Source organism: Myotis nattereri (assembly GCF_964212035.1).
Source record: "Myotis nattereri genome assembly, chromosome: 15".
NCBI classification, from domain to species: domain Eukaryota; kingdom Metazoa; phylum Chordata; class Mammalia; order Chiroptera; family Vespertilionidae; genus Myotis; species Myotis nattereri.
Window position 1 is genome coordinate 33,541,611 of NC_138090.1, and position 57,422 is coordinate 33,599,032.

At 48.5% G+C, this 57,422-nt stretch overlaps 3 protein-coding genes across 6 annotated transcripts; 2 read left to right on the plus strand and 1 right to left on the minus strand.

Moving 5' to 3' along the window:
• Window positions 1-7,524: 7,524 nt before the first annotated feature.
• NPHS1 (NPHS1 adhesion molecule, nephrin) lies at window positions 7,525-25,113 on the minus strand (the record flags this gene model as incomplete). The annotated part of the gene is made up of 29 exons (XM_081108488.1): window positions 7,525-7,656; window positions 9,823-9,938; window positions 10,033-10,126; window positions 10,274-10,349; window positions 10,456-10,480; window positions 10,610-10,729; window positions 12,382-12,438; window positions 14,197-14,378; window positions 14,462-14,573; window positions 16,126-16,277; window positions 16,353-16,509; window positions 16,608-16,779; window positions 17,647-17,768; window positions 18,300-18,440; window positions 18,521-18,661; window positions 19,072-19,244; window positions 19,411-19,540; window positions 19,701-19,887; window positions 21,288-21,412; window positions 21,565-21,709; window positions 21,911-22,068; window positions 22,258-22,429; window positions 22,518-22,645; window positions 22,827-22,930; window positions 23,290-23,371; window positions 23,904-24,032; window positions 24,241-24,363; window positions 24,439-24,654; window positions 24,762-25,113. The coding sequence occupies 29 exons, from the start codon at window positions 25,111-25,113 to the stop codon at window positions 7,525-7,527; spliced, it is 4,023 nt and encodes a 1,340-aa protein (XP_080964614.1).
• Window positions 25,114-28,889: 3,776 nt separating this feature from the next.
• KIRREL2 (kirre like nephrin family adhesion molecule 2) lies at window positions 28,890-36,700 on the plus strand (the record flags this gene model as incomplete). Its single annotated transcript, XM_081108524.1, has 15 exons — window positions 28,890-28,941; window positions 29,182-29,331; window positions 30,101-30,250; window positions 30,414-30,574; window positions 31,215-31,365; window positions 31,632-31,737; window positions 31,856-32,004; window positions 32,726-32,853; window positions 32,944-33,076; window positions 33,343-33,443; window positions 33,601-33,820; window positions 34,228-34,332; window positions 34,736-34,839; window positions 35,103-35,168; window positions 36,365-36,700. 15 exons carry the CDS (start codon window positions 28,890-28,892, stop codon window positions 36,698-36,700), a joined length of 2,112 nt encoding a protein of 703 aa, XP_080964650.1.
• Window positions 36,701-38,483: 1,783 nt separating this feature from the next.
• Window positions 38,484-47,680, plus strand: APLP1 (amyloid beta precursor like protein 1). 4 transcript variants are annotated; one of them, XM_081107786.1, is made up of 16 exons: window positions 38,484-38,762; window positions 39,643-39,786; window positions 40,661-40,793; window positions 41,004-41,116; window positions 41,327-41,460; window positions 41,571-41,755; window positions 42,189-42,319; window positions 42,696-42,770; window positions 43,608-43,766; window positions 43,845-43,973; window positions 45,032-45,131; window positions 45,917-46,024; window positions 46,489-46,559; window positions 46,794-46,856; window positions 46,988-47,131; window positions 47,245-47,680. In XM_081107786.1, the coding sequence occupies exons 1-16, from the start codon at window positions 38,616-38,618 to the stop codon at window positions 47,341-47,343; spliced, it is 1,935 nt and encodes a 644-aa protein (XP_080963912.1). In that variant the 5' UTR covers window positions 38,484-38,615; the 3' UTR covers window positions 47,344-47,680. The 4 variants fall into 4 exon arrangements, with proteins under 4 accessions (XP_080963912.1, XP_080963913.1, XP_080963911.1 ...); XM_081107787.1 differs by having other exon boundaries at window positions 38,504-38,762; window positions 43,629-43,766; XM_081107785.1 differs by having other exon boundaries at window positions 38,510-38,762; window positions 42,681-42,770.
• Window positions 47,681-57,422: the final 9,742 nt, after the last annotated feature.

Sequence of the window (57,422 nt, forward strand, 5' to 3'; positions counted from 1 at the left end):
AGAGCAGCGGTGGTGGCAGGAGCCTGTCCCGCCTCCACAGTAGTGCTAAGGAGCAGCAAGCCAAGCGGGTAAGGATCAGTGAGCAGGTGGGCAGTAAGGAGTGAGGGGTCCCAGACTGAGAAAGGGCGCAAGCCAGGCTGAGGGACCAGACCCCCTACCCCTAGCATTGAAATTTTGTGCACTGGGCCTCTAGTGTCTATATAATTAAGAGGGACAATATTCTGGGCAGAGAGAAGCAATAGATATTTGCTACATTGATTCAGAAAATAGCAAAAAGAAAGTGGGAAGTATATGAAGAGATGCAGTCACAGCCTGAGGTTCCTTTGGGGAAACTTGACCAAATGGTTTATGTGGTTTGGAGCATATTTTGTTTTCTGGTGGCAATGATTGATCAGGGATTGGGCAGAAGACCCAAGCTGAGCTGTTGAAAGACAGCTCCAGGACTTTCCAGAACTATTAGCAAAAGATGTGCTTTGGCTACTGAGCATGTGGAATGCCATCTTAGAACTGTAAATGGTCATCTTTGTCGGTCAAATGAAGTCGACCTGAGAATGAAATCAACACAAAGGAAAACAGAGCCACCCTCGCTGGTTTGGCTCAGTGGATAGAGCGTCGGCCTGTGGACTGAAGGGTCCTAGGTTTGATTCTAGTCAAGGGCACATGCCTAAGTTGTGGGCCCAATCCCCTGTATGGGGCATGCAGGAGGCAGCCAATAAATGATTCTCTCTAATCATTGATGTTTCTATTTCTCTCTTCCTCTCCCTTCATCTCTCTGAATATCAATAAAAATACATTTTTTTAAAAAAGAAAACAAAAACAGAGCCAAGAGATACAAAGAGATTGACTCCTTGTGGCTTTGTTCAAATGCTTGTCCATATATTATTTTTATCTCTACAGACCTAAAGTAAGTTCTCTATCACAGCACTTGAATACAGAAATACAGTGAAGTTCAAATAATTTCCCTTTAATTAAAAAATTATTCCATTCCTAAGAGCAGAATTTTTCTAATCGTGGATTTTTCCTTTTCTAATAAGAAACCCACAACATTTTGTTTCCACAATTGCTAAGCAGGAAAGGTGAATTTATTGGCTTTTCTAGCTGACATTCTCAGGGGAGTGTTAGCTTTAAGCACTGCTGGATCCAGTATTGAAACAAACAGTTGTTGGTGTGTTTTTGTATATATATATATATATATCAATTCTAAATTTATTTGTAGCCAATAACATGGAGACAAAATAAAGCAAAAATTGGCAGCATTAAAGAAAATATTGCAACTCCAATTCCACCAAACAATAACTCAATATTTTTCATAATTAATAGAACAAACAGATAAAAATTAAATGCTTAACCTATAAACATCTAAAGAATAATTGCCATTTCAGAGAGGAGAACCAAGATGGCGGCATAGGTTAACGCCGGAGTTTGCTGCTTTGAACAACTACTTCAAAAGTGAAACCAAAAAACGGAAGGGACATCACCCAGAACCACAGGAACGCTGGCTGAGTGGAAGTCCTACAACTAGGAGGAAAGAGAAACGCATACGGACACTCAGAGGAGGCGCAGTGCTGAAGTCAAATTCTGAGGTGCGGAGTGCGTGCGCGGAGCGGGCTGGCGGCGGAGGGCGCGGTTGGCGTTTTCAATCGGGAGGGAGTCGCAGACTCTGAGCTCCAGATACAGGCGAGTCTTTAGGGACCCAGACTCAAATGGGAGAAGCGGGACTGTCTGGCTTCGGTCAGAGCGAGTGCAGCTTTCTCTCCGAGGTTTGCAGCCGTTGCTGGGACTCAGAGAGGCAGAGCCCCTGGGGACAGGACTGAGAGCCACCATAACTGCTCTCTCCGGCCCACCCTGTTGATCCTGTGCGACCCACCCCGCCCAAGCCCTGCACAGAGGCATTTGCCGGATAGCTTCAGGCAAAGGCTAGATTAGCACCTCCCTAGAGGACAGAAGTTCTCTCACTGCTGACACAGCTGATTCTCATAGCCACTTGGCCTGGAGGTCAAACCCTCCCTGGAATTAGCTACAACAATCAAGATTTAACTATAAGACTGCGCACAAAGACCACTAGGGGGTGCACCAAGGAAGCATAACAAAATGCGGAGACAAAGAAACAGGACAAAATTGTCAATGGAAGATATAGAGTTCAGAACCACACTTTTAAGGTCTCTCAAGAACTGTTTAGAAGCCGCCGATAAACTTAATGAGATCTACAAGAAAACTAATGAGACCCTCGATCTTATATTGGGGAACCAACTAGAAATTAAGCATACACTGACTGAAATAAAGGATAATATACAGACTCCCGACAGCAGACCAGAGGAGCGCAAGAATCAAGTCAATGATTTGAAATGCGAGGAAGCAAAAAACACCCAACCGGAAAAGCAAAATGAAAAAAGAATCCAAAAATGCGAGGATAGTGTAAGGAGCCTCTGGGACAGCTTCAAGCGTACCAACATCAGAATTATAGGGGTGCCAGAAGATGAGAGAGAGCAAGATATTGAAAACCTATTTGAAGAAATAATGACAGAAAACTTCCCCCACCTGGTGAAAGAAATGGACTTACAGGTCCAAGAAGCGCGGAGAACCCCAAACAAAAGGAATCCAAAGAGGACCACACCAAGACACATCATCATTAAAATGCCAAGAGCAAAAGATAAAGAGAGAATCTTAAAAACAGCAAGAGGAAGAAACTCAGTTACCTACAAGGGAATACCCATACGTCTGTCAGCTGATTTCTCAACAGAAACTTTGCAGGCCAGAAGGGAGTGGCAAGAAATATTCAAAGTGATGAATACCAAGAACCTACAACCAAGATTACTTTATCCAGCAAAGCTATCTTTCAGAATTGAAGGTCAGATGAAGAGCTTCACAGATAAGGAAAAGCTAAAGGAGTTCATCACCACCAAACCAGGATTATATGAAATGCTGAAAGGTATCCTTTAAGAAGAGGAAGAGGAAGAAAAAGGTAAAGATACAAATTATGAACAACAAATATGCATCTATCAACAAGTGAATCTAAGGATCAAGTGAATAAATAATCTGATGAACAGAATGAACTGTTGATTATAATAGAATCAGGGACATAGAAAGGGAATGGACTGACTATTCTTGGGGGGGAAAGGGGTGTGGGAGATGCGGGAAGAGACTGGACAAAAATCGTGCACCTATGGATGAGGACAGAGGGTGGGGAGTGAGGGCGGAGGGTGGGGCGGGAACTGGGAGGAGGGGAGTTATGGGGGGGAAAAAAAGAGGAACAAATGTAATAATCTGAACAATAAAGATTTAATTAAAAAAAAAGAATAATTGCCAACAAGTGAAGAATATATATTATTTTTAAGCACACACAGGACATTTAAAAAATCATTATACATGATCATAAAACAAATCTGAGGAAATTTCAAGGAACCACAATATAATTAATCAAGCAATCTATAATTATAAAAGCATGATATGCTAATTAGACCAGATGACTTTCCAGATGAAGCTGGGGCAGAAGCAGCCACCGCAATGGGGGCCGAGCCCCTTGCATGAATTTCATGCATTGGGCTTCTAGTCAATAAGTAAATGAAAACTAGGAAAATCCTTTTATGTTTAATGACCCAGAAACACATTTTTAAGTACCTTGTAGGATAACAAAGACATATGAACATGAGAAAATACTTCAAACTAAATAACTAAAATTTTAGGTGATCTCATCATGACAGCATAACATATTCCCCGTTTTTACCCCACTTTTTAAACAATGAATTAAATGTCCATCCATGGACAAAACTGCCTTTGTGTGATTTGAAGTGTCCAGCACCACAGGCCAACGGGCATGGGAGGAGTCTTGCCCAACTTAGCTCTGGTAATAGACAGCCCTCAGTAACTCAGGATCGCTCAAAGACATGAAAATAAGACCTGACACCATCATTCCTGGAAGCAAATTTAGGGAAAAAGTCCTCAACACTGGTCTCAGCAATGATTTTTTTGGATGACACTAAAAACAATAAAAGTAAAAATAACCTCAATCTATATCAAATTTTAAGGCTTCTTCACAGCAAAAAACAAGCAACAAAATTAAAAAGCAACATACAGGCCTGGCTGGCATGACTCAGTGGTTGAGCATGGACCTAGGAGGTCACGGTTTGATTCCTGGTCGAGCACATACCTGGATTGTGGGCTCAACCCCCAGTGGGGGTTGTGCAGGAGGCAGCCAATCAATGATTCTCTCTCATCATTAATGTTTCCATCGTTCTCTCCCTCTCCCTTCCTCTGTGAAGTCAATAAAAATACATTTTAAAAATACAAATGATCTGATTACAATGTGGGCAGAGGAACTAAATAGCTATCATTAAGAGATAGCGACTGTTACGAGACTGTACAGATAATGGATACCTTGTATAGCTTTCATGAAAATGTAAATTGGTGCAGTCACTATGGAAAACAGTTTGGAGGTTCCTAAAAAATATTAAAAGTAAAACTACCACATGATCTAGCAGTCCCACTCCCGAGTATCTAAGGGTATAAAAATAGGATATCAAAGAGATATATGCACTCTCATGTTTATTGTGGCATTACTCACAATAGCCAAGATATGAAAACAACTTCAGTGTTCCTCAATAGGTGAAAAATAAAGAAGATGTGGTATGTATGTGTGTACATACACATAAAATATGAAATATTATTAAGCAATGAGAAAGAAACCATCTGCCACTTGTAACATGGTTAGAGCTTGAGGGCATTATGCTAAGTGAGATAAGTCAGACAGAGAAAGACAAATACCGTATGATGTCACTTATATGTGGACTCTAAAAAAACAAAGATCTTGTAAAAACAGAGAGTAGAAAGGTGGTTATCAGTGGCTGGAGGGTAAGGTAATTGGGAAATGCTGTTTAAGCATATAAACTAGAAACTAGTAGATACATAAGTCCTGGAGTGCTAATGCAAAGCATAGCGATTATAGACAACAATACTGTAAAGGTCAAAGTCTCTAGGAGTCTAGATCTTAATTGTTCTCATCCACAAAAAGAAGTGATAATTATGTGACATGATAGAGGTGTTGGCTAATGCTATAGGGATAATCATATTGCAATATATAAATGTACACATGTTGTACACCTTAAACTTACATAATGCTACTTAGTAATTATATTTTCAATAAAAATATTTGTTTAAAAAGTTTACATATCAAAACTTTTGTGATGCAACTAATGCAATACTTAGAAGATAGTCATAAACTTTGAATGAATGTATTAGAGACGATAATAAATCTAAAGTGCTAAGCATCTGCCCTGGCGGGTGCTCAGTGGTTAGAGCGATGGATCACGGGTTCAATTGCCAGTCTAGGGCAGGTACCTCACTGCAGGCAGGATCCCAGGCCCTGGTCAGGGCGAGTGCAGGAGGCAACCAGTTAATGTTTCTCTCTCTTTCCCTACCTACCTTCTCCCTCCCCTCCTCTCTCTGTAACATCTTCTGGACCTGATACAATATGTGCACTTAGTTCCTCTAACTAGTGATGCAGTTCTTCTAATTTTTTATTTAATTTTTTCAAAATGTTGTCCACATAAGCCAAACTTTTTTTTTTTAATCTGTTGTGACTTTCCTCAGATTTTCAGCTCCTTTGATTTTCAGTTCTTTCCTTATTTCTCTCTGGATTCGATCCTTGATAGCATCCAGTTTCTGTTGCACCACTGTATCTGAAAAGTCTAATTTTTGAACAGCACTCACATTCTCAGAAAAGGGAAGGCTTCGGGAATCTCCCTGGAGCTCTGTGAGCAGGTCCCCGCCCCCCCCCCGCCCCCCCCCCCCCGCCCCCAAGCCCCGCTTTTGGGGTTGGACGCCACTGCATTCCGCTCTGGAGTCCCCACCTGGACGGGACCCGGGAGGGCGGTGAGGAGCGGGGAAAGGAAAAAACACACACAAAACCTAGGGATTCCTGGAGGCGCAGCCCCTGCTGGCGGCGCCGCTTATTTCGCCGCGTTGGCGGAGAGCGGCGGGAGCGAGGGCTCTCCTAGCGGGCTCGCCTCCCGCTGGCCCGCGGCCCCTCCCGCGCCCACTCCGTCTGCCCAGTCGCTCCCTCAGGGCCACGCCTGGCGCCGCCTCTGGCCTCTCAGTGTGGGGCGCAGCGACCGTGGCGAAATAAACAGTTTTAATAACATTATTAATAAAGTGGGAGTGGCCTGACCAGCGTGGCTCAGTGGTTGAGGGTCAACCAGGATGTCTCAATTAGATTGAGGGCTCGATCCCCAGTGTGGGGCGTGCAGGAGGCGGCCAATCAAGGATTCTCTCTCATCATTGATGTTTCTCTCTCCCCTTCTTCTCTGAAATCAATTAAATATATTTTAAAAAAATAAAGTAGGAGTGGAGACCTAAAGAAAGATTATACTTAACTGTATTCTGTTCTCCATGGAAATAGATTTCTGTTATGTTTTCCTATTATTCAATGTAAAGAATAAGAATTATCTTGCTGTGCTGCTTTACTATGGCGTCTGTTTTTAAAGTCACCTTTATTAAGGTATAATTTACGTACCACAAAACGCACTCATCTTAACTGTACAGTTTAATGATCTTTGATAAATCAATACACCCATGTAACCAGCATCACAATCATGATATGCAACATTTCCATCACCCCCCCCAAAAAAATCCCCCATGCCCCTTTACAGTCAATTCCCTTTTCATGGCCCCAGATAACCACCAATCTTCTCACCATAGGTTAACTTTGCCTATTTTAGATTTCTGTAAGTGAAATTATGCAGTATGAATTCATTTATTTCTAGCTTGTTTTGATAGTCTATTTTATTTTCTGTAGCGTCTATTTATGTTTACATGTATGTACTGTTTATACATTATGCTTTTTTGTTTGTTTGTCTTGTTAATCCTCACCCGAGGATATTTTTTCCATTGATTTTTAGGGAGAGTGGAAGAGAGAGGAAAAGACAGAGAGAAACATCGATTTGAGAGAAACACATTGATTGGTTGCCTTCTGCATGGGCCCTGACCAGGGCCCAGGCTAGGGAGGAGCCTACAACCAAGGTACGTGCCTTTGGTCCGCAGGCCGACGCTCTATCCACTGAGCAAAACCAGCTAGAGCTATACATCACATTTTAGATAACTGAAAAATAATAAAACAAGTAGGACACAAGAAGAGTTCATAAATTCCACTTATTATTACCTATTTAAGATGCAAATTAAACTATAAATGAGCTTAATTTTTAATATCTTTTTCCATATCTGAAAAAGCATAAAAACCCTCAGGATAACTTTTCATTATTGAAATGTCCCTTCGGAGAAGTTTCATTTCTAAAAGTAACCCCAGGAGTTACTTTTAGAAATGAAACTTCTAAACACAGTATAACTGGTGTTATACTTTGACACCAGTTTGAATCATTTTTGTCACTTACACACAGCCCTCCATGTCCTCTTCTGAAAAAGTCCAGTCCCTTTGTGTCTTATGGAACTCACAAGTGCAGCCCTGGCTGGAATGAAAAGTACCACTGAAATGTTATGTCCTGCAAGTGTAGGAAAATGGTGTTGAGAAGCCTGTCACACCAGATGTCCCCTCAGCTCCAAGTGTAGAGAATCAGGTTCCAGAGGATCCAAGTCTCCTGCCACCTGATCATAGATTCCTCTTGGATCCTCATATTTGTCCTCAGACCAGTGGAGGTCACAAGGGTCCTGACAAACAAAGGTGGAGTTAGAACCATAGAGAGATGCCCTATGGGTCATCATTGCAGCTCTGGAGGATACACACTCATACTCAACTTCCTAGAGGGGAAAAAAATGTTTCACCTTCTAATTATGGGGGGAAATGCCAACATATAAAAAGATGAGAGTGATTATAATGAACTCCCACATCACCTAGCTTTGATATCAACCCTTGGTCAATCTTGATTTATCTGTATCTCTATATTCTCATCCTCTACCCCCACTAACTGGATTATTTTTTAATATATTTTTTATTGATTTCAGAGAGGGAGAGAGAGATAGAAACATCGATGATGAGAGAGAATCATTGATTGGCTGTCTCCTGCATGCCCCACACTGGGGATCGAGTCCACAACCTGGGCATGTGCCCTGACCGGGAATAGAACAATAACCTGGTTCATAGGTCTATGCTCAACCACTGAGCCACACCAGTGGACCTAACTGGATTATTTTTAAGCAAGACCAAGATATCTCAAGATTTCCAGTCAGAAAAAGAATTTTAATGTAAGATTATGAAACTTTTAAAAGCCCATGATATTGGCTAAGGGAATTGTGAAATGTGAATCGTGATTCTGTTAGTCCTATGAATTGCCAAAACATTTCCTCACAAAAGAAAAAAGAAAAAAGGCCGCATAGAGCAGTCCTTACTGGGGATGTGCTTTGCCCTAAGTTTGGGAGAAATGATTGTTTCAGCTCAGAAAACTTTACAGCAGATTTTCCATGGGCCAAAATATGGCCTGCTGCCTGTTTTTGTACTGTTCAAAAGCTAAGAACAGTTTTACATTTTTTGATGGCTGAGAAACTATCAAAGGAAAAATAATATTTGTTATATATGAAATTCAAATTTAGTGCCCAAAAATAAAGTTTTATTGGAACTTAGCCACACTCATTTGTCTATGTATTGTCTATGGGTGCTTTTACACTACAATGGCAGAGTTTAGTAGTTTTGAGGACAGTATGTCCTGCAAAGCCCAAAATATCTATTATCTGGTCCTTTACAGGAAAAGTGGTTCAGCACCATGGACAGCATTTTATACAGTACTAGTTATGTCCACCCTGGTAGGGACAACATTGGGGACAATGTTACAGAGGGAAATCTTTGGCCCAGAGGGGCCAGGATTAGCCAAGGCTACACCAAAAGTCAGGTGTTCTGCCCCACCTCCCTTACTGTAAGGCAGTTAGTGGGGGTTAGTTGATGATAAAGTGCCTGTCCGTTGCTTTTGCCTGTCTTGCTACCATGCTCACTTCTCCTGTTCTCTGCCACTCACTCTCAATCCAGTCCATTGAGTGGGGCTGGCTCCTACTCCCTAATGCCATGAGTGGACACTGATCCAGACCTGTCTAATTAGCACATTTCACCCTCTGCCTCAGTAGTTCAATGATGAGTATGTGACCCAAGCTAGACCAATAAGTGTCAGATTTGGGGCATTGGAGCTAATGGAAAGAGGCATTCTTTTCCCTTGAAGGTTTCCGGTCTAATCGGGTTCAAACCTGGCTTTACTGGGGACATCTTTAAGGAGGAAATTCTTGGTCCAGCTGTGTGGGTCTGAAGACAATTCTATGCCTTCACATTTTGATTAAATGAGTCAAATTTTTTCCCTCGTAGCTCTCTGATTAGCCAGTGTAGTGGTGATGGCTAACTATCCAACAAAATGCATACTTTTTTTCTTCTACAATAATATAGCTGTAGTAAGACATAAAACTGCCAAGCTAGACTACATTTCTCAGCCTCCTTTGTAGTTAGATTTGGCCATGTGACCATGTTCTCACCAGGAGAATGAGTAGAATGTGTAATTTCTGGGCCTGGACCAGAAGGCATAGTTGTGCCTCCATCACATTCTTTTTTCCTCTTCCACTGGTTGAGGCCCCCAGTGACCTGGCCCATCAATGCAAGCTTGGATGATGTGCTAGGGGATGGCAGAGGACCATAATGGAAAGAACTTGGATTCTGTAATAACCATGTGCAGTAGGGCCACTCATTTCTGACGACTATGTAAGAAAAAAAAAATAGACTGTCTTGTTTAGGGCACTGGGTTATTGCCAGGCCTGTTTGTTATAGCAGCTAGCTTACCCTAAGTAGTAGAATGTGGGTTTGGGGCACTAGCCAGGAAAGACTTCTGTAGCTACAAATCTCACCATCTGTACTTTATCGTAGAGGGGTGCCCAGGCCCCAGAAGGGGCATACAGTCTTTCCACCTCATCATATAGGTGACCTGGAAAAGCCATATTCTCCTCCTCAAGACCTGTGAAACCTGAAGTTGGAGTAGAAAGAAGGAATGATCATGTACCCAGTCCAGATGTCAGGGGTATCTATGAGTGGGGAGTTCTGATGTGGTCATAACTCACCTCTGGGATAAGATACCTCCTCCAGTGTTGGTAGCAGCTGGGGGTTGAAATCCTTCATGGAGTGATAATATGGCTCTACATCTGTTGTGCTAACCTGTCAACACCATCCCCCCCCCAAAAAAAACCCAAGATAGTGTTTTCATCCTTTGACTCCCTGGAAAGGTCAATAACCTGAAACGAATGGGATTTCAGTCACTGTCAATGCCCTGTCACTGGGGCTGTCAGGAGCACCCCCACTCACTGTGGAGCTTTGTTTGTCCAGGTCTGTAGTCCACTGGCTCTCTTCATATTCATTTCTGATTGGGCCCTCCTCCGACCTTCCAGGTTAGAGGTATGGAGGCAGTTGGGTGTTGACCCTCGGACACCAATCACTCCCAAACCTCCTCCCTCAGAGCCTTTTTATAGAAAAATATTCCCACTTACCCTGCTTCTGTCTTTTCTGAGATGCCTGAGGAAGGTAAAAAAAAAGGGGGGGGTTAGAGACACCCCCCACCCCAAGCCCACCTGGCCTTGGAAGACCTTCAGGGCTCCCCATCACCCTTGGGCCTCAACCCCAACAGGGAAAGGGTCTTCTCACCCTCAGCAAGACGCCTCAGTCTCCGCTGCCAGAGGAATCCTCCAACACAGGAGGCATTAGAAAGCAGCAGAAGACCCCCAACAGCAAACAGCACAGGCATCAGGGGCAGCTCTGAGGAGTCTGAGAGTAGAAGGGACCCCCCTTAGTGAATTCAAAACAGCTGACTCTAAGTTCAGAGCAGGGTTCTCTGAAAAAAGCCATCCCTGACCAGACAAAACCCCTCTTCATAGATCAGGGAAGCAGATGGACTGGGGTTTCCATGTCCACTCCTTGCCACCTCAGGACAGGTGGCTCCTTTCTCAAGTCAAACCACCAGCAGAGGGCCTTTCTTTTGCCTGAGCTCCATGTAGGAACTCAGACAGGAACTTCAGCTCCTCAGCCGGAGATTCAAGACCTTCTGTGATCTGGCCTCTTACAACATCTCCAGCCTTGTCCGCCAACCATAAACCCTGGTATTAGACCCTCCAGCCACACAAACTAACCATGTTATTTCCATAAACACTTGAAATAGTCAATTGTCTATCATTAAATGTTCTTTCTTCTCAACTTCCATTCACCCTTCCAACTCTATCCCAAATGACTTCCTCTTTGCACAAACTTACATCCTAGACAATATCAGACTCCTCTGCTATATCTCTGAGGACAAGACTAAGTCCTTCTGAGTAGACATTTGTTCAGGATTCATTTCCCATCTTCTGATAACAGCTCTCATTTTCCTTTGAGAAAATAGCCACTCCCCCACTCTCATTTGGTATGGTTCTGTGGGACTCATGGAGGCCACATGGCCCAGCCTGGCCCAAAACAGTAATCATCCCTCTTTTCATAGTAATCAGTTCAGAGACCAGCAGTTGACCCAAGGTAGATTTTTGCTCGAACATTTAGGACACTCCTCTGCAGACTGCTAAGAAGTGGAATGAAAGCTGGAGGAGTGAGAGACTTTGTGCCTGTGATGAAAGAACCTGAGAAGGAAGTCATCTTGAGATGAAGACAAAGTTGAGAGAGCGAGATAAATAGATCCTTGGTGAAAAATTTAAGGACCTGAATCCAGCCATACGTGGAATTTTTAATTTCATGTGCCAAGCAGTTCCATTTATTACTGAGAACAGCCAAATTTCTGTCACTTGCAACCTTTTTCTCAGGTTTTGAAGGGGATTGTTTGCAAAATGGTCATAATTTTCCCCTGTATCCATACTCCCAGTAGTCCCCTTCCACACTGACTTGGAGTTGAGCCATGTCACTTGCATCAGCCACTGAGACAATAGCAAATGTGACAGAATCAGAAACTTGAAAGGTGCTTGTAAATCAGAGCGTGCCCTCTCTTGCTGCTCTTGAGACGCCTGTGACCACCTCCATGTGAACAAACCAAGGAGAGATATGTGGCCCAGTTATTTCCATTGTTCTGACCAAGAGCCATATTGCCAGATATGTGAAGAGGAGGCCATCTTGGACCAACCAGTCCCAGCTGAGCTGCCAACTGACTGAAGCCCAGACTAGAACTGCTCAGCCACTCATAGAATCATGAGAAATGTTTGTTGCTGTAAGTGCCCATGTTTAGGGTGGTTTGTTATGCAGCAAAAGCCAACTGATACAGTCCCTACATGGAGAATAAAAACAGGTAATTCTTTCAGGCAAGAGTAAGAACTAAGGGAATAGTTTTGGGCCTCAGGAATAGCGTTATGGGACTATGTCCGTAAGGCAGAGGACACAGGTTTAGAGACCAGAAAGTTCTATTCTCAGGGGAGAGAGGGATTTGCAGGGGATTGAGGAGTTACCTGCAGGCTGCTCTGTGGGCAGCTGGTAGTCAGGTTCTACAGAAGGCTGGTCTAGACCTAGGGGGTAGATAAAAAGATTGTTAATTAACATAAAAAATCTGGGATAAGCCCTAAATATCTCAGTTTCCTATTAAGCTTTTCTTTTTTTTTTTAACTATATTTTATAGATTTTTTACAGAGAGGAAGGGAGAGAGATAGAGAGTTAGAAACATCGATGAGAGAGAAACATTGATCAGCTGCCTCCTGCACATCTCCTACTGGGGATGTGCCCGCAACCCAGGTACATGCCCTTGACCGGAATCGAACCTGGGACCTTTCAGTGGGCAGGCCGACGCTCTATCCACTGAGCCAAACTGGTTTCGGCCCTATTAAGCTTTTCATCCCATTTTGATACTCATGGGAACTGGTTTATGGCTTCTAGGAATATTTCAAGAAGAACTAGAAATTGCTGATAAGGATGATAATACTATTAATAACCATTCTAATGCCTATAATAATAATTGTTGCTTAGTGTTTTATGGTGTGCAAGGTTCTTTTAACATGAATTGTCTGTTTTTCAGGTTAACTAAAAAATATGCTGGCTCTCAGGGTCCCTTAATAGGGGTATAAATTCTAGATAAAGGGAGTTGAGTGTCATACTTTATGCTTTAGTTCTTAAAGGAAAGACTGGAATGGGGCAGGAGGGAGGAGAGAGAGAAGGGAATATTTTAGAGATGGGAACGGGTCCATACATCTATGGGTAAAAGACTGCTCTGTCAGAAAGGGGAGGACAGAAAGAGGGTGCTTTCATGGGGCAAGCACTTACTTTGTGCAGGGCCTTGTTCTAAACACTTCAGATATATTTATTTATTTAATCCTCACAACTGTGTGAGATAAACCTTACTTTCAGAAACTAAGGCATACCTTATTTTTAGAAGCTGTGGCTCAAAGAGGTTTAACTGAGGCTCAAAGAGGTAAACTAACTTGCTTACAGTCTCACAACTAGTACTCTGCAGAGCTGGAACTTAAACCCAGGCTTCTCAGAATAAGACTGTGATTAGTCATTACATTACTGATTGGCCTGTCAGGGGCAAAAATGTTCTCATTAGTCATATTCAAAGAACTTATCCATTTCATCAAAGTTGCTGAATTTATTGGCCTAAATTTGTTTATAATACTTCCTTATTATCCCCTTAAGGTAATGTCCCCTCTTTCATTCCTGATATTGGTTAACTCATGTCTTCTCTCTTTTGCCTTGATCAACTTTATAAATGTTATTGATCTTTTCAAAGAAGCAGCTTTTGGCTTCATTGATTTTTCTATTGTTCTTCTGTTTTTGAGCTCACAAATTTCTGTTCTTACCTTTATTATTTCCTTCCTTTTGTTTACTTGTGTTTAATCTGCTCTTCTTTTTCTAGTTTCTTGCAGTATCAATTTGAGACCATCTTTTTAAAATCTAATATGAACACTTAATGCTATAAATTTCCTGCAAAGCACTGCTTTAGCTGCACCCACAATTTTCAAATGTTTTCATTTTCATTCAATTCAAACTCTTTTCTAATTTTCCTGTGTTATTAATCACATCAAACAGTATCATTCAGCATTCAGTTACTAAAATCTAGTCTCTGGAGATGATCTGCCTGAGTTTTAATTTCATCTCTAGCTCCTTCCAGCTGTGTGACCTTTGACAATATGCTAAGGTTGTTGTCAACATGCTCAGGTTAATCTCTCTGAGCCTCAGTGTCTTCATCTGTAAAAGAGTAATAATAGCACTGACTTCACTATGCCACCCTTTAAGTCCTCTGAAGAACTCTGCTCAAAACTGTCCCTTCTGACCTGGGGTAGTGATAGAGATCTGGGATCCTTTGTCAGCTAGTCCGCTGTCCCCCAGCGCATTACTGGCCAGCAGCCAGATCTTGTATCGTGTAGAAGGCTGCAGCCCAGTCAGTGTGAAGGTGGTGGCCTGGGGTGGTAGGACATCCATGTAGAGGAACCCTGGGGTTTCCAGAGCCTCATACCTGCAAGAGAGAGAGGTCTGCCATTCAGGGGGGTGCCCCAGCTCTGTTGGCTGCCACCTCTTCCTGTCTTAACAGGAACCAACCTGATTTGGAACCTCTGTGGCAAGCCCCCATCAAAGCCAGGCTTCCACTCCAGTCCCACTGAGTATGGGGTCAGGCTCACAACTTTTAATCCAGATGGAGGATCAGGGCGGCCTTTAAGGAAAAGGACGAGGAAAGTAGTCAGAGGATACAAAAGGATCCTGGAAGATTCCTTCCAGATTCTTCCTAAGAATTTTTTATTATTATTGATTTCAGAGAGAAAAGGAGAGGGCGAGAGAGATAGAAACATCAATGAGGAGAGAGAATCATTAATTGGCTGCCTCCTGCATGCCCCCTACTAGGGATCGAGCATGAAACCCGGGCATGTGCCCTTGATGGGAATCAAATCTGGGACCCTCAGTCTACAGGCCAATGTTCTATCCACTGAGCTAAACCAGCTAGGGCTTCCTAAGAATGACTTTAAATGTATAGTCAATTCTCATTATTTGTGGTGGTTATGTTCTATAAAGTTATTGTGGACACTGAATTAACAAATACCATACGATTGTTTCCAGGAAAAATGCAGGGTTAGGTTCCTACAAGACTCTAGTCACACATCTTTATTAGACAACCACTACATGATCTTGTTTGTGTTTTTCTGTTGAAAGACACCTGATTTAATACATTTTGTTGATTTGTTAACATCAAACTCATAGCCAACAGCTCTACCCATTCCTGAACAAAGCTTTTCCAACAGAAGTATTTTCTCCATATGGCACATCACAGTCTTCTTGCACTTACGAACAGCAGATAGCACTTCAGCACTATGCTTGGAAGCCATTTTAAATAGCAAAGCCACTAATAAAGAGCACAAAAATATGTAGCCCCAAATAGACTTCAAAAAGAGCACTTATTTACATATGAGAGCTGAAACAAGAAGAAAGCCTGTAGCTTTGTTCTACCTGGCTGAGAACGTGCTCATTGGGTGATTCATATTTCCGACCCATTCTATACATGTCCCTGAATGACTGGATCAACTGTATAATATATGTTTCTTGCAGTGGATTTTTTGTGTGCTTATCTCACTTCCATTCCCCTTATTTCTTCTGGTTACAGAACCCTGAGTATCCTCTGGAGAAACATTTGCCCACATTCTCAGGCCACATGCTTCTGATAGAAGTGACTCCACTTATAGGATGGACATATGACAGGGCCTGGACAACAAGAGTCACCTTCCCCTGATCACATGATTGGTTTACAGCTGGGAGCTAAGTAGATCCAATAAACCTTAGTTCAGTATTTTCATACCACTATTCTCTTTGTTGTTGTTGTTGTTGTTTTTCATACCACTTTTAAGAGAAGAAAAAATTCTGTTTCCTTGGGAAATCTAACAGCCCACTATGAGAAGCCTTATAAAAAAGCCAACAGAGAAAAGCAGACCTGATAGACGGAGAGTTCTTGATGACAGCTGAACCTAGATTCAGTGACTCCTGAAAATCTATTTTTAAGTTACTTGAGCCAATAAGACCCCTCCTCTTTTTTTTTTTTTTGGTTGTTGTGGGTTCCCTGCAGATCCAATCTCTATTAGAATGTTCAGGTTGGCAAAAACTCCATTCTTACTAAAACACTGGTTTCAGAAACACTGCCAATATGGGACCAATTAGAGACTTAGGGCTTGGCCCAGGAAGCACCTTCCCAACACCCTCACAGTCCTCTCCCAGCGTACTGATGCTGACAAGTTGAATGTTGGTGTGGTCTGAGCCAAGGGGGTTGGTGGCTGTGCATGTGAAGAGAGCATAATCCTGGGCTGCAGAAACGTTGGCAATCGTCAGGAGACTGCTGTGGATTCCACCTTGGTGGTATGTGTGTTCTGTGTACCTGGAGAGGAGGTATGACAGGAACTCAGGGAGCGTGACTGGGGCTGGAGTGTTATCTGGCTGGGCCTGGGCTCACCTGGGATCCTGGAGATCCAGAGGGACCCCATTTTTAGTCCATGTGAAGACAATGTTGGGGACACCTCTGGCACGACAGTGAAGGGTGGCGGAACTGGTGCTATCTCCAGCTGCAGCCACCTTAGTTAGAGGTGTGGGGTGTTCTACCTGGGGGGAAACTAGGAGAGGTTGGAGGTCAGCATGAAGTATTTGGAAGGACATGAGAGCTGTAGGTTTAGTGGCAGCCCTTGAAGTCAGAGGCATGGGTTTTACTTACATCTGACCACAAGTCGGACCAGTCCTCGGGCTGGAGGTGCCACACCATTGTCCACGATGCACTGGTAAGCACCTGCCTGAGCCAGCTTGGCATTGTGAATACGAAGACGCCCTGTGGACCCCTTTGATATCTTCTCCATGTCATCTAGGCTCTGGTCCTCCTCCTCTTCTCCCTGGATGCCCAGGAATCAGGGAAATGGCCTCCCATCTTGCCCCAGTTTCATTATCCCCAAAACTGGGTCCCTTCTGTAGCCTCATTCTCCTAGCCACAATCATTCTTTATAGAGATAGCAAAGAAAAATATCCCCCCTATCATCCATCCATCCACCTACCCATTTATCCAACCATTCATTCATGGAGACATTTATCCACATATCCATCTATTTAACCATGCACCTATTCATCCACTTGTCTACCAATCCATCCACCTTTCCTCCCATCCATTCATCCATTTACCCATTCATTCATCTAACCATTTGTTTTCCTTATATCTATCCATCTATTTGCCCTTTCATCTCTCCACCCATCTGTCCTATCTATTCATTCATACATGCACACATTCATAAGTACATTCATCTGTTTATCAATTCATCCATCTTTCCATCTCTTCATCCATTCATTTATCATCCTTCCACAGACATCTTTATACTGATGGAGTATCTATCCATCCATCTACTTTCTGATCTAATCCATTCATCTACTCATTTCCCTCATTCGATTATCTAGCCATCCATTTACCCTTTTATCCATTCATTCACTTGTCCATTTGTTTATCTGTTTTCCATCTACTCATCCCTCCATCCACCTATTCATCAACCCATTTACCTATCAATCTACATATCCATCCACCTGCCCACCTGGTTATCTATCCAGTTATCCATCCATTCATCTGCCATTCAACAGTTAGTTCTTGGAGAATGCCCTGACATGTATACAGTTATTCAGGGTCATATAGATGTGACCCTTCTTCCCAAGGAGCTAACAGTTAAGAAACCACATTTCCAAGCCCCACCTCCATTTACCAAAGGTTCGATCCTCACCAGTCTTTCCCAGTTGAACATCCCTGGAAGGATGGGATTGGCATCAGCGGTGCAGACTATATCTGCAGAACCCCCAATATTCACCTCAGTAGGGTCCTGGAGAACTCGGATGGTGGGAGCATCTGGAAAAGGAGGCAGGAACTTGAGGAAAGCACTTGGACCCAGACAGGCCATGGTGGAAGAGGGTCCCAGGTGGGAGAGGTATCTTAGAGGTGTCCTTGGAAGTTATGGGTATGATACAGTCTGCCCTTTATATGGAGCACTTGGAATAGTTCCCAGGATTAGTGAGGTTGTCCCAACCCTGTACTGTGTCTCTATGGTGATGAGGGCAGGTCGGGTAGACTTCCAGAATTGCATGGAGGTGGGGCTTCCACAGTGGGCTTAACAGGTAGATCCATGTAGGTGGATCCCCTGTCTGGACAGAAATCATGTAGGATCTCTCTAGTGGTCAGTGTAGCCAAAGTGGGCACGGTTCCATTAAAGTTGGGGCTCCCAGAGTGAGAGGTTTCCAGGATGGGTGAATATCCCTGGGTGGGCAGAGCTTCCACAATAAGGAGACTCCACAGTGAGCAAGGTTCCTGGGTGGATATCGTTTCTATGATGGGTGGGGATCCCAGAGCTGCCTAGTTTCCTAGGGTGATGAAGGGGCTCACAGTGTACATCAAGCCGCACTAGAGCTTCAGCAGTGCCTTCTGAGTTCTGGCAGTGCAGCTGATAGAAGCCATCGTCAGCGCGGGTCACATTCCACAGCTGCAGAGCTCCACCAGACAGGATGCGATGCCGGGGCCCACCAGCTGGGAGAGGTCAGGGTGAGGGGTTTGCCAGGTGCTCCCTTTCTGAATACCTGTACCCCTTTTCATGCCCATCCCTGCACCTGGGCTGAGGCGGTAACCACGGAAGGTCCAGTTGAAGGCCTCCGGGGCCGGGTTGGCAGACACTAACACAGGCAGCAGTGCTTGGCCCTGTTCCACTGCAGTTACCACAAACACCTGCTCCCCCAAGAACTCTGGAGGGTCTGCGGAGGGGGCACCGTTGGGAGTCAAGATTTGAGACTGGGACAAATTTGCGATCAGGTACAGATACACAGGTTTAAAGTCGGGATTGCAACTAGATTCAATCGGACAAGTACAGAATTAAGCTTGGAGGTTAGTGGTTAGGATCCAGTTTAGGAAAGGGGCAGAGGGCAGAGTCAGGTTTAAGGATGGAGAGAGTGTTCGGAATGGGAATCTGCCAGGAGTTATGAGGACAAAGGCAAGAGGGGGTTTGGGCAGGATAGGAGTTGATGCCTGGCTGTGGTCAGGATAAAGGTCAGGAAAGTTTTAAGGGTGAGGATGGAGGTCAAGGACCGTACCAAGGTGAAGACCCCAGTGATATGGGGTCAGGAGGGAATGGAGGGGTTCCAGGCCTTCAGGCCAGCACACATACACAGCACGTTGAGTCGGTAGAAGGCGCTCACGGTTTCCCGAAGCTGAATGCTGTGGGCGCGGCAGGTCACACGGTGGCCATGGTCACCAGATGACATTCTCAGAAGAATGCTCCTGGCAGCGGCAGAGCCTTTGAATGGGGCGCTCCGGGGCGGTGAGATTACGCCCTCCAGCCTGCGGACAGGGCGGGGGCGGGGTCGTGTCAGGCTGGTGCAGGGGTGGGAGCCCAGGCAGAGGTGGGATGGCTACTGGGCAGGACAGCAGGCAGGGCAGGAGCGGGACTCCGAAGGTACAGGGTCTTGGCCGGAGCAAGGGAGGGGCGGGCCACTCGCACTCTCACTTCTCCCCTTCCTTGTCCCAGGACAAGTTGACCGGAGGGTTGCTGCTAATGCTGAGGCACGTCAAGTTTAAGGCATCCCCGGGGCGCAGCGCCGACGCGTTGGCCAGGATCGTCAAGTTAGTTGGGGGAACTTCGAGAACGGGTCAGAAGAGTGAGATTCGGGGGTGAAGAGGAGGCCCAGGTCCTGACACCAGGCCGGGCCCAGCCCCGCCCCCCGCCCCCAGACCGGCTCTGGCTCAGTTACCCTCTGGCCAAGCCTTCCCGATCAACCCGGCCACTGGAGCCCTTACACTGCACCACAAGCTGCGTGGACGCGCTGAGCTGGCCCGCTTTGCACGTGAACTTGGCCTGGTTGTCCGATGGACCCGTGACGAGCACCAGCTCACGGGAGAAGGTGCTCCCTGACTTCTCCAGATTTCCCAACTGCACGCGCCGCGGCTCCTGGGGCGGCCGCGGTTCGGTCACGGTGCGTGAGTCCTGAGGGCGGAGACTGACTAGAGGTCCGGGTAGCCCTGCCGTTCCCGCCCGAGACCTCCCACTGGGTTGGCAGTCACTACCCCAGATAAAGCCTTGTGTGATGAACAAAAGGCGCCCCCTTCCGCGGGCACCTTGCTAGGGCAGAGGAAGAGACTGGAATTGATGGCCCCAAGCTGGAATCTCTCCTGGCCAACCTGGGCCTCCCAAGCCCAGCTGTGTTGCTGTCTGATCGCTCCTCGGTTTCCACCGCCTCACCCTTGTCCAGCCTCCTCTGCTTTCCGGAGGCCTGCGATTGTGGTGCTCCTGCCAACCCTCAGGCGCATTCCTCAAAATCCATTCCAGCTACATTTACTAAACACCAAACTCTAGGAAACTCCCTTGGAATTCCCAAGCCTTTCCCTGAATTCCTTCATTTTTTCCCTTTGATTCTTTTTCTTAGCATTCCCATTTTCTCCCCAAATTTCCTTTGACCATTCCTTTAATCCAATTGTCTTTCCACAGATTTCTGAATCCTCATCTTTTACTAGAATCCTTTGTGTGGCCCAAAGTCTTGGCATTTCCCCAGAATTCCATCCATTTAAATGAAGTTTCATTTCATCCCTGTAATTCTTAGTTTTTCCCCTAGAATTTTCACTAGCTCCCTAAATTCCCAAGATCTTCCCAGAATCCTGTCAGACTTCTTTTTAATTTTACCAGAATTTTATTCACTTACCTGCAAATCCTAAGAATTCAATTTAATATTAATTAATGGATTTTCAATGCTCTGTGGAATTACTTATCTTTCCCCAAATATCTAGCCTTTACCCATCATTGTCTTTGTTCCTGGAATTCTTTTTTTTTTTTTTTTAATATATTTTATTGATTTTTTTACAGAGAGGAAGAGAGAGAGATAGAGAGTTAGAAACATCGATGAGAGAGAAACATCGATCAGCTGCCTCCTGCACATCTCCTACTGGGGATGTGCCTGCAACCCAGGTACATGCCCTTGACTGGAATCGAACCGGGGAGCTTTCAGTCCGCAGGCCGACGCTCTATCCACGGAGCCAAACCGGTTTCGGCTGTTCCTGGAATTCTTAGTCTTTCCCTAAAATCTCTGCCATTTCACCTGAATTCTGAGGTTCACCAGATTTTCCTTTAATAAATTAATTGCCTTTTCTATAGAATTCCCAATCCTGATTAAAAATTCCTTCATATGAGATAAGATTCTCACTGATTTCCCAGAATTCCCAGGATTTCCCTTGGATTCAATTTCATTATTATGGTATTTGTCTGTCTTTTCCAATTCCCTGCCAAAACTCGAAATCTCTAGTATTTTTCAAGATTTCCCAAGAATGGAGAAGAGACAGGGCCTCATCCTTTCCCCACATTCTTGGCCACTCCAGCCCTTGCTTGGCACTGACCTTGTACCAGGTGAGGGAGGGGTCTGGGTTGCCTCCAATGGCCAAACACACCAGCTTCACCCGGGTTCCAGCCCGGAGGGGCTGCCCCTCTGGGGGCCCCTCGATCCACAGCTTCTGGGCAGGATCTGAGACAGAAAGAGTGGCTTTCTCTCTGGGCTGAGGCCCAAGGGTAGGGTCTCTAAGTCAGGAGGCAGTCCCCTGCCTGGCCTCACGCGCCCCCCCCCCCCCCCCCCCCGCTCCCGCCGGGGTGAGAGCCGGGGTGAGAATGGGGGCTCACATTTCACGTTCAGAGTGAGTGACTTTTTGAAGGTCTCTTTAGTGAAGGCCTCACTAAAGGCCTCGCAGGTGAGGGTCAGACCATTGTCCTCCCGTCGCACCAGAAACGTCAGGTTGGACATGGAGATGTGGCCACCATGAAGGCCCTGGCAGGGAAGAGCTTCAGAACTAGGGACTAGAGCACCCTCATCCATGGACCCGAGGGCCTGAGCCCACTCTATACCCCAGCAGTAACCCAGGAGGTCCAGGCCCCAGTCCATGCTCCCCAAGGCATTCTCTCCCAGATCCAAGAGAAATGCCCTCAACTCCCTCCTCCCTCAGACCCAGGAGTCTGGCCCCTGCCTCACATCCATGACCGTCTCCTCTGTGGGCAACAACTGCCGCCAGCCCAGCCACCACCGCAGCAGGACCCGTGGGCGACTGGACTTAGTGATGCAGGACAGAGTCACATTCTTGTTCTCAGTCTGGGATGCAGATCCCAGGATAGTAATAGCACTGGGAGGAACTGCAGGGATGACGGACAGAGGAGAGAGACACTAAGCAGGGCTGGATGCCTCACAGACCTGCCCAGAAAGACAGGGAACTGGGGACAGATGACAAGGTCTTTGGCATTAGACAGGCATGCTTTGGAGACACAAACAAATGGTTCTCTGGTGCACAGTCTGACAGATGGACATGTGGCACCAGGACTCACAGGTAACCTGCAGTGTGATCCCACGTTCCTGGATCTCTTTAGATACGCTGTTGTGGGCCTCACAGCTGAGCCTCACCCCATGATCTTCTGGCCGTATGACCATTACTAGCATGCTTCGGGCCACTGCCTGAGTGTGCTCTGTGCCCCATGCTGTGGACATGGGCTGGCCATTCTGGAGATAGGAACAAAGCTGGACCAGCTCAAGGCCAGCTCCTTGTATCTGCCCTGCTCCCCACCCTCGTGCCTGTTTCTGCCCTCACCTTCAGCCACTGCAGTGTAGCTGGTGGATTCCCTCCTCGGGCCATGCACAGCAGCTCCAAGCTCTGCCCTGCCCGCACATGTCCCTCTTCCAGACCTGGCCACTCAATCACAGGGGGTCCTGGGGGGACTGGAGAGCAGCAGTCACTTGGTGGGCCTGGGGAGCCCATCCACTCTTTCCAAGCTCCCCAGTCTGGACCCTCAGGTTCCTCTTTGAGAGCCAGAACCATTCATAATCCATGTATGCCCCAGTACGTCCAACTCCTGCTCCCTGTCCCCAGTGCCCATAATCCACTCAGTTCCCCACTTACACAGAACATTCATGGTGATTGAGACCTTGATAGGGATATCCAAAGCTGGGCTGGATCCCTCACAGACCAGTAACTGCCCATTATCCAAGCTCTGGGGTGTCACCCTGCGGGGGAGGGGTTGAGTTCTAAACTCAGTCATTATCTTAAATCTGGGGAACTAGGGTAAAGAGGTCCCCACACCTGGTCTAAGTCCCCATGCTGATTTCTTCTAGGATCTGGAGTTCCATGGAAGAGATTTGGGGGATCAGGAATGGGAATTGGGGTCCCAGAGGCCCACACATGGCCAAAATCTTTGTCCTGGAACTAGGATTCCCATGAAGAAGTTTTGGAGGATCATAGTGAAGAATTGGGTCCCAGATATTCATACCTGACCCAGGTTTCCATGCTTGAATCCCTGGGGCATGGCATTTTCATGGAGAACTTTGGGGTTCAGGCTAAGGGTAGGGCATCCCAACTCCCATACCTGGCTGTGGCCTCTGTGATGAAGAGTTTCTCCTGGGATCCCTCATTCACGTTAGTAGTGATGTCTGAAATTATTTGTCCACCTTGGGGTAATAAGAGAGCAGAAGGGGTGCCAGGTTCTCCCCAAGGTGGGTCCTGGGGATCCTGGCCTGGAAGTCATAGGATGGACATACTGTCCCCTCTCTCTTGGTTCTGGAGGAAAAACACTAGCTCCGTTCCCTCCACACATTCAGGACTTCCTGAATCCCAGAGTCCTCAGGGCTGGGTCCTGGGCCTCTCCTCACCCCTCCCCTCCCATCCCATCCCATCCTTGTTGGGTGTATCACCCACATCCATTACTCAGCTTCTCATTTTTTGCACCAACGAAGACACCATATCTCTATCTGGAGCCTCAGCCTCTTCCTTGAGTCCCAGACCAGCAGCCTTGTGATCTCCTTGGTGCCTTTCCCTGGATGTCTCCACCAGATTCCATGCTGGCCTCAGCATCTCCCCAAGCTGGTGTCCCCACCTCAGAAATGTCATATTTTCTGGGGCCCCTAGAAGGGTATTGGGCAGGAACACCACCTCCCAACTCCGGGGGCCTCACACTCCCATTAGCAGTTCATCCACACTCACTTTGAAGGAAGGTGATGTCAGGTGCTGGCTTTGCGTCCCCAGACACACAGCTGACCACGTACTCCTCCCCAGCTACCCACGTGACTGTGCTCCCTGCCTCAGGGGTCAGCTGAAGCATCTTGGGGGGCACTGGTGAGAAAGGGTCTGGGGTAAGCCGACACCACCGAGAAGGATATGAGGGTTTGGGCTTTGAGTCTCATTGCTCATGAAATTAGTTCTGCAACCTGGATCTGAGGAAGGAGAGGCTGGGGGCTTGTACTCCTGGGTCCTGGGGTAGGAGAGGACTGGGAGTACAGACTCATGGGTTCTGGGGGCAGGGGGTATCTCTCACCCATACCCAGAATGGAGAGGATCACTCTGGGAGACACGAGCTCAGGCCCTGTCTCTGAGCGGCCGACCTGGCACTCATATTCGGCATCATCACTGAGGTCACATGCTTCAATATGCAGGTGGAATTCACCTGCAGGTAGGACCCAAGGTCAGGGCCACAGTCAGCTTCAGCTGACAGCTCAGGGTCCAGGCTCTGATCCCTTACCTCTAGAAGGGTTGCCTGCCAGGTGGTAGCGTGGGAAGCCAGGGATCCTAGGGTCGGGACCTAGGAGCAGTCCATCTTTGGCCCATTGCACGATACTGCCAGGGGCACTGACCCCACATCGAAGCTCAGCGGCAGCCCCCTCCATCACCGTCGTGTTTTCAGGCAGAGCCCAGAAGCCTCTGGAGGCTGAGGCAGGGATCTGCAACTGGGCCAGGCCTGGGGACAGAAAAGTCAGCAGGGGAGGACAGAGGGTCTGTCTGGAGAATGTGAGTGGGAAATGAGGGCGTCTTAACACTAGATCACAAGGCCAGGATCCCACTTACCTGTGGTCAGCATTCCCATGAGGAGCAAGGGAGCCCGGATGGGGATCCTCAGGGCCACTCCATGCTCTCTGTCTGTGGCTCCTGCAATGTCCACTGGCTGCCTCCTGTGTCTGCCCCTGGCTTTCTCTGGGTCCCTCTCCCTATGTCTCTGTCTCTTGCTTTTCTCTTTGTCTCTCTTTTGCCATCTGTCTCCTTCTCTCTCCCTCTTTTTCTTTCTTTCCATGAGTCCATCTCTCCCTCTCTTACTCTCTCCCTCTCTTTCCCCTTCTGTCTTTCTATCTCTCTCCCTGCCCTGAGTACCTTCCACTCTACCTTCTCCTGTCTTTCTCTCTATTTCTCTCTCCTTCCCCATAAGTCTCTATTTGTCTTTCTACCCTCCTGCCACCCCAATCCCTGCTTTCCTTTCACCACTCACAGCCCCCCAGGGAAGACCCGCTGTCAGAGTCCAGCAGGCCCTACAAGCCAAGGAGAGCAATGAGGCCGATGAGGTCAGTAGCAGAGCTGAGCCTCATTCTGGGGCCCAACCTGATCGTGTCCTTGCACTGCTACCTTCCCAAGACACCCTCTCAAGTCTCTAGCTCCAGTACTCTGTCCAGCAGGCTCCTCCCAGCCCAGCTGGAGCATGAAATCCCCTGTCAGCACATGCCAGGCATATTCCTTGGTGCCTCCCCAGCCCCCATGACCCCATGAAGGAGTGCGAGTCAGACCCAGGCGGTCCCAGCTCATCATGGAGAGCAGAGAGCTGGGCCTGGCTCTTCCCTGCCCTGGTACATGACCTTGGCAAGTCCCTTCCTTCCCTGAGTAAACATTACCCCCTCAGTGACATTAGGAATGTCGCTGGGGAGTGTGTATGAGAGACTGGGAGAGTGAAGCTATCTTTCCCTTTCTGTGCACGTGTGTGTGAGGTTCATTGTGAGTGAGCATTCGTGTGAGTGTGGGGAAGGTGAGTGAATTGTGATCTGTGAAAGTATCTGCCGAGTGTGTGAGTGTATATGAGTGTCTAAGGTGCAAGCGTGCAGGGGACAAGGCAGCCAGCGTGGGTGGGAGTGACAGGTAGTGTCTAAGATCACCAGCACTAACTGTGCCAGGGCATCGAGCTGTTAGCACTGAGCCCAGCTAGGCACCCTATGGCAAGGGCCTTGTGAATTCTATCTAGTTCATGTAACTTCCCTCTGTCTTTCCCTGTCTCTTCTGTGTCTGTCTCTCTCCATCTATCCATCTTGATTTATCTTTCTATTTTTATAGAGAGAAACATCAATGTGAGAGTGAAACATCAGTTTGACTGCCTCCTGCACAGCCCCTATTAGAAATTGAGCCCACAACCTGTGCATGTGCTTTGACTAGGAATTGAACCCGCAACAGGACAATATTGGTGCACAGCCCAATATATAACCAACTGAACCACACTGGTCAGGGCTTGATTTATCTTTCTATCTTTCTCTATCTGAGTTTCTTTTGTCTCCATGTCTTTCTCTATTCTCCTCTCTCTCCATTAGATGGTTAATCTCAGTCAACCTTTAACTATCTCTCTCTCTCTCTCTCTCTCTCTCTCTCTCTCTCTCTATATATATATATATATATATATATATATATATATATATATACCTCTATGAGTCTCTACTTTTCTGTCTGTTTTCATCTCTATCTCCCCCCACCCCCAAACCCATACTCTCTCACACACACCAGGAGCTCAATAAATATTTGTTCTCAGTCATCCTATGACTACACCTGTTTGTTTTATTTGTTTCTCCTGATTGCCACATCTTTGAATTTTATAACCGTATGTTGGTTGTTTGGCCCTGCCCACCCCAGTGTGCTCATATACATAGGATAAGCTTCTTCTGCCTGCTTATCTCCTGCAAGAATTGGGACCCCCGCCACGACCCCCTATATGATCCTCCTCCAGGAACAAAATGAGGCATCTGGGCTGAGCCCCTACAGTTCCATCCTTGATGCTGCCTCTAGTCTTTCTTCTTCCCTCCCATATTAAATCCTTGCACTCCCACATTTTCTTTCCCAACTGCCCACACCCCCTAGGGAATGGGCTGGATGCAGAGCAGGAGGTTCTGTCATAGGGCTTCTCACCAGATGGTGTCCATCGAGGCCAGGGTGTAGAGCTGTCAGTTGCTGGGGCCTTTAATTAGCACAAACCTTCCACACTCTACTTTGAGTGTTTTCCTTCTCTGCATGCTCCTGGGACCTCAGGCTCTTCATCTTTCCATGCCTGTAGCCCCAGAGAGACAGGAAGGGAAGTGATATCAGGTGTCTAGAAAAACAGCCTTACTGCCTGACTTGTCCCCAAGCCTCAGGTATGCTAGCCCCAAGCTCATCCTGTTTTAAAATCTAGGTGCTGTGCCCTGACCGGATGGAGCGTCGGCCTGCGGACTGAGAGGTCCCAGGTTCGATTCCGGTCAAGGGCATGTACCTTGGTTGCCGGCATATCCCCAGTGGGGAGTGTGCAGGAGGCAGCTGATTGATGTTTCTCTCTCATCGATGTTTCTAACTCTCTATCCCTCTCCCTTCCTCTCTGTAAAAAATCAATAAAATATATTTTTTTAAAAAAATAAAATAAAATCCAGGTGCTAGATCCCCAAAACAGAAGCCAGGAGTTCAGGCCCCCCGACCCAGAGTCTGGGCCACCAGGATTCACAAGCCTGGGTCCCAAGGATCCAGGACTCAGGAGTTCAGGCCTGAAGCCCCTTCTCCCCACATTCCCAAGAGATAAGTCCTTCCCCGCCCCCCCCCCGCCCCCACCACCACAGAATTTAGGGTAGATGTTCACTGTCTATTGATTTTCAAATCCTCCCCCTGGGCTTGTGTAGGGAGTAGGAGAGAGACAGGTGCTTAAACCCACTGACTCTAAGACTTAAGACCAGATTTTCTGACCCCTGTCATCCTCTCCCAACTGCGCCCTGCTGCAGGCAGAGGACCTGTATGAGTTCCCAACTTCTCAGTCAACAGAGGTCTGACAGCCAGTCTTAGAATCCTGGACGTCCAAGTCCCCGCTACTTAGGGAAAAACTCAATATTCTGAGCTCAGGAACAATACACAACCTGAGTATGGACCCCCAGTCCCAACAGGCTCAGGAACGTCAGACCCAGGTCCCAAGCCCACAAACGCCCCTCAGCCGACGGGGGTCCCACCCACCTGCCGCGTAGCTGCGCAGCGCACTCGCCAGCGTGCAGCGTGAGAACACCCCAGCTGGGCTGCATGCAGCCGTCAGGACAAGCTGCGAGGTTCCCAGCCTCCCCGCCAGCCCCGACCCAGCACCGCCGCCTCCCAGCTGTCGCCCGGCAACCACAGCTGAGTGGGGCGAAGGGCTGAGCCGGGACTGCGGGGTCTTGGGAAAGGAGGGTTTGTGAGCCTGGATTCCTAGATCTTAAGACGTGCTGTGGTTTGCGGCAGTGACTAGGCAGGCAAAGGGTTATTTTGAGGAGGGGGTTTGAGGCGGGGAGACCAGAAGCCCCCCTCTTCTCGGGGGTTCCAGCTGTCCCCCCTCCTCCCCAGCCACACTGGAGCCCTCTTCCTGACCTGTAGGCTCAAAGGAGCCCCGAGCCCCGCCTCCTCAGGGCGCAGAAACTAGCGATGCCCCAGGGGTTCCCATTTATAGCTCGATTTCCACTCAGCGCGGTCCCTCCAGGACCTGGGCTGAGCAACTTTCTTCCACTCCCTCGCCTCACTTCTCCTCACCCCCGTACTCCTGCAACCCCGGCAGGGTGCAGGTGTCCAACCCAGCCGAAACCCCCTCCTTCGATCCAGATGTTCCGGCTCCCAGATCCCAATGGGGGTGGGGCGCCCGCCCAAGAGGAAAGCCCTAGTCCTCGGCCTTTCGGTCGCGGAGTTTCTTAATGGAAAGAGGGCGGGGCGCGCCGGTGCCTAGGCGAATGAGATCAGGCCCAGCCGGGGTCTCAGAGATGCAGCGAGCGGGATTCGCCTGCGTTTCAGAACGTCGGAGCCAGCGGCTGAGCAGATTTGGGAAACTCCAGGCCAGGGACAAGGGTGAATGAAGAGTCGGGCTCGAAGAAGGTTCCAGGCTTGAGTGGTGGGAGGTGTGCTGTCCAGGAAGCAGTTGGCAAGGAAGGCAGTGCTACAGCAAGTCTTCTGCATCTTGGGGGACACACACTCACTATGCTGGTCCCCGCCCTCCTCGTCCTCTTATTCTGCCTCAGAGGGCGTGCAGGTACCTCGAAGGGCGGGGGAGGCGGTAAATATGGGGAGGGTTGCTTGCCAGCTCCCGCTTTTACTGGAGTGAATGGGGCTGAGGGCTGGGACTCTTGGATCTGAGGGAGCAGAAGTCTGGGAGCCTGGGCTTCTGGGTCTGCGGGGAGAGGGGTTTGGGGACTGAACTCCCGGGTTCTGAATGAGAGAACTCTTGAACATGCTATACTCAGCTCTGCTCCGTTCTTCTCCATTCTCCTAGGCCTGTCACCCCACTTCCTGCAACAGCCGGAGGACCTGGTGGTCCTGCTAGGGGACGAGGCCCGGCTGCCCTGTGCCCTGGGCACATACTCGGGAGTGGTCCAGTGGACTAAGGATGGGCTGGCTCTAGGGGGTGAGAGGGACCTGCCAGGTGAGGCTGTTCTCGGTACTCAGGGAGGGGCTGGCATCAGCTCCAGGAGATGCTGGGCTTAGGCTGTAACTGAAGTATCTATTTTGACATTTTTAAGTTTGGAAAATTAATGGGCTCAGGTAAACATTTGGGTGTCCTAAAAAATTTTGTTGTTGTTGATAGTCACCCGAGGATACTTTTTCATTGATTTTTAGAGAGTGGAATGGAGACAGAGAGGGGGAAAGAGAGAGAAACATCAATTGGTCATCTCTGGAATGGGCCCCTGCTTGGGTGGGGGATCAAACCTGCAACCCAGGTACATGCCCTTGACCAGGAGTTGAACCTGTGACCTTTCGGTCTGACACTCTAACCACGCCAGCCAGGGCTGTCTTGAACTTTCAGTTTATACTTTGGGGATGATCCATAGGGTTTGAAGATTTTAATTTTTATTGTAAAATATTACATAAATACAGAAAAGCATATAAAACATAAGTAGAAGATTTGCCAAGTAACTATAAAGTAGACACTCACATAACCATTACTCAGGTCCAGAGCCCTTCTCATTCCTTTCCCCTATCATAACTCCCTCCCTCTTTACCCCAGGGGTAGCATCTAATCTGCCTTTTATGGCAATTGTTTTCTGACTTTTTTCTCTCTGAATTTATCACCCCCAAAGTTTGAAGTGACTCTGGACTGGGAGAGGATTAGTGTCTCCTTATCTCAGCACCCACTTTTGGGATGGGAACAGGAACTCAGAACAGTGGTGTGACTGCCTCTTTCTTGATTCCAGGGTGGTCCAGGTACTGGATATCAGGGGATGCAGCCAGAGGCCAGCACGACCTTCACATTAGGCCTGTGGAACTAGAGGATCAAGCAGCATATGAGTGTCAGGCTACACAGGCAGGCCTCCGCTCTCGACCAGCCCAGTTGCATGTGCTGGGTGAGGGTCCAGCCCACTCATCTCCCCAGGGTTGCCCAGAGGGATAGCCAGTCCTAGCTGGGAGTATCAGAGTCCAGGGAGCACAGAGGAGTGATCAAATAGAGCTGGGAAGATCGGGGTCTCTGGGCCCAGAATCCAGCTCTGACCCCAGATCCATCCACAGTGCCCCCAGAAGCCCCTCAGGTGCTGGGCAGCCCCTCTGTGTCTCTGGTTGCTGGGGTTCCTGCAAATCTGACCTGTCGGAGCCGTGGGGATGCCCGCCCCACCCCTGAGCTGCTGTGGTTTCGAGATGAGGTCCAGCTGGATGGGGCTACCTCCTATCAGGTCAGATGCAAGTCTCTGTGCCAGCCCTTGTTTATTCAGGGAAATGTGGGTGTTCACTAAGACTACAGGCTCATCCAGAGAAGAAAAGGGCATGGGAGGGCAGGGGTTAAAGGGTTGGGACCCTTGGTGTATGATTAAGGGTGAGGACTCTAGGTCTGGACTACCTGGCTCAGTCACTCCTTAGTTGATTGATCTTGAGTAAGTAACTAACTTAACCTCTTCTGTCCCTCAGTTTTCTTATCTGTACAATGAGGATAATAATAGTGTGTACCTCATAGGGCAGTGATGGCGAACCTATGACACGTGTGTCAGAGGTGACATGAGAACTCAGTATTTTGGTTGATTTTTCTTTGTTAAATGGCATTTAAATATGTAAAATAAATATCAAAAATATAAATCTTTGTTTTACTATGGTTGCAAATATCAAAAAATTTCTATATGTGACACGGCACCAGAGTTAAGTTAGGGTTTTTCAAAATGCTGACACGCCGAGCTCGAAAGGTTCGCTATCACTGTCATAGGGTAATTGTTAGGATTAAATAAAGCAACACTTCTTCTAAGTGCTTAGAAGAGAGCCTGACACATAGTAAGCACTGTATTAGGGGTAGATAAAATCATTATTATTATTCATAACCTCCAGACCCTGCTGAAGAAAGGGACCATTGAGTCTGTGGAGAGCATCTTATCCTTTACCCCTTCCAGCCATGATGATGGAGCCACCTTGGTTTGCCGGGCCCGAAGCCAGGCCCTGCCTGCGGGAAAGGACACAGCTATCACACTGAGCCTGCAGTGTAAGTGCATTGGACGCTGGTCCCTGAGCCTGGAGTCCTTGGTGAAATAGGGGCCTGGGACCTGGACTCCAGGGTATGAGGAAGGAGGGAGCTGTGGATCTGTAGTTCCTGAGGGAATACGGAACTGGAGGCCTGCCTGGACTCCTAGCTCAAAGGGAAGAGGAAACTGGAGATCCACACCACTGGGGTGGAGGGGTTGGGAGTTGGACTCCTAGGTCATCAATGGAGGTCCTTGACCATTGCTGATTATTGGCCCACCTCCACAGACCCCCCAGTGGTGACTCTGTCTGCAGAACCACAGACTGTGCAGGAGGGAGAGAAGGTCACTTTCCTATGCCAGGCCAGGGCCCAGCCTCCTGTGACTGGCTATCGGTGAGGATGATCACCTCTCCCAAGCCCAAAGCACTAGCTTGGAAAGGGGTGGAGCTGGGACATGAGTAGGTGAGCCTGGGGAGCAGAGACAATACTAACAATCCCACTACCTCCACAGGTGGGCAAAAGGGGGCTCCCCAGTGCTGGGGGCCCGAGGACCAATGTTGGAAGTGGTGGCCGATGCCTCATTCCTAACTGCGCCAGTGTCCTGCGAAGTCAGCAACGCCGTGGGTATTGCCAACCGCAGCACCGCACTGGATGTACAGTGTGAGCCAGGGCAGGACCACGGATGTGGGCAAAGTGGGACCTGCTGAAATGGGCAGGTAGGGTGGGGGGTGGAGGATTGAGTGGGGCGGAGGATTGAGTGGGGTGGGGCATGGCTGCGATGGGCTGTGGAAGGTGGGTGGGGGAGACATAAAATGTAGGTAGAGTTTGACTGTGCTGGGTCAATGCCAAATTGGAGCAGGGGCAGGGCGGGGTCAGGGCATGTAAGCAGGGTTGTGGACCAGGGGCCTATACTTGGGCCCTTGAGGTTGCCATTTCTTTCTTTCTTTCTTTCTTTCTTTCTTTCTTTCTTTCTTTCTTTCTTTCTTCTTTCTTTCTTTCTTCCTTTCTCTTTCTTTCTTTCTTTCTTTCTTCCTTCCTTCCTTCCTTTCTCTTTCTTTCTTTTCTTTTAATAAGAATTCTTTTTTCTTTAAATATATTTTAATTGACTTCAGAGAGGAAGGGAGAGGGAGAGAGAGAAAGATAGAACCATTAATGATGAGAGATACTCATCAATTGGCTGCCTCCTACATGCCCCCCACGGGGATCGAGCCCGCAACCCGGGCATGTGCTCTGACCTGGAATTGAACTGTGACCTCCTAGTCCGTAGGTCGACGCTCAAACACTGAGCCACGCAGGGCTGGCGAGGTTGCCAAATCTGAGTGGCTGACCCCAGGTCAGAAGTTGCAGCCCTCCCGGTCATGTGACCTTATCTTTCCTCTAGTCGGGCCGATTCTACAGGCAAAGCCTGAGCCTATGTCTGTAGACCAGGGGGAAGAAGCTTCCTTTAGCTGTGCCTGGCACGGGAATCCGCTCCCACGGGTGACCTGGACCCGCCATGGCGGTGCACAGGTAAGGCCGTGTCTGGGGCTAGTACTGGTGGCAGGCAGTGGACGGAGCTTCCTCCCAAGGCTCTGCCCCTGACGCCCCTTCATATCCCAGGTGCTGGGCTACGGGCCCACGCTGCGTCTTCCCTCGGTGGGGCCAGAGGATGCCGGCGACTATGTGTGCAGGGCCGAGGCGGGGCTCTCCGGCCTGGGGGGCGGCGCTGCAGAGGCTAGGCTGACTGTGAACGGTGAGGAAACGGTGCTTCCTAAAGGACTGGGATGGGCAGAGTGGACGAAGTGGGTGTGGCCTCCAGAGTGAAAGCCCGATAGAGGCGGGGCCTGGGGTCCCCGTGGGATGTGGTGAAGGCGAGTCTCCGCGGGGCTTGGAGTTTGTCGAGGGGCGTGGCCTGGTTGGCTGGGGTTAGTGAGGAGTGCCTGGCCTGGCCTTATCGAAACAGACTTTGGTTGGGAGGGTCGGGCCTCTCCTCTGATTGAACCACAATCTCCAAACAAGCTCCCCCAGTAGTGACCGCCCTGCATTCATCGACTGCCTTTCTGAGGGGCCCCGCCCGCCTCCAGTGTCTAGTCTTCGCCTCCCCCGCCCCAGAAGCCGTGGTAAGGAAATGTCCTTGCTTTCATGACCCACCGAGCTATGATCCCTGACTACCCAGCCAGACTCCCACAACTGCATGACTACCTCTGACTCTCCCAACACCCTGGCTGTTTCCCTCCCTCCTCCCCAGTCTCCTCTGATCTCCTTTTGTGTCCCAAGGTCTGGTCTTGGGATGAGGGCTTCCTGGAGAAGGGTTCCCGGGGTCGGTTCCTGGTGGAGACGTTCCCAGCCCCGGAGGGCCGAGTTGGACAGGGTCCAGGCCTGATCTCTGTGCTACACATTTCGGGAACCCAGGAGTCTGACTTTAGCCGGGGCTTCAACTGCAGTGCTCGTAACCGGTTGGGTGAGGGAGATACCTGGATCAGCCTGGGCCGTAGAGGTGAGACCTGAAGCCTGAAGACCTCCAACTCCCAAAGGCTACAATTTACAAACCGAGGACCTCCAAATGCAAAGACCCCTAAACCTTGAGAGCCTCAAAACTATAAGTCCCTTGAATCCTGAGACACCCTCAAAATAAATTACCTCAAATACAGAATCCTAAATGGAGACACCCCTCACATTCTGGTGCCCCCAAAATGGGAATCTCCAAAGTTAAAATCCCTCAAATTCTAAGACTCCCTAAAGCCAGGGAGTTTACTTGTGAAACCCCAATTTCATAAGCCCTTAACCCCAGGGTATTATAAATCTTGGGTATCTCCAAATCTAGCGACTTTTGAACCCAGAGACCCCAACCCAAGCCCTAGTCTTGTTCCCCAGTTCCTCCTCAGACCACCCCACTTCTTGCAGATGTGCTGCCTACTATGCGGATTGTGGCTGGGGTGGCCTCCTTGGCCACGACTCTCATTATAGTCATCACTGGAGTGGCCCTCTGCTGCTGGTGCCAAGGCAAAGGTTAGTACCCGAGCTCTACTCCAACCCCCTCAAACTCCCCCTCCCGCTCCTGCCAAACACACACACACACACACACACACACACACACACACACACACTTGCCCTGCTCACTGACAGGTCCTCAAATACAGAATCCTAAAAGCCTGGCCTTGGGACCTGGCCCCAGTGCTGCCTCTCTAGCCCCTGGTGGAAATTCAGGCCCTGGTTCCTTCCTAAAGCCCTAACTCCACTTCCTCAAGGTCAATTACTACTTGCCCTCCCAGACCAGGGCTCTCAGTGGTTTCTAACCTAATCCTCCCAGTCCTCTCTCTTCCTGCTCATTGGTCTCCACAAACTGTGACTCTACCCCATTGCTTATCTCTGCCTCCGTCCTCCCACCCTCACCCACTGTCCTTGTCCTCAGCCTCTTTCTCCAAGCAAAAGAACCGGGTTCGCATTCCAGGCAGCAGCCATGGTTCCAGTTTGCGGGGCCCTGAGGAAGAGGAGACAGGCAGCAGTGAGGACCAGGTAGGAAGCCAGGGTCCCCAGACCTAATTGTACCTCTAGACCCAAATTGTAACCTAGTCCTAACTGGTCCCCTAAACTCAAATTGGGCCCTAGTCCCAACATTGACCCCAGATCCAAATGTCCCCCAGATTCAAATATGCCCCTGACCAAGTTATTCCCTAGATTCAATATGTCCCCAGGGCCCATTGTTTTCCTGAGCCTAGACCCTGGCTGGGGTAGGAGGATCCTGTGGCCACTCCCTCTCACTAAGCACCCTACTCCAGGGCCCCATCATGCACACGGACAGCAGTGACCTGGTTCTGGATGAAGAGGGGGCTCTGGAGACTAAGGTAAATGTTGGAAGAGAAAGGACTCCCTTCTCTGTGTCTCCAACTCTTTCACTACTTCTGTCCCTTCCTTTTTTATTCTGTTGCCCACAGAGCAGGGATCTAGCTCCCTCTGTCCTCTTTCTCATGCCTCCTGGGCTGTCTCACCCACCTCCACATTCTCCGTTTGCTATCTGCTATCTCTGCCCACATATGTGTCCTAGCCTTGCACTCCATCTTTAGCTCCAGATCAGGGTTCCCTCTGTCTGTGCTTTCCCTATCATACTCATGTTTCAGGCCTCCTGGTTGCCTCACCTTGGTTGCCTCCTTAGGCCCCTTTCACTTACCAGGTTCCACACTTGCCTCACATCTCCCCAGACTTGCCCCACCTTTAGGATCCCTTTTCTTTCTCCTCTGTACCTATCACATGCTATTCCACTATTCTCTTGGCCTAAACCCCTCCTAACTTCCTTCCTATACCTACCTAATTCTCTCCTTCAATTCCTCTAGTCTCAATTCATACATTTCTGGTTCTACAAGACCTTCCCTCCCTCCCTTCCTTCCTTCCTTCCTTCCTCCCCTCCCAGCTCTGATCATTCTGTTCATGTTTCACCTCTCACAGCCAGGACCACTCTGATCTAGGCTTCTCCATCACAGCCTGATCTCTATGCTGAAGGTTCCCCCATTCACAACCCCAATCATCTTGCCTGTGCTTCTCCATAAAGTCCCATCATCACAGTCCCAGCCACTCTGCCTTACTTCCCCCAGTACGGTGCTGACTCCTTTGGGCTCTGTCTGGTTATCTGTCACTTCTCCTTTGGCCTAGTATCTCCATGAGGACAGGGCCAGGTCTATCCAGCAGCTGCACAGGGCATGACACAAAATCAAAGCCATGGGGCTGTTGGGAAGATGTGTGAATAAATATCTTGGTCTCAATCTCTCTCTCTCTTGCTCCCTCTGCACCTCCTACCACACCACCATCCCTCAGCAGGCCTATATCCTCTGTCACTGTCTCTTTCTGCCCATCTCTTTCTGTTCCTTTCTCTCTTGTCACTGTGTTTGTCTTACTTTGTCTTCCTACCAGTCTATACATCTGTCTCTCTGTCTCTGCCTGCTCCTATTTCTATCTTTTGCCTCTCACTAGGTCTGACTCAATCTCCATCAGTGGTCCTCACTCCCCTATACCTTCACATACTCACAAATCTCATTTGTCTCCTCAGGACCCAACCAACGGTTACTACAAGGTCCAAGGAGTCAGTGTGAGCCTGAGCCTTGGCAAAACCCCTGGAGATGGCCTCTTCCTGCCACCCTCTCCCCCCATTGGACCTCTGGGTACCCCTCCTTTCTATGACTTCAACTCACACCTAGGCATGCCTCCCCCCTGCAAACTGTATAGAGCCCAGGCAGGTTATCTCACCACACCCCATTCTCGAGCTTTTACCAGCTACATCAAACCCACATCCTTTGGGCCCCCAGATATGAACCCCAGGACTCCCCCCTTCCCATATGCTTCCTTCCCCACACCCAGCCACTCTCGTCTCCAAACGCATGTGTAGCATCTCTCCAACTCAAAAGTGCTGGGATCTTCAACTTGCCATAACAGATTGTCCTGATTTCTAAAGAACCAGAGCAAGTTAGCGAACCTACTCCTCCAAAACTAAACATTGAGGAGAGTGATAGATCATTACTATTGCCTAGGTTATTGATGGACAATTTGCTTAGCCAAAGGGGATGCCCTAAGTGGGAGCAAGATGGCCACTATGTCCACCTATTCCACCTATTGTATAAAAGAGATTCAAGATGTCAAATGGTCCCTTCACAGAGGAATAGAGATGGGGTGATGGGAGTTAGAGGCAGATGTAGAAGTTGTTTACAGATGCTGAAGGAAGATATTTCAAGGTGAGCACTTGCATTGAGAAGAAAGATAACATAGGGAGATTAAGATGGAGCCCTAGCTGGTTTGGCTCAGTGGATAGAGTGTCAGTCTGAAGACTAAAGGGTCCCAGGTTCAGTTTCAGTCAAGGGCACATGCCCGGGTTGCAGGCTTGATCCCCAGTAGGGGATGTGCAGGAGGCAGCCTATCAATGATTCTCTCTCATTATTGATGTTTCTATCTCTCTCTCTTCCTTCCTCTCTGAAATCAATAAAGATATATTAAAAAAAAAAAAAAAAAGATAGAGGCCTGACCAGGCCCTGTCCTGGCTCTCCGTGAGGCACACTTTTCTTGGCCAGTGGAAGTGAAGCCAAGATGGCAGTTCACTCCTTGGGAACCCAAGATAGCCACCATCTTGATCCCTTCCACCTTCCTTAAAGGCCTGGAAGAATTGGGTCCAAGGAGTGAGGACAGGCTGAGATTGTCACTGGAGGGGGTGGGGGTGGAATCTGGGGATGAGAAGATAAATGTTTAATTTAAAAAATTAAAATTTGTCTTCAGGATTCTCTTGGCATTAAGGCCCTTCCTCTACCCTAGGCTCGGAAGTGACTCTAGGAGCAAAACCAGGAGCCACACCTAAGCCCCTTGCTACCTGCTTAATGCTTTGGGCTCTTTTAATATACATCTACACAAACATACATGCACAGATGCACACACGTGACAGGGCTACTCCACTGGGCTTGGGGAAGACAGGATTCTACACTGTCATTGCAAGAGACAAAGCAGTAAGCCCTGAAGGGGAGGCTGAGAGGGAGAGGCTAGAGGTGGGGAATTAGAAATCCCCTGGTCCTTAGAGCAAAGATTGTCCTGAGATGCTGAGTACCTGACTTGTGTCATCTTTTAAAAGGGGGCCTGGGAACTTCGTGTCATGGATCCTTGATCAAGGAATTAAAGTTCCAGACAGCTGAGAGCCTTGGGAAGCAGAGCAGAAGGCCTGGGACTCTTGGGTCTTAGAGGGAAAGGGCTGGGGGCTTGGTCTCTGGTTCTGATAGGAAAGGTTCCTGGGGCCCAGACTCCTGGATCTGAGGGAGAAGAGGACCCGGTGGCAACTGCTGTGTTCTTGATTGGGGAAATTTTGGAGGACTACATTCTGGCAACTCAAGAGAAGAAATTTGGTTGGGGTTGGGAGCAGGGTGAGGAGGTGGGTGTTGTCTTCAATGCTGATAATTCCTGGAAGAGAAGGAAGCTGATTTGTGAGTGTCTGAGTCCGAAGAAGGACACAAAATCCATAACCCAGAGCCCATGACCCAGACCTCCGGCTAGATCCTGGCATGGGGTGGAACACCTGGAATCCTAAGGGAGTGGGGGCTTGACGCAGGCTCCCACATGGCGTTCGGGAGCTGCTCCTGCCGGCGCAGAGCGGGCATGCTATTGTCCTGGCCAGGAAGGCGGGGCCGGCGTGGGGCGGGGCTGGAGGCGCCAGCGCAGCCAAGGGGCGGCGGGAGGAGGTGGCTGTGGCGCTGGGAGCTCCTGTCACCGCTGGGGCCGGGCCGGGCTGGGCGGGAGAGCTGGGGACGTGAGGGCGTGAGAGCCCAGACATGGGGCACATGAGCCCCGCCATACGCGGTCTGGGCCGCCGCCGGGCCCCGCCGCCGCTGCCGCTGTTGCTGCCACTACTGCTGCTGCTTCTGCGCGCGCAGCTCGCCGTCGGGAGCCTGGCCGGTGGGAGCCCCGGCGCGGCGGAGGTGAGGACTGGGGGGTGGGGGAAGGGGCGGGACCCGGCCTCGACCCGACGCGGACGTGTCCAGGGCGGAAAGTGCAGTCTTTCCAGCCAGGTGGACCCCCCCCCCCCCCGCCCCGCCCCGGGTCCCCTAATGGCGCTAGGCATTCACGAACCCAGGAGTCCAGGCCCCAGCCTCCCATCTTGTGTCGTCCCAGCCACCCCCCGCCCCCAGCATAGGAACTGACTTTCCCAGAGCTCCTGGTCCCAGAAATCCAGCCCCTCAGATCCTCTCGACCTAAGTGACTCAGCCCCAGCCCCTGCCCACCTGAACATACGACCCACCAAGCAATAAGGCACTTAGATCCAAGAATCTGGGTCCCTTTTCATCCTCTGGGCCCACCCAGAACCCAGGAGTTTAGGCCTCCAGCCACCGCTCCCTGACCCAGGAGATAGCTCTCCAGCCCCCAAGGGTTGGTGTCCAGGCCTGCAGGGTCTGAAGCCAGGCCTTGTCTTCATCTTTGCACCCAAGAATGGGAGCCTGAGCTAGGGATGGAGGGAGGAGGGGCCAGAACGTCTGGGTTCTGACCTCCCCAGCGATTCAGGTTTAACCCCTTCGGTCTCTAGTGCGGCTGCGCCGGGGTGGGCGTGAGTTTGACTCAGCCACCTCCAAGGCGCGAGAATCCTGGGGGACCCGCGTCGCCATAGCAACAGGAGAGCTGGGGGGCTCCGCCCAGTAGTAACTGTATCCCGGGAAACGGTACCTCTACCGAGGCGGGTGCTCGGTGCTTGGTGAAGGGGCTGGTTCTGGGGTCTAAATATCTGAGTCCTAGAAAGCAAAGGACCCAGGGACCAGCGTGCCGACGTCCCCCGGCCCTCACTGACCCCTCCGCCCACACACCCAGGCCCGGGGGTCCGCTCAGGTGGCTGGACTATGCGGGCGCCCAGCCCTTCATCGGGACCTGCGCACGGGCCGCTGGGAACCAGACGCACAGCTCTCGCGGCGCTGTCTCCGGGACCCGCAGCGCGCGCTGGAGTACTGCAGACAGGTGGGCGCGCGCCGCGAGGGGCGCAGGCGGCCAGCGAGGGGCGCGGTCTAGCCAGGCTGGTGTGGGTTTTGTTGTTTGTTTGTTTGTTTCCCAGCCAGACTCCTAAGGCCAGGAGACCAGGGATCTAAGAAGGCTAGGAAGCCAGGGGGCGTGGCCAGAGGCGATGTTAGATAGGGCGGGACCTGTTTTTGAGAAAAGGTCGCAAAACAAAACAAAAAAGAAAAGAGAAAAACTAGGTCAGGAAAGGGGAGAACCGTGCAAAGTCCGGCTAAGGAAGGTGACCCAGTGAAGTGGTGGGCTCCTTAAAGAGAAGGTGTATAGGGAGGCGTGGCCAAAGGAGAGGTTGGTCTGACAAAAAGTCCTTAGGGACCTAGAAGATAGGAAAAGGGGTGGAGCCCAATTAAAAAGTGGAAAGCTAGGAGGCGTGGCTATGAAAGGAAGGGCTATTACAGAGAGAAGGGACACTGAGAAGTCTAACGGGGAAAGAGCGAGACTTAAAGGTTGGTGGAATCTACGGAGAGATTAACCTGATTGGGGAAGAGCGGCAAGGTGACCAGAAGAGAGGTGGGCGTAGAAAAATTGAGTTTGTGGGTATATGGAGAGACCTTTGAAAAGGAACTGGCCAGGTAAAGGGGAGAGGCCTAAGGATAGCGGGGTGCGGGGAAGAGAGAGGGAGGGGTAAGGGGGAGTTACTAGGGGCGTGGCCAATGGGCCTACGGGACTTAGATATCTAAGACGAATTTTATGAAGAAGCAGGGCCTAAGGAGAAGGATGCCTTATGAACACTGGCGCCTTGAAAAGGGACGTGGCCAGAAGAGAAGCATGACTGGTTGAGTTCTAACAGTGGGTTGATTGCCCCACCCGGTGCCCACAGATGTACCCGGAGCTGCAGATTGCACGTGTGGAACAGGCGGCGCAGGCCATCCCCATGGAGCGCTGGTGCGGAGGTGCCCAGGGTGGCCGCTGTACCCACCCTCACCACCAGGTTGTGCCTTTCCGCTGCCTGCGTGAGTCATAGGCTGGGGGAGGGAAATGGAGGTGGGAGTCTGAGGGGGAGATCCTGGGCCCTGGCCTCAAGGGTCACATTAGAGAGCTAGATGCTGATGCTTGAGTCCTGAGGGGGGTAGAGAAGCCTCTGAGGATAATAAACCTGGATTCTGAGGAGGGTAAGGCTAGTGGCTATGAGAGGATCTCACTCTGGTGCCCCCATTTCCCAGCGGGTGAATTCGTGAGTGAGGCCCTGCTGGTGCCCGAAGGCTGCCGGTTCTTGCATCAGGAGCGCATGGACCAGTGTGAGAGTTCAACCCGGAGGCATCAGGAAGCACAGGAGGTCAGGACCCTGGCACATTCATCCTCACACCCAGAACACCCCCTCCTGCAGAACCCAAGAATCTGGGCCTCTGCCCCCTCTTCCCATCAGGACAGAACCAGTAATTCAGGCTCCCAGCCCCATCAGCCTCCAACACTCAGGCATCCAGGCCCCCCTCGTTTACCCTCTCCTACCCCACAATCCTGGTATCTGGACCCACTCTTCCTACAGGCCTGCAGCTCCCAGGGCCTCATCCTGCATGGCTCGGGCATGCTTTTGCCCTGTGGCATGGATCGGTTCCGAGGTGTGGAGTATGTGTGCTGCCCCCCTCCAGTGACCCCTGACCCATCTAGGACAGAAGTTGGGTGAGTGAGAGGGAATCTTCCCTGCCCATCCCAAGGCTTCTTGAGGCAGGAGTTGGAAGCCTGGGGCCTGGACCCAGGTTCTTATTGCCTTGTGTCTTCTGCTCCCTCAGCGACTCCTCCACCCGGTCCTGGCCCCCGGGGAGCAGAATAGAGGGGGATGAGGATGAGAAAGAGGAGGAATCCTTCCTACAGCCAGTAGACGATTACTTTGTGGAGCCCCTACAGGCTGAAGAGGAAGAAGAGGAGGAAAGAGTCCCACCTTCAAGCTCCCATCTTCCTGCAGGGATCAGCAAAGGTGAGGCCATTTCTGAAGGGAGGCTGATTTGGGGAGTCTTGGTGTAGGAACATCTTTGGGAGGGACCAATAGGAGAGGGGTCTGCTCGGAAGGAATGGAAGGGATGAGAGCAGTTTTGGGTAAAGTAGAGGTGGAAGGCCTGGCCTGTGAAGAATGAAAAGGGTGGTTGGAGGTACCTGGAAGTGAAGGAGCCCTTGGTAAATCTAAGGGTTATTTTGGGTTAGAGGATGGTGTAATGGATTCCTAAACTTTGCAAGAACATTCAGGACTGTTGCCTAGTTCTGAACTACATTTCCCATGATGCTAGGCAAAAGCTATGGCTAAAGTGGACACATGGTGGTTTCCAGTGCACTCTAGGAAATGTAGTTCTCTGGGTAGAAAAGGTGATCTGGAGATGGGGTTCAGGCTGACCATCTGATTCCTGGCATTGCAGTGACTTCCACCCCAAGGCCCACAGATGGTGTGGATGTGTACTTTGGCATGCCTGGAGAAATCAGTGAGCATGAGGGTTTCCTACGGGCCAAGATGGACCTGGAGGAGCGAAGGATGCGCCAGATTAATGAGGTAATGATAGTGGGGGTCCCAGGATCACCCATAACATAGAGCTCCATAAATATAAGGAAAATTCTTGAGGACAAGTTGGAACTATTTCCAAAAGCTCCCCACACCCCTGTCAATTCCCAGTCCTCAATGCCACCCCTAAAATGACCAGGGATCCCTAACCCATAGAATCCCATTGAGATGCCAACAGATTCTAAGGAAACTCTGGTGGATGGTACTCTTCCACCTTAAATTTCTTCTGAGTCTTCTCTGTTGGGAACCCAAGAACCAATGGGACTTAAGGGATCTATCTGGAGCCTCCAAGTCTTGAAGAAGGATTGGGGAACTCACTGGGTGGAGCAGGGTGGATTATAGAATCCTGAAGTTCCCCTGCTCCCAGGTGATGCGTGAATGGGCCATGGCGGACAACCAGTCCAAGAATCTGCCTAAAGCTGACAGACAGGCCCTGAATGAGGTAGGACAACTTCCAGTGGGGCACATCCAGTCTCAACCTGACTAAGCCTTGTCCCACCAGCCTCATCCAGTTCCACCCCTTCCTACTTATATCAGCCTCTCTTTGCCCCACCCCTACATTTAGCTCCGCCCCTCTTGGCCTATGTGGGACCTGACATGGTTCTTCTCTGATTTGCCATGTTTTGCCCTGTTTTAACCTGATTCTTATCTCTGAATACTGGCTCTGGAGTCCTCTCCCATGCTGACCCCTCAGGTCCAGCAGATCCTCTCAGCCTCTTTGATGCATTCCTGTCCCTGTTAGGCCATGCCCCCTGACTTTGGTCCTACCCCTCTAATCTCATTTTTACTCAATCCCTCCTCAGTAGGCCAGCCTCATGTTCTCCATCCCACCTCTTTCAACTTCACTTTGATACAGACCTACTTCCTATAGTCCCCACTCAGGTTAGCTCCATTCCCTGACTCTTGCTCCCTACCCACCTTAGCCTCATTTAGGCATAGTCTGTCTTTAGTTTGCCCTACCCAGGCCTAGAGCTCTACCTTTATTAAAATACTTGCTCCCTTTGATCTTAACATAGGCCAACTCTGTTCCTAGATTGTTCATTCCCAGTACAGTTTACACCTCCAGCTTGGCTCCCCGTAGGCCTAGTCCTACCCTATATCCCCACCCTTTCCAGTCAGTGTCCTGTGATCTAGTCCCAACCCCAGGTTGACTCTGCCCAGACCTAGATCCACTGCACCCACCCTGCTTGGCCCTATAGCCCTGCCTTTCCAGAATGCCACTGACCTAGGCTTTCACCCATATTTACCTCTGCTGATCTTGTGTCCACCCCTTTGATAGCACTTTCAGTCCATTCTGCAGACCCTGGAGGAACAGGTGTCTGGTGAGCGACAGCGCCTGGTGGAGACCCATGCCACCCGAGTCATCGCCCTAATCAACGACCAACGCCGGGCTGCCTTGGAAGGTTTCCTGGCAGCACTGCAGGGAGATCCGCCTCAGGTGTGGGAGCTGTGGGGGCAGAGGGCAGAGGATGGAAAGGGCTGGGGCAGGCCTAGGCAGCCTTCATCCCTTCCACAGCCAGAGCGTGTCCTGCTGGCCCTGCGGCGCTATCTGCGTGCCGAGCAGAAGGAGCAAAGGCACACACTGCGACACTACCAGCATGTGGCTGCCGTGGAGCCTGAGAAGGCCCAGCAGATGAGCTTCCAGGTGCTCAGATTCTTCTCACTCTCTAATACCCTGCTGTCCCTGAGACCCATACCTCAGGCTTTTTCTTGTCCCTCAGGCCCTCTTTCTGTCTCTTGGGCCACCTTCTATCCTGGAACCCCTCTTTTGTGCCTTGGAACCTTTTCCGGTCCCTTGGCTCCTGTATCTTTGACACCCTTCTTATCCCTTGGATTTCTTCTTCCTTTCCCAGAATCCCCTTCCTGTGCTTTGAACCCTGTTCTTGTCCTTCTATTCTTCTTTCTCCCTAACCCTACTTGTTCTCCCTGGAACCCCTGTTCTGTGCCTTCAGGTCCTAATTTCTGTTTCTTGGATGTTCTCTTCCTGCTCTTGAACTCCAAGACTTGTCCTTGAACCACATCATTTCCATATGACATGCCAATGCTACTTCCTTTTCTGCACCTCCCTCAAACCTCACTTTCTATTTCAGATCCTACTCTCTGCCCCTCCAACCCACTTGCCTCCATTTCCTATCTTCTATGCCGCATTGCTTGTTTCCCATACTTACCATTGTCTCCTGCGCCCCGCTTTTCCTAGCAGTTACTCCTTCCTCTCCACCTTAGTTCTTTTTCCAAGCCTCTCACTTCCTGTCTTCTCTACATCTTTTCATTTTCTTTGTATTCTGCTTCTCCTCCTTCAATTCCTTCTTCTTCTTTTTTTTTTTTTTAAATATATTTTATTGATTTTTTACAGAGAGGAAAGGAGAGAGATAGAGAGTTGGAAACATCGATGAGAGAGAAACATCGACCAGCTGCCTCCTGCACATCTCCTACTGGGGATGTGCCCGCAACCCTGGTACATGCCCTTGACCGGAATCGAACCTGGGACCTTTCAGTCCGCAGGCCGACGCTCTATCCACTGAGCCAAACCGGTTTCGGCAATTCCTTCTTCTTATGGCCCATTCCTGGCCCTTGTACGCTACTTCTATACATTGTATGTACTACTTTTCCCTTGAATTGTATTGCTCTTCCTTCACCCTACCTCAGTTTCCCCATTTCTAGCCCACATTTCTCAGTTCATCCTTCATAATCACTCCCCCACAGGTGCAAACCCACCTTCAAGTAATTGAGGAAAGGATGAATCAGAGCCTGGGGCTGCTTGATCGGAACCCCCATCTGGCTCAGGAGCTGCGGCCCCAAATCCGTGAGTACATATGACCCCTGCTTCCCATTCCAGATCTCTAAGGGCAGATCCTGACCCCCAATCTTTGACTGACACACACACACACACACACACACACACACACACACACTTTAGTTATCTATTCCTGTGTAACAAACACCAGAACTTAAATTAACCATCTTCTTTGTTCATGATTCTGCCGTCTGGTCTGGGTTCTACTGGGTGCTTCTTGTTAGTAGTCAAGCATGTAGCTACATTCAGCTAGCAGATCAGCTAGGGGCTGGAACTTTGGCACAACTGGGCCTCTCTACCTCTCCATGTAGGCTCAAAGCCTCTTCTCCAGAGAGACCCTCCGTGTTGTCTGTACACAGGGTGCCTGGACTTCCTAATGGTGGTTCAGGCTCCCAAACATGAAAGTGGAAGCTGCCAGGTCTTCTAAGACATGGGCCCACATTCTGCTAGTTAAAGCAATTTACAACCCCAGTCCTGATCCAAGGGGAAGAGCCTACACAAGAGCAGGAATACCAGACAGTGTGACTTATCACAGCCCCCAGATCTATTGTGACTTCCTTTGCAGTCCCACATCTAACCGCAATTTTCCTGCTCTTTAAGCCCGTTGCACCTTCGGCCTCTATCCTCCCTGCCAGGGTTGCCTCCTACCAGCTCCCCTCTTTCCCAGGTCACACTTATGGCAACCCCCAATCACTTTGCATATGGTGTGTGTGTGTGTGTGTGTGTGTGTGTGTGTGTGTGTGTGATGTTCCTATGCTCACAACCTCAACCACCTTTCTATGTGTTCCCCTCAGAGGAATTCCTCCACTCTGAACACCTGAGTCCCAGTGAATTGGAAATCCCTGTCCTCGGGAATAGCAGTGAGGACAAGGGTGGGCTGCAGCCTCTGGATTCCAAGGATGGTGAGATAGCCCAACTATAGATAACCTCAGACTTTGGGAGACAGGCCCTCAACCTAATTTCTAATCTCCCAAGTCTGGGGGTGTCTCAGCTACCACAGTGAGTGGGAGAGAATGGGGAGGAATGCCTAAGGTTCTGTAGAATCTTTGATCCTCCTGCCTTGGACCCTGGGAGGGTATTTCTCCATCCTTTCTTCAGTGAAGCCCTCCCTCTCTTCACTGTTCCCCCTGCCTCCTCTGGCTGCCAACAGACATCCCCATGGCCCTTCCAAAAGGTTATCTCACAGAGTAGACCACAGCCATCAGATCCCACTAAGTCTCTGAGCCCAAAATGGAAAAGGGTCCATATATTAGGAACCCCAAACCTCCTGTGGTGGAGTCCGGTACCCCTCTGAACCCCTCCTCAGGGTGGGGGGCGGGCAGCACTACTCTGGACTCTCAGGAATGAGCTAGAACTTGGGGGGTAGGGTCCACAGAACAAGATGCTGCACCCCCTGGAAAAGAGAAGCTGTCCCCCCTGGAACAGTATGAACGGAAGGTAAGTTACCCCTATGGGCTCCTGTGGGAGGCCTGGGGGTGGGGCCTAGACTCAAAGGTCTGAAGGAGGAGGGAGCCAGGGGGTTGGATTCCTTAACTAAGGGAAGAGGTAACTGAGGACACGGACTTCCGGATTCTAGGGAAGTAGAAGGCTGGGAGATGCCCTCTCTGGCACTAGGGGAAGAGGAGGCTGGGGCCCATATGCCTGGGTCCCTAACACCTCCTGCTCCCCCAGGTGAATGTGTCTGTTCCAAGGGGTTTTCCTTCCCACTCATCGGAGATTCAGAGAGATGAGCTGGTAAGAGGAGGAATATTTTGGGTACCTAGGGGGGAAAGGTCAGAGGCCAGTGGCTAGGCTGTGACTTCCAAAGCCACACTGGCCTCTGGTGAGCCTCAAAGATGAGCCCTGCCCCATCTCCTTTCCTACAGGCACCAGCTGGGACAGGAGTGTCTCGAGAGGCCGTGTCCGGTTTGCTGATCATGGGAGCGGGTGGGGGCTCCCTGATGGTCCTCTCCATGCTGCTCTGGCGCAGAAAGAAGCCCTACGGGGCTATCAGCCATGGAGTGGTGGAGGTGAGAGACATAAAGACGTGGTATGGGGAGAAGTTCCAGAGCCTGGGCCTGGAGGGGCTGTAAGATCAGGTCAGGTCCCAATGCCCCACTCTCCCTCTCCTGCCCTGCTGCAGGTGGACCCCATGCTGACCCTGGAGGAGCAACAGCTGCGGGAACTGCAGCATCATGGCTATGAGAACCCCACTTACCGCTTTCTGGAGGAACGACCCTGAACCAGCCCCCTTCATCCCTTTGGGTGAACCCAGACCTTTCCTATTCCTGGAGCCCCAGAACCCTAACTCCCAGACTGGAGAAAGGGTTTTGAAAAAGTTAATTTCATACCCTCGTGAGGGGGATGGAAATTCTTATTTCCCCTTTCCAATTACTAATGCCATCCCTAAGAAATCCCCAGCTATTCCCAGCTGCCTCTCTGCTTAGAACCTCCTCACCTTAATTTATTTTGTAAATTAATTTATTGTTCTTTAAGGTGACCGCCAGCTTGGTCCCTGGAATTCACCCTCCCACGTATTGCCCACTAGCATCCCAATAAAGTTCTCTTCCCCACCAGGCCATCCTGCATCTCTGTGGGGGAATCAGTGAGTAATCATAGCTCTGGACACTGTTGTGAATCCCTACCCGGGAATCTTTAAATCTGGACCAAGCTCTTTGTGCCCACCCTGGAGCTTTCCTGGGTGCTGAATGGGCTGGGTCCCAGGGTGACCTCTGGAGGCGGAGCTCTGACAAGTATCCCCTGCCTCCTACTCTCTCTCATACACAATCACACACACACAGCCTCCAACCTTAGAGCCTGATGAGGGCCTGGGAATCTTAAACCATTCTTCTCATTTCCAAGCCTTCATGTTTCCTTGGGTAGATAATAGGAATCCTCCTGGGTGTGGGAATTTCAGTCACATATCCCAGAAAGGGTTTTGTGGTGTCTGCAAGTGCCTATTTTGTGACATGTTGTAGTTATACCTCTACATATGTGTTACCTGTCACAAGAGGGTTGCTATGAGGATTAAAAGGGTTAATATAGCCCTAGCCAGTTTTGCTCAGTGGATAGACCGTCAGCCTGTGGACTGAAGGGTCCCGGGTTCGATTCCAGTCAAAGGCATGTACCTTGATTGCAGGCTCCAGGGTGAGTGCAGGAGGCAACCAACCGATGTTTCTCTCACATTGATATTTCTCTCTGTCTTTCCCTCTCTCTTCCACTCTCTGTAAAAATCAATGGAAAAATACCCTCGGGTGAGGGTTAAAAAAAAAGATGTTGAAAAACAAACAGATAAATAACAAAATAATTTTTTTACAGGGTTAATAGATGTGGAGACATTAGAACAGTGCCTGCTACTTTGCAAGTATTTGTTGAATAAATTTTAAAATGTTATGGCAACAAACACTGGTATGGTACTCATGCCAGGCATTGCTCTAAGGAATTTATATATATTGGCACACCTCATTAATACTTGTACCCATGAAGTAGGTACTATAACAATCCTCATTTATAGATAAGGAAATAGAAGCAAGGAGAAATTATATCACTTTTCTAAGGTCACCATCCAAGACAGGTCAGAGCTAGGAATTCAACCCTGGCAACCTGGCTCCAACACCATATTCTTGATCATTTTGCTCACCTGCTGTCTAATGGTTTGTGGCAGTTCCACATGGTATTCAGGTTGTGCATTGCAAAATTCCAATTGATACTATTCACCTTCTGGACATTGTAGAGTTGCATTTTAACCACAACTTACCAAGAGGTGGCAGTAATGTACCATGTTCTAATGTCAGCATAACACTCATGACAGATGGCTTAGGGAGGGAGTACCTATTTCTAATTATCCCAAAGGACCTATGAGCTCACAGTGGCTCTTCATAATATACACATGTAAATGCAAGTCCTGTATATCCTATATAATAAAAGCCTAATATGCAAATTGTCCCCTTGACCGGGAGTTCGACCAGGGGATGGGGCCGCTGGTGGCTGCAAGTGGCCAGGGGGGAAGGGACGCACCCCCGGCTGGCAGCTGCTAGGGACCCTACTGTGCATGAATTTCGTGCACTAGGCCTCTAGTTAAATATAAACCTGGTAGGTTTTGAAAGGAAGATGCCTACATGATGCAAGTTGGATACAATGCCACAGCTTCATTAGAGAACCCAATTTGCAATATCATTCTGACACTGGTTATAACATCTGTTATCCTTAGCAACTCTAGCAGAAATCTGTAACTAGCACCACAAGTAGGGGGAAAAGCTGCCTTTGTGATTTGACAGCCAAGGGTGAGCAACAAGCAAACAGCAAGTAATGAGCTCTAATTGGGTAGAATAGGAAATAAAAGGCCATTTTGCTCAATATGCTCAGAGCCTGATTCCTAATTGTGTTAAATTTTAATGGCAATTCTTAGAATAATTAATTTAAAAATACTGTTATTATTGTAATTCCATCAGGAAAAACAATTTTATGTTCTTGTGCCTCTAAGCCATCCTTGTTTTCCCATTGAAAATGATCTGATAATTCTGTTATTAATAAGGCAAGATTTCTTTGAGACATTTTATCATGTCAGTGGCATGTGTGTGTTTATACATGTTGGGCTATACCTGTTATATGTCAACAGAATCTAAGGTGCCATTGGTGATAGGAAATACCATTATTTCATGTACCACAAAGGGGAAAAAAATCAAGAAATTAAACTATGCCACATGATTGATTGTAAGATGAATTCCAATTAAGTTCTTAGAATCAGTGAAATACAACATATTCTTAGGAATTCATGGGTTAACTGTCACTATGTGAGTACTCAGAAGAGCACTTGTATGTTGGTTCAGGGGAGCTGATGTAGGAAACTTACACTGGCAGCCCCTGATCCCATCTCCCAATATTCATGGCCTTGTGTAGTGCCTCCCTCCCTACTAATTCTGGGGTTGGTCATGTGACTGACTTTGACCAATAGGATGTCAGCATGCATGATGCAAGCAGGAGCTTGTTCTCTTGGAACACTTCCTTTTGGAGCCACCAGGGGTTCCAGCCATCTCAGCTAAGCTATCAGACATGTAAGGGAAGTTGTCCAGCACAATTAGGCTTCCACCTGACTGCAGCCACATGAGTGACCAAAGCAAGATAACGGAACTGCCCAACTGAGCTCAGCCCAGATTTTGGAATCATGAATAAATGGTGGTTTTTTAAGCATCCAGTTTTGTGGTGGAGACACTGGCACATGTGTGCCTGGTTTGTTGTCCATGAGAGGCTCTGAACAGTGGAAGGCTATGATGGGTCAAAAGGCTTTCTGGGGAGTGACATCAGCAGCATGGTGGCATGAGAGGACCTCCAGGTCTCTCCCCTTGAAGTTTCAAGTTGGAGAGCTGTAATTCAACAAAGGATTCCCTGCTGAATACACAAACATGTCTGAGTTCCATGCGTTGAGACATCTGAAGGCAGGCATATGGGAGTGAACAGGAGAGACAGGACAACAGAAGGACAGGAGTAAGCAGGGGAGACAGGACAAAGGAAGGGCAGAGACAGCTGCACAGTCTGGCACTGGCTGCAGCCCCAGCGGATGTAATAGCAGGGAAGGGTTGGGGTACAAACCTCACTGGGAAAACTGAAGGGGCAGAGACCAAACCAGCATTAGAAGACTGTTAAAGGGACATCTAGATGAAAAAGGAGAGGAGGAGAAGGAGGAAGAGGAGGGAACATAGTTATAAAATAAAATTGCAATAAATACATACCTATCAATAATCCCTTTAAATATAAATGGATTAAATGCTTCAATCAAAAGACATAGGGTTTGGCTCATTGAATAGAGCATCAGCCTCGCTGGTTTGGCTCAGTGGATAGAGAGTCGGCCTGCGGACTGAAGGATCCTGGGTTTGATTCTGGTCAAGTGCACATGCCCGGGTTGTGGGCTTGATCCCTAGTGGGGGGCGTGCAGGAGGCGGCCAATCAATGATTCTCATCATTGATGTTTCTATCTCTCTCTCCCTCTCCCTTCCTCTCTGAAATCAATAAAAATATATATTTTTTAAAAAGACATAGGGTAGCTGAGTATATAAGAAAACAAGATCCAGCCGAAACCGGTTTGGCTCAGTGGATAGAGCGTCGGCCTGCGGACTGAAGGGTCCCGGGTTCGATTCCAGTCAGGGGCATGTGCCTGGGTTGCGGGCACATCCCCAGTGGGAGGTGTGCAGGGGGCAGCTGATCGGTGTTTCTCTCTCATCAATGTTTCTAACTCTCTGTCTCTCTCCCTTCCTCTCTGTAAAAAATCAATAAAATATATTAAAAAAAAAAAAAAAAAGAAAACAAGATCCATATATATGCTGTCTACAAGAGACCCACTTCAAAATGAAAGATACACACAGACTGAAAGTAATGTGATGGAAAAAGATATTTCATACAAATGGAAATGAAAGAAGCTGGTAGGGCAATACTTATATTAGACAAATAGACTTTAAAACAAAGGTTATAATAACAGACAAAGAGGAACATTACATGATACAGGGTCAATCCAACAAAGGGATATAAACCTTGTAAACATTTATGCACTTAACATAGGAGCACCTGAATATATGAAGCAAATCTTGAGGGACATAAAGAGAGAGATTGACAGTAATGCAGTCATGGTAGGGGATTTTAACACACCATTGGCATCAATGGCTAAATCTACCAGACCAAAAAAATCAACAGGAAAGAGCAGCCTTAAATGGCACACTAGAACAAATGGATTTAATTGATATTTCAGAGCATGTCACCCTAAAGTAACAGAATATACATTTTTTTCAAGTGGGCATGGAATATGTGCTAGGATAGAACACATATTAGAACACCAAACAAGTCTGAATAAATTTAAGAGGATTGAAATTATATCAAGCATCTTCTCTGACAACAATGGTTCATAACTAGAAATCAATTATAAGAGAAAAAAAACATTGAAAAATACACAAACACATGAAGGTTAAATAGCATGTTACTAAACAATGAATAGATTAACAATGAAGCTAAATGTCATGTTACTAAACAATGAATGGACTAACAATGAGATCAAGGAAGAAATCAAAAGATACTTTGAGACAAATGAAAATGAGAACACAGCAACCCAAAATCTATGGGACACAGTGAAATCAGTCTTAATAGGGAAATTCATAGCACTAAAGGCCTACCTTAGGAAACAAGAAAAATCTCAAATAAACAATCTAAACTTACACCTAAAGTAGCTAGAAAAAGAATAACAGACCAAGCCCAAAGTGAGCAGAAAGAAGGAAATAATAAAGTTCAGAGCAGAAATAAATGAAATGGAGTCTTAAAAAAGCCAACAAGATCAATGAAATCAAGAGCTGATTCTTGCCGAAACCAGTTTGGCTCAGTGGATAGAGCGTCGGCCTGCGGACTGAAAGGTCCCCGGTTTGATTCCAGTCAAGGGCATGTGGGTTGCAGGCACATCCCCAGTAGGGGGTGTGCAGGAGGCAGCTGATCGATGTTTCTCTCTCATCGATGTTTCTAACTCTCTCTTCCTCTCTGTAAAAAATCAATAAAATATATTTTTTTAAAAAAAGAGCTGATTCTTTGAAAAGATAAACTATTAACCAGATACATCAATTAAAAAAGAGAAAGGACCCAAATAACTAAAATCAGAAATGAAAGAGGAGAAGTAACAATTGACACCACAGAAATACAAAAAAATATAAGAAAATATTATGAACAGTTACATGCCTACAAATAGGACAATCTGAAGAAATGGATAAATTCCTAGAGACATACAATCTTTCAAAAGTGAATCAAGAAGAAACAGACTGATCAGATTGATTACAACTAACGAAATTGAAGTAGTGCTAAAAACCAACAAAAGTCCCAACAAATAAATGGCCTGAACTGGATGCCTTCACAAGGAGGTAAAAAACATATACTCAGAAAATTGTAAGATACTAAAAGAAGAAGATACAAATAAATGGAAGCATATACCATGCTCATTAAAATGTTCATACTACCCAAAGCAATCTATAGATTTAAGGCAATTCATATCAAAATGCCAATGGTGTATTTCACAGAACTAAAACAAATAGCCCAAAAATGTATATGGACCACAAAAGATCACAAATAGCCACTCAATCTTGAGAAATAAAACACATTTGTAGGTATCATGCTACCTGATATCAATCTATACTACAATTCTATAGTAGTCAAAACAGCATGGCACTGGCATAAAAACAGAAATACAGATCAATGGAACAGAATAGAGAACCCAGAAACAAACCCTTGCCTATGTAGTCAATTAATATTTGACAAAGGAGGCAAGAATATCATATTTAATAAAGAGGTGATATGCAAATTGACCATCACACCCTCACACAAGATGGCCATCCCTATGTGGTCAAAAGATGGCTGCCACAAGACGGTCAACAGGGGAGGGCAGTTGGGGGGGATCATGCCTGCAGGGGAAGTCAATTGGGGGGGACCAGGCCTGCAGGGCGGGAGAGCAGCTGGGGGGGACCAGGCCTGCAGGGGAGGGCAGTTGGGGGTGACCAGGCCGGCAGGGGAGCAGTTAGGTTTCAATCAGGCTGTCAGGGGAGTGGTTAGGGGGTGATCAGGCTGGCAGGCAGAAGCGGTTAGGGGCAATCAGGCAGTCAGGCAGGCGAGCAGTTGGGAGCCAGCAGTCCTGGATTGTGAGAGGGATGTTCAACTGCTGGTTTAGGCCTGATCCCTGTGGAACATCCCCCGAGGGGTCCCAGATTGGAGAGGGTACAGGCTGGGCTGAGGGACACCCCCCCCCACCAGTGCACAAATTTCGTGCACCGGGCCTCTAGTATAATGACAAAGAAGGTCTCTTGAATAAATGGTATTGGGAAAATGGGACAGATACATGCAAAAAAAAATCAAACTAGATTACCTTCTTACACCATAAAGAAGAATAAACTCAAAATAGACTAAAGACTTAAATGTAAAAAAAAAGACTTAACTGTAAGACTCAAAAACATAAAACTCCTAGAAGAAAACATAGGCAATAAACTTTATGACATTTCTCTTAGAAATATTTTTTCAGCTATATCATCTCTGGTAAAGGAAACAAACAAAAAAAAGATTAAAAAAATGGGACTACATCAAACTAAGAAAAATTTGCACAGTAAAGGAAGCCATCAATAAAATGAAAAGACAACCTACTGAATGGGAGAACATATTCACCAATAATACATCTGGTAAGGGATTAATATCCAAAATCTATAAAGAACTGATACAACTCAACACCAAAAAAATAAAAACATTCAATTAAAAAATGAACAGAGACCTGAATAGACACTTTTCCAAAGAGGATAAGAAGACAGCCAATAGACATGAAAAGATGCTCAATGTCACTACACAGCAGAGAAATGCAAACTAAACCACAATGAGATACAACCTCATACCTGTCAAAATGGCTATCTATATCTACACTAATAAAAGAGAAACATGCAAATTCGTGTCACTCCACTACGCCCACCAGCCCATCAGAGCGACTATGCAAATTAACCCAACAAAGATGGTGGTTAATTTGCATACACAGGCATGGAGGGAAGACTGAAGATGGTGGTGGCCACAAAGCTGGAGTGAGCAGGAGGCTTGGGTTGCTCCCGGCGATGGAGGAAGCCAAGCTTCCCGGGGCCCTGGACTCTGCTCAAGAAGTGGCTGGGGCCGAAACCGGTTTGGCTCAGTGGATAGAGCGTCGGCCTGCGGACTGAAAGGTCCCGGGTTCGATTCCGGTCAAGGGCATGTGCCTGGGTTGCGGACACATCCCCAGTGGGAGATGTGCGGGAGGCGGCAGATTGATGTTTCTCTCTCATCGATGTTTCTAACTCTCTATCTCTCTCCCTTCCTCTCTGTAAAAAAATCAATAAAATATATTTAAAAAAAAAAAAAAAAAAGAAGTGGCTGGGCAACCCAGGCCTCCAGCCCACCCTGGGCTCCGCTCGAGGAGCTGGAAAAAAAAGGAGGGGCTGGGAGCAGCTGGAGCAGAGAAGCCATGCCTCACTGCTGCGGCCGGACCAAAGGCCTGGGTCCCAGGTGCCGGAGGAAAACTGGTGCTGGCAGCCAGGGGAAGGAAGGCCTATTGCACAAATCTTCGTGCAACGGGCCACTAGTATATATATAAAACCCTAATATGCAAATAGACCAAACAGCAGAACAACCAAACAACCAGTCGCTATGATGTGCACTGACCAACAGGGGGCGCGTGAGGAACATGGCAGGCATCAGCCCCAGTGGGATGGTGGAGCAGGTGAGCGGGGGCACCAGACCAAGGTAGGGCGCTGGCCACTGTCATTGGGGCAAGCCTCTGGTGGTTACTGAAAATTCACTGTTCCCACATGCCAGGGTTCCACCAGGCGCTTTCACCTGCTGCTGGCGCCAGCCCCACTCACATCCGCTGCCAGTGCCTGGTGCTGGCCCCGATTGCTCAGCACTGTCAGTGGGTACAAGCAGCAGCTGCCAGCCCCTATTGTCCCTCAAGGGTTTCTCCACCTCCCCCTGCTCCTGAGGGTTGATTGGGGCCAGCAGCTGCCGCTGGCACCCACTGCCAGTGCTGGCCCCGCTCACACCCATAGCTGGCTCCGGAGCTGCCACTCACACCTGCTGCCGGCACTCAGCACCGGTCCCGATTGCTTGGCGCTGTCAGTGGGTGCAAGCAGCGGCTTCCAGCCCCAATTGCCCCTGAGGGCTTTTCCATCTCCCCCTGCTCCTGAGGGGCAATCAGGGCAGCAGTCGCTGATGGCGCCGGACCCCAATTGCTTCACACCATCACCGGTGAAAACGGGGCCAGTGCCATCAGCATGTGGGAGTGGCGGTGGCAGGCACAGGGCTTCCAGCAGACAGGGGACCAGGGGCCACAGCTGGAGGGGCCGGGTGGGGGTGCAGAAGATGGACCGAGACCCACCCCTGTGCCCACCGCAGCCTTGGGGCCTACAGTTCCTTTCAAGGTGCACGAATTTGTGCACTGGGTCGCTAGTCATCAATAAATGAACAAACAAGTTTGTTCTTTGCAAGGATGTGCACTGTTGGTGGAAATGCAGATTTGTGCAGTCACTATGGAAAACAGTATGGTTGGTCCTCAAAAATTTAAAAACAGAACTACTTATGACTCAATATTCCCACTTTGGGGTATATACCTGAAGAAACACAAAACACAAATTTGAGAGACTATATGTACCCCTATATTCATTGTACAATAGCCAAGATATTGAGGCAACCCAAGTGCCCATCAATAGATAAGTGGATAAAAATGTTGTAGTTCATCTTATTTAAAAATATTTTTATTGATTTCAGAGGGAAGGAAGAAGGAGAGAAATGATGAGAGAGAATCATTGTTCTACTGCCTCCTGAACACGGCCCCCCCCCCTCACTGGGGATGGAGCCCACAAACCAGGCATGTGTCCTTGAGCAGAATCGAAGCTGGGACCCTTCAGTCTGCAGACCGATGCTCTATCCACTGGCTAGGACTGTAGTTCATTTTTATAATAGAATATTACTTGACCATAAAAAAGGATGAAATCTGGAACAGCATGGATGGACCTAGGGGTTATTGTCTAAGTGAAATAAGTCAGTCAGAGCAAGACAAATAACACATGATTTCACCTACTTGTGAACAAAATAAGTGAATAAACAAAACAGAAACAGATTCATAGACACAGAGAACAGACTGATAGCTGCCAGAGGTGAGGGGCATTGGGGACTGAGTAAAAAAAAGGGAAGGAATTATGAAGTACAAATTGGTAGTTACAAAATAGTCACGGGAATGTAAAATACAGTAAAGGAAAAATAGTCAATAATATTGTAATAACTGCATGGTGCTGGGTGGGTACTAGAAATATACTTTTCTTTGTAAAGTATATGATTGTCTAGCCACTATGCTATCCACCTGAAACGAAAACAAAATAGTATTAAGTGTAAACTGTAAGTTAGAAATAAACATTTAAAAATAATAGGTATAACAGATGGAGAAGAGAAGGAGAAAGGAACAGAGTGCCTATTCAAACAAATAATTGATAAAACTCACCAAAACTATGGAAAGAACTGAACCTCAAGACAAAGAAGCTAACAGAACACCTAATTATCACAATATAAAAAGGCCTTCTGCAAGGCACATTATAGTAAAGCTGTCAAAAATTAATGACAAAGAAAGAATTCTCAAGGCAGCCAGAGAAAAAAAGATGGACACTTATAAAGGAAACCCCATTAGATTATCATCAAATTTTTCAGCAGAAACTCTACAAGCTAGGAGAGAGTGGAATCAAATATTCAAAATATTGAAAGAGAAATCACCAGCCAAGAAAAAGATATCTAGCAAATTTATCTTTTAGA

Bases quoted from the DNA above. Each gene is read 5' to 3' on its own strand.
- APLP1 (XM_081107785.1), top strand. From the start codon at position 38,616: ATGGGGCACATGAGCCCCGCCATACGCGGTCTGGGCCGCCGCCGGGCC. The intron at 41,117-41,326 runs GTCAGGACCCTG...CTCTTCCTACAG, and splicing joins GGCATCAGGAAGCACAGGAG to GCCTGCAGCTCCCAGGGCCT. The intron at 43,974-45,031 runs GTGCTCAGATTC...ACTCCCCCACAG, and splicing joins CCCAGCAGATGAGCTTCCAG to GTGCAAACCCACCTTCAAGT.